Source organism: Passer domesticus, chromosome 6, assembly GCF_036417665.1.
Source record: "Passer domesticus isolate bPasDom1 chromosome 6, bPasDom1.hap1, whole genome shotgun sequence".
Lineage (NCBI taxonomy): Eukaryota > Metazoa > Chordata > Aves > Passeriformes > Passeridae > Passer > Passer domesticus.
In genome coordinates this window covers 24,917,686-24,978,633 of record NC_087479.1, presented here as the reverse complement: position 1 = coordinate 24,978,633, position 60,948 = coordinate 24,917,686, and the positions used below count along the sequence as shown (strand labels likewise).

Sequence of the window (60,948 nt, the reverse complement as noted above, 5' to 3'; positions counted from 1 at the left end):
GCCGAGCAGCTCAATTTTATTTCGGTCAAGCAGTTTTCAGGGATTTTATGCTGTGACATCCTAACGCATGCACACTCTTACCTCCTCCTCCTCCTGCTCGTATTGCTGAGCACCACAGAGAAGATAGCATGATAGGAGTCCTAACAATAAGTTAAAGATATTCTGAGGGTATTAGTGCGGTTAGGACTTGTGTAGGACATTTGCTAACCCTGGGAAAATAGTAAAAAAAATAATTGTCTCAGTAAATAAGACTGATAAACAGATGGTACAGATTATTTTATGTTCTTCCTAGAATCATCTGTTTTGCCATTTTAGAAAATATTTTTCCTCTGTTTAGTAGTAAATAAAATCTCTGTAAGCAGCAGAAAGAATCTGTCCCTAAGAGAAAAAGCATCGGGCAACATAGGGTAGAAAACAAAAAAAAGCCCTCAAACACATTTATAAATATAGGAAAACCTTCATGGATCCTTTATTTTTGTTTCAAATGTTTTCACCATGCAATATGCTGCTGCAATTTGATATCCAGAGGGAATGTGCTGCCTTGTCGTATTTGAGAACTATTGAGGGAATCTGCACTGTAACCATAAATGTAACTACATATATGTATGTATAAAATCCTACGCCTCAACTGAAAACTCAGAAGAGAGTTTATTTGCTTTTACAGTCCTAAAATGGCCCTGGAAGATCAGGTGAATCAGCTTTCAGTTCATAAGCTTATCTATTTGTAAAATAAGATTTTAAATTGGTATAGAAGCCAGTTTTCTGGGATTTTGATCTTTTTCTTTAATGAATAAAATAATTTCATGAGCTACTGTGAGATATAAAAGAAACAGGGATAAGGTAAAATAGCTGCATTTTTTTCCCAGTCTCTCACGTAAACAGATATGAACTGACAATAATTGATTAGTACATGTTTTCATCAGCTAACATCTTAAGTTCAAGGACTGGATTTCTCTTCACCCTGAGGTCGTTTCACCTCTATTTGGCAGAGTGTCAGGGACTCCATGACACAGCACTTTCTCAGCAGAAAAATCTCTATTTGTCAAAACAAATTAGTTGTAATCCGTGCTGCAGAAATGCCTGTTTCCATGCTGTGGTGGCAGGAGAAAGCATCTCCACTCCAGTTCAGCCCAGGGTGATGCTCTGTGGCAGTAACCAATCAGAGTTCCCACTCCACTTGGTTTAGGCAAGGGTCTGGACATGATCTTTGCTATTCCAGTAATCTCCAAATCCCTCTTTTGAGTGCCCATCAGCTGGCTGGAGGGCGTCTCTGTCTCTGTCTCTGGTTTGGAGTTGTTTCTTTTTGGCTCATCCCTGACCCTCACTCAAGCAGGGGGCTGATCCCAAGGAACCATTCATGTGTTCTCGTCCTTCCGTGCTCATTCTCTCTTGTTTGCTTGCCTTATGGAGGAATAACTAAATAAGAAAGAAAGGTCTCCCCTGAATCCAAGTAAGTAATAGGGAGTTTGCAGCTCAGGAAAAGTTTTCTGACCAGCTTAGAGCAAGTCCCACACAGTTCTCAATAGAGAACCCATGACTTGTGCCCCTGCTTTAAAGACCCTTTCACACCATCAGGGTGACTCAAGGGGTCCCAGGTACGACAGGGCTCTGGTCCAAAGTGTTTCTGCCAGATTTCTCTTTGCTGTCTGCTTGTTAAGGTGGAGGCAGAAAATAAGAAATACTAGAAAGTGCTGCTGGGCTGTTTGTTTGTTTGCTTGCTTGCTTTCCCCCTCTCTTGTGCTGCCCCTCCTCTTCTGATTTCAAACTCTTCTGAAATAACTCATCCTCCCACTCTCAGAGGGGCTGATGTTTGGGGGGAGGGGGCTGAACTGGGACCTTTCCTCTCCGTTGGTCAGGCCCCGTGTCAAAACACTCCCGACTCCTGGGAAGTCGGCTTGGCTGAATCCCGAGGCTTGCCAGTGCCAGTCAGCTGCTGTTTGAACTGAGTCCTGACCGCAAAATCAAAAGTGGGTCCAAAGAAAGCTGTAAACAGTGTGCAATGAGCCATTTGAAGGCAGCTGATGCCTCATTTGGGGTGACATGTTGTGGCTGATGAGTGTGGATGATGTGGGGTTTTCGATAAGTGCCTCATCAGTATCCTCATCATGATCGTGTTGCTCAGCCACGGCGTGTGCCCTGACTTGATTGTAATTGCCTGAATCTGCTCCTGCTGCTCAGGAGCGCACAGTAATATGCAATAAAACAGCAAGAAGTGAATGTTAACCATCTGAGTTCTGACATGGCTGCTTGCAGTTCAAGTTTTCCATTAAGGACAAAAAAATCTATATAGACATACAAATATGGATATATAATTGCATGTTTAGAATAATTATTGTTTGTATATGCAATAAACTCGTTTTATAAATAATGCATGATGGTCATATACAGATACATAGATTGTATACATCTTCCCCTGACACCTGTCTATACTGTATACAAATGAACACCGCATGCTGATGGTGTGTGGGTAAAGAGCAGAGGGATGAAAAGCATCAGGACCATCCTATGATCCAAATTTTTAGAAAACTGGGGAGAACCTGTAGCTAAATCTATGCGTAGTCTTTATAAATCTTAATAACACGTGTGCATACAGATAAGTAATTAATTTTTAGATGCAGTTAATCTACTCATGTAAATGTATGTGTGTGTGTGTAATTGTGCAGGTGTGTCTGGGTGGGGTAAGGTACACATGCATATGTGCTGTGTACCACTAAATTAGTCTTTGGAGAGAACACAATTTATTTTCACAAGTTAGCTGGTTTGGATTAATTCCATAGTATCACTGCTTGGGAAAAGAACCCCAAAACAGCCAACAACAAAAAAAAAGCACATTTCCCCCCACACCCACCCCAAAAAAAAAGAAAACAAATAACCCAACAAAAACAAAACCAACCAACCCCCCAAAAAACCCTCAAAAAAAAAAAAAAAAAAAAAAAACTCAACAAAACAAAAAAGCCCTGACAAAAACCCCACCAAAAACCCTCACAAGCTCACCCCCCCCAAAGAAGCCCAAAAAACAAAACAAAACAAAAACCCCAGCCCCCAAACTCCCTGAACCCTGTGCCTGTGAGTCTGACAATGCAAAGTACTGAGAAATTTCGCCTGGGGGAAGCCTTTCAGATCAGAGACGTTTTGTAAGGTGGGAAATGTCATTACCCTGCTGGGGTCCCAATGCATGAGAGGGGTTCCAAGGCAGTGTGTTCATGCCCATCAGTGGCACGGATGTTGCTCTTGAATTTAAAATTATTCTCAGTTTCAGTTGTAGGTCAGAAAAGTAATAAACCAAGGACATTATGGTTGTATAACTGTAATCTCTGCTGTGTCTCAGAGTGTAATACTACACCCTGGCAGTCAACAGCTTTGGGGTTCCTGTACACAGCTGGGCTTTTTTCAACAGAGAGCATTTAAATAATAAAATTTACACAAGCAAATTCTGTTTGCATTCAGTTAATGCTTGATGGATTGAACATGTGGGTTTTCCTCATCACAACTGTGTTATTTAAGCATCTCAGTAAAAGTGCAGAAAAATGTTTTGGAAATGTTATTTGCAGCTGTGGTTCCTACTGTGCATCATCCTGCCTGCTCTGTGGCTGCATACGGAGGGTGCTGCTGCAACGTAGGGGTTCTGCCACACTGAGATTGAGAGAACAGTGTTAAAGTGAAGGTGGATAGGAGGGAGGTTGTTATTTGCAGACCAAAATCAAGATTTTTTTAAACTCTTTAAAAATAGTTCACTTTCCACAATTCAAGTGGAAATTGCACTGTGTTGGAAATGTCCTTAAAATCTTCATTATAGAAAACAAATCTATACAGATTAAACACTCTAAGTCTGACCATTTGAGAGGTAAGACAATCATTGTAATTATAAATACTTCTGTTGTCATGTGTGATCAAGTGGTTTCGCTGTTGTAGCTTAAATATATTAACTTTAACCCTTTTTAATTACGGATTTAGCACAATGGTGACAGAATCCCTCCTAGAATCCTGCATTCTCCGTGGGCCTCTCTTTATGCTCAAAATATGTAGACAAATAGAGAGAAATTCCAACGAGGATAGAAAACATGACTGAGAAGTTGGAAGGATGTTTTTGTGAGGAAAGATTAGAAGAATGAAATGGGCAGCTGTAGTTAAATGGGATTAAAAGCAACTAATCTGCACAGTTTTTATAGTCTTAGGGGATGAAATTCATAATTTCTCTTAAATTAACTATGCTTCATTCTCCAAACTTTTGTATCAGATATCTGATCACTGCTTTAGTTGTTAAAAAATAACTTCTATCAACAATTGTGATTTTTCATAATTCCAGGAAAAGAACTTGTGTTCGTTCAACAGAGCAAAATGATAACAAAGGGATGGGTTATGACTGGGTACAAGCATTCAGGGTGTTCAGATGAGGAGTGGCATTTCTTGACTTGGTAAATATTGATTCTGACTATCAGAAGAGAGAATATTTTAAAGCTAACGATAGCTGGGCACAAGCCCAGATTTCCTCTCATTTCCAGCTACATGTAGCAAAACAGTTTTTTGGAAGGGAGGCTAGGACCTCCCTTGCAAGAAACACTGACTACAGGACTGGATTAAGAATTGGGACAAGATTTAGCAGTGAGAGCAACCTCACAGCCACGAGTTACACAGGAATTCTTGCATTTAGTAATTTTTCTTCTCTTTTTTTTTTTTTTTAATAAAATGTGAATTTCCTCACATGCACCCAGGCAGCATTGCATAGGATTTATTATTATCATTAGAAACTATCTTGAGAAAAATTTCATTGTGAGTTTTTCCAGGAACTTTCTGGACATTCAGAAAAAGGCAGCATATGTCTTGAGAGGTTTTTTTAACTAATTTAAATAAACCCAAAAGAATTTAAAATAACTCAAAAGCAACAGATTTATACAAACATAAGCCAGAACTAATGAAATTATGAATTAGACCCCACTTCTGGGATCTTTCTGAAATCTAAATAGCAAACAAATACAAGGAAGATGCAGCCTGGTGTGAACTGGATGTTTTGTTAACATTTTAGGATTAATACATTTTCACAAGAGAAATTTTCTTATGAAGTGGAAGAAAATGTTTTCAGATTGCAGCTTCTACTTAAAACCCATGACAAGAAAAAATGTTTTTTTTCTCAAGGTTAGTGTAGCATCACTACTCCTTTGCATAAAAGAAACATTCCCTAAAAAAAGATAGAAAGATGAGTACAGAAAACCAAATAAACAAATGCAAAACTCCACCCAGGATAATAACCTAAGACTCAGTATAAACCAATTGTAAAAATTATATTTCTAGCCCTTGTGTTTATAAACAAATGTACTGGTCCAGATTTTTCATCTCTCTTTTGTCAAACTCCTGTCTAGTCCTGTTTGTGCCAGCTGGGATCAAGCAATTTGGTACTTTTGGATGCTACCTCTAACTCCAGCCTTGTGCTCTGACCCTGTCCAGTACAGAAATGTTAATGTAGCACTTCTTGATCAAATTATCAAATAAATCCTGCCAGATCCGTGCTGGGCTGCAAATTCATCCTTTTCTCCCCACAGTAATCCTCTGTTCCTGCAACACAGACAATACCACCCTCAATTTTGTTTTCCTCTGCACGAGCTATATTCCCAGAAGGGTGGAAGAAACTGTCCAGTGGGCTAAATATGCTTACCAGATTGCCAGCCTTGAAACAAAGGGAATTTCCTGAGATCTTGATTTTGCTCAAGGCAATATTATAATGACCATACAAGGAATTAATTATCAGTAATGGGAAATTTAATGCTGCGTAGGAAGAATGACATCAGATAAAAATGTGATTGCCCAATAGTAATGTTAGGAGTCATTCACATCTCCTTGTGAGTTGAAAAAGGTATTTGAGCCATAAAAAAACTATTTTTTTTAATGAACAGTAAATTCAAAATTAGACTTGGAATCAAATTCTTAATTTTCCAGAATCACACCTTTTTCACAGTATATGTGAAGGTTGCAAGGAAGAAACGTGGGCATGCTGCACCTCCAGACACTGTTTGTCCAGCTTGACTCCTGCTCTGGAATGACTGCTAAAGCCAGCCCAGAAGAGGATGGTTTGTGGCCCATCTCCTCCAAAGGAGTTTCAAGCTTTCCCTTTTACCAGGCCTTGTTATTCCATTCCAAGCACAAGGCTGCTGCACATCTGAACCTGATTCCTTGCCACCACAGACGAGGCATCTCTCAGAGCACCAGCAGGGCTGAGGGGGCTTTACCACCCCTCGCCCACTTTCTGTACAAAGGCCAAATGTTATCTCCTTATGATATCCACCAGCAGCATCCATGCCCTTCTTGGGGTGCCGCTGGCATTGTCCCCAGGCTCAGGGTGAGCATCGTCCCTGTGCTCAGAGCAGGGAGCAGAGCTCAGCCTGCACAGCCGTGCACAGCACAGGTCCTGCAGCTGCACTCCAGGTGAACTTTTCTCTTGCTAAATGATGGCAAGGGAAGGGATTGTTTTTGCCTGACTGTGGCAAGTGTTCCACCTCACCCTGAACACATGTCCCAAATATTTCCATGTTCTCAAGATAACTTCGAGATAAGGGGTTATTTAACCCTGCCAAACTGTGGCGTTTGTTCTACACAATGTATAACTGGCAAATATTTATGCGATTAACATCTGAATTCAAGCATACTTTAGTAGTACAAAGATGTGATTAGTCTTACCAGAATATGATTTTTTTTAATGGATGTGGCTCCCACTTTCCAGCAAAGATTTAATAGCTGAGTCCTGCAGAGAAGTCTCCATTTACTGAACTTTCATAGCTTTAAAAATATCCTAGGGTACATTTTCTAGCACGCAGCATGGCACAACACAGAATTTAAATGAAATACAGTTTTCAAAATGAACAAAAAATTATTGTCACTACCCTGATCCTTTCCATTTTTTTAGCTAACATCATATAGATGACTGGCACTGACAGTGGGCATGACTCTGGTAGTTGAAAGCAGCACAATATCTTTTCAGCCTGATGATCTGGAACTGGGGGCTATGAGGCTCTGAGCACACCTTGAGATGCCTCAGCCTTCTGCCCTGCGGTGGAAATCTGCTGACACGTCCAGCACGCAGGCATGGAGGCAGACAGGCTCCCACAGCTGTTCTAGAGCCTCCTCAATCCCGATGCACACAGGTAGATGGGGCACTGGCACAGGCCCTTCCCTTTTGCCCCACCATGTACATCTGTGCCTTCTGCCGAGTTCCAGCTCACTGTAGGTGACTCTGACCCCTACCACGTGTCCCAGAGGACCTGGGCTCCTGGTACACTAGCTCTGGTAAAAGTTCCTGAGCTGCAGAAGCCAGCCATTGGGACTTCCCTGAACTTTTCCCAGTTTGGTTCTTAACCAAGTGCTTCTTTTCTGCCTTCACACCATTATCCCAAGATCAGAAAGTGGCTCCCAAGCTACATACAAGAGGGCAGAGATCAATTTGCATGTCAGTGTGTTTGGAGATAGATAAATGAAAATAAAATAGCAGAGTCATCTCAAATTGAAAAGCCCACTCCCTTCTTTCATTTCTTCAAACAGTTAAGTAGACTCAAAATGCAAAACTCAAAAACCTCAAGTTTTGGTTTTGGGAAGAAAATCCAAACAAACCAAAACATACATAAGATGTTTTGTCCCTAACGATGAAGAGGACAGTCAGTGGCCACAAGAATTGCCTTCCATGTGCTATTGAGGATTCTGCCTATGAATCTGATACAAGTAGCTGGGTGTGCAATAACTGCAGAATCAGCATCTTGTTTTGAAAGGACTCCTGCAAACCCTGCAGGAACATTTCAGTACTAGATGGTGTTGCTATGGGCACCAAAAGGAAGCTTAATATAAGAGAAACTGTCTTAGGAATTCATGGGGGATGGGTGTAAACAGTTTACGTACATAAGAACCGGAATGTCCCTGGCGCTAAAAAGCAAATAGCTTTTGGGGTTTTTTTTGTGTTCTGCTAATAACATTTTACTGTAGGTCTTTTCAGAGGGACACTGTAAGTCGGTACCTTTTTGTAGAAGTTGCTTAAAGTGAAGTATAGGTAATCAAGTTCTGTAAGGTATCTCTGCATCCTGTGTAGCAGGAGCATAATGAAATCTGGATGCTACAGACATGTAATTGCTCTGTAAAGACAGATGTTAAAATGGGAACGGAAAATGAGGGAAATTAAAGAGCTGCAGTTCCCTCAGTATTCAGGAAAGAGGATGCCACTCTGCATTTGAGTGCCGTTCAAACTTTATTCAAGAATCACATTGCAGGGGACAGCCAGATGATTTAATTTGGGGCTAGCTTTCCCCCATTCTGGCTCTCTCTCTGCCAGTGTAGGCTACCTAAGTGGATGAAAAGGGAAAAAACGTAACCAGAGTAGAATAACAGCAAGTATATCTCAGGACAGACAAAGAGAATGTAAAATTAAATTCTTGATGTGAAAAGAATGGGACAATGAGCCCCTCTCCCCAAGATACCTTCGGAAAGGTTCCATTTCAATGCTTTCTTTCTTGCTTGCTTGCACTATTTTTCATTGATGCGTACCAAAGAAAGCCTGAAAGCCTTTTATTATTTTTTATTTTCTTTTTCTTTTTACTATGTGGTATAAGTTCTTTTTTTTTAAATATTATTTTCCTGCCAATGTTAAAGCATTTTCCATTTTTCTAGTTTGCTTCTGACACCTAGCTGTTATCAACAATGCTTCCCACTGAATCACTTCTTTCATCTATTCAGCTTCTGGTTTTTCTCTTATCTCCTCTTCCCCCTCACCAGTTTACCTCTCATTAACCCTCAGGGTTCCAAACATATTGTCTCTCTCCCAAAGATACATATTTTTATTCAGACATAAGTAATTTTTGCTCGCTAGCTTCAGTTTCCATAATTCTCTAATAGAATAGCTGTGTGTAGTACATACCTTTCACAGCACGGTGAACAATAAACCCAGACACTAATTTGTACTCGTGCATTGTACACTGTTCCACCTCACCTTTTCCCCCTCTGAACTGATAGCCACATAAAATCTCATTCTTCTTCAATGGAGGAAATATAGTTCAATCCACATTTAAAAATCTGTTTGACTAGCAGTTTTGTTTGACCAACAAAATAATTATTTTCTAAGAGTCACTTTAACTGATTGTGAGATATTTGAAATCCTGGTTTATTTGCAAATATATTGATACATTAAGCTCAGTTTCAGCTACTTTGAGATATACAGGAGGTTTCTAAGAAACAAGGTCTCTTTTACCTACACTAATATATTTTTGGCTTGTTTTCAGCCATACAACTACCTTTAAATTTCTGAGGATGAAAAAATAAGCAAAACCCAAGAGATCTGCCTGAGTTCTAGTCATAACTTTTGTGCTTGAAACTGGTGAAAGCAGCTGGAAATACATCCAGCTACTCATGTGGAAAACCCTCTCTGCTATCCCTCCAATTAATTGTGTAAACAAATCAGCTCCAGTCATGAAGTCAGATAAAATTCATATAAAGTTTTTCAAAATGTGTGTTGTGTAGCATGAGATGAGAATGTAAGTTCAGATACACAGAGAGAAGGTTCATTGCTCATCCTGGTAAATACTATACACATGTCAATACATTTACCTAGGCATCTATATTTAAAAAAATCAGATAACAAATGGGACACTATGTCAAAATCTTCAGAATTCACCATGGGTGTAAAAAGAAAACATTGTGGAAAACATATTTGTTCCTTGCTCTTCTACTTGTTATTAACATTGGCTCTAAATAGAGATTATTCAAGAGCCATAGAAAGGTTTGCTTTGTTAATACGTTAATGGGTGTGTTTGTAGGAACCAGGTGGAAGTTTCTATGTGTGAATATTTCAACTTCAAAACTTACAGCTGGATGATTTGAGGTTTATAGAACACAAAGGATTCTTTCTTTTTTTTAAATTTAGGCAACATTTCTCTTGATTTTACTATGTAAGAAATCATTGTCATTTGACCATGCACAAAAAAAAATCCATAGAAAACAGAATACTACTTTCATGTTTTAAAATAAAGTGTTTATACTGGTTTATGGTAAGCTTTCTCAAAATTCGGTAAAATCCTAGCATAATTCAGTGCAGCCTCTGAGCAAAAGCAAATTACATCCAAGAACATTCTCATGGATATTAAAAAATAATTGCCTTCTCTAAAAATTTCAAGTTTGTGCCAGGAGCAAAATAAATACCTAAGTTACATTTTGTGCAAGTGGTTCTTGCTAAATTAATCCTCAGAGATACTCAGTCCTTCATAACTTAATCACTCCTTCATCTTATTACTTTACAAGGTTGGTTTTCTATTACAGAAGAACTTACTGCTGTATCAAAGGCTTAATTGAGCTCCTTTAAAAAAATCATGATTGTCACTATAAAATCATGCATCCACAGTAAGTGTGTTTATAGAGAACTTACAGCTTTAAATTTCACTTAGGAAAAAAAGCCTTATACTTTCCTGCAGGTTCTGAATGCAGAGTTACTATAAAATAAGTGAATAATAATACCAGGTTATTTTGGAAAGTGTTCTTTCATGCAATCCCTGCATTTAGCACAATCCCAAAATGGCAGCCCAACAGGTGGTCCTTTCATAGCCTTCAGCCCAAACAATCGGGACAAAAAGGACACCAAGAATCGAATGTTCTTCAGGATTTAAAAAGCTGTTCACTTCCCTTTGTTCATTTTCAGATTTAGCCATGTTCATTATTGTTGAGCCACAAATGCAGGACATTCTTTTTTGACATTTTGCCATAAATAGACACTGACTGGGGCTGACTAGCCAGCTAGCTGCTTTGTCACATGCAAGCGGAAACTACTTCACAAAGCAAATGCATTCCTGTTGCCTCAATGGCCCCGGCAAGCACCGGTTGTGACATGCGGCAAATCTGGCAAAGTCTAGGTTAACAAAAGTATGGGTGACAAAGGCTGAAGTTTCTCTTCCTATATTTTCCTCCACAGTAAGTATTTAATTCTGGCCTAATGAATTTGCCTGGAAGACTGGGTGTCACATTGACAGCCTCTTGAATGTCTGAAAATATACTTTTGCTTTGTGGGCTCTCTTTGGAGGGAACAGTTAGTTAACTGGTAATGACAGACTTCAGGGGTGAAATCTAAGATGAAATACTTGTTTCTCAGTATTTTGAAAGTTGTGAAAATTACTCGTTACAATGATCTCAATCTCAACATCCGTAACAAAAGATGGGCCCAGTCCTATGGGTCTTTAATGATGCAAGGAGCCCTTACAGCTGCCTTCACTGTGCTGCAGGAATTACACAAGTAATGGGCATAGAAGCACCAATCAAGCTTCTTCCTTCGTGTGTATGAATAAGAGTGTGAAACACGTCTAGTAGACAAGGCAGAGATATAATCTGTTCAAGAATAGTAAATGACTTTAGCTTCAAAGTTTTAAATTTCCAAGTTAAATCCTCTCCTGCTACTGTGTATTTTAAGTGGAGTGCACACTGCAGTGTGGTTTTTTGTTTGTTTTGTTGCAGGGGGCTTTTTGTCTTCTCTCTTTCTTTCTCTGTCTCTCAATCTCTCTTTCTCTCTCTCTTTTTTTTTTTTTTTTAAATCTCCTTCCAAATTCAAAATTTCCAGGGTCTTCCACTGCTATTATCTTGGAGATTTTCCAATGCTCATCTGAGTCCAGGGCTTCTGATCTGTGTTTGTAGCAGTGCTGGTGTGTGGAATGAAAGTTTGATACTAGACCCTTGTTAATCTGTTAAATTGAAATTAAACATTGTTAACCTCTTGCTTTTAACAACTAATTCAATAAACATTGAATTTTTAGTGGAAAATGTGACTTGCTTCAAACTGTCTTATGAAAAGATAAGTTGCGGATAAAAAGAAAAGATTAATACATTTTAATTTTCAAACATCTATGCGCAGAATTGCATATAAAAGTTAAAAAATATGATCACTACTGATAACAATTCCTGTACAGGCAAGCAAACACGTGTCTCTCAAGCCCTACTGCTGCCAAAGGCAACAGCACAGTCTAGGAAAAAGCACCCTTTAGGTACAGACATGGTCTTGAGTGTGTTAGTAAGATAGCAGCTCTGCTGAGCAGTGAATTTTTCCTCTTCAGTTCAAAAACCTGAAATCAGCAGTGGAAGAACTCAGTCAAATAGCTTTGATAATGAAGCCGATGTTCAGTGCCATTTGTCATCCGGATATTTGTTTCATGGTTTACCTGAGCTCACTGTATGTGGAGGAATCAGTTTTTAAATTTATTAAAGGACAAAAGCTCTTAACAACCTGAAAATACTTGGGCAGACCTCCTCATTGTGGATCTCCCCTTCCAGGGAAAACATCCACTGGGGCATTTTCCTTGCAAACCTTCAGGGAGGGCTGAGTCCTTGTGGTGTGTTCCTCCAAGGGAGGAGGCTTCTGCCTTTCTTTGTAGTACAAAAATGAAATTATTAAACTTTTGAATATATCCATGTAAAATCCATAACACTCATAGATTTCAGGGGAAAATCAGTTAGTAAAATGCTTAGGCAACAACCAGTCAAAATTATTGTTGGGTGCTAAATGATGAATAAGAATTGTCAGAGGATTTTAGCTTATTTCAACCACAAAGTATCAGAAAAGTCAGCTTGTAAAAAGCACAGTAAAGTGACACAAAAGAGGGACTTGATGCTCTTTCCGAATTTTATTCTAACCTATCATTCCAAATGCTTCTAACATCTGTTTTAAACCAAGATATCTTTCATTAATAGAAATTTATAGAACAGCTGCACACAAAATCCAAGTTTCAAGTTAAAACTCTAGGAAAAAAAGTAATTCTCTTTGTGTGGGAGTGTGATTTAAGGGAAGAAAAGTAGGAGTCAGAGGATGTAGAGAAACTTCACAAGAATAAATCAAACAGCACTGGGAGTCAATTAATGAGGAGGTAGAAGCAGGGAAGCATTCAGCTTTACCTCTCTCCAGACAGCAATAAATCTCTTGCAAATTTAGCTGTCAGAAATGATTGCTTTGTTTTGGACAAGTGGCATTACTTCCTCTTATACTGGAATTAAAATTGATTGAAATTGATTCATGACTTTTCAATATTTCCCACACCCCTTCATTCCTTTCAATTTGAAAACATTATTTCTGTGAAACAAGCACAGATAAAAACAATGTATATGTTTCTGGATTTTGTTTTTGTTTCTTTCTTTGAGACATCAAAGTATCAAGATGAGAGAGAGAGACTGATAATTAATTTTCCTTCAAAGAAATGCTTTCAGAAACTATGCTTTCCTAAGGGAATACATTTTTCCAAATTGTTTTTTACTGATTTTTCTGGGTCAAAAAATAGGAACTGAATAATTATAAATTCTTAAGCAGCCACACAGAATGGTTCAAATCAGAACAAAAGTTTTGCTATGCTGCTTGGGATGATTTCCCATTAAAGTCTTGCTTCTGCTTTCGGACCCACCTGGATGAAGGGCAGTGAACGAGCAGTGCTGCCAAGTGGTGGGGCTGGCCCAAGGAGGGGGCCAGGGAGGAGAAGGAGCCTGCTCCAGGCAGGGACCCCCGAGGGAAGGCGGAGTGCACTGGTGGTTCAAGGAGCTTGTGACATTTCGTGGTGAAACTGCCTGCACGCACACCTCTGACTTCTGTCCAACTTCTTCGGTTTCAGCAGCTGTAACACTCTGCTTGTTTGGATTCAGCTGCAGGACCAGTTTACCTAAAGTCTTGCAGCAGCAGAATACAGTAACATTCAGGTGCCTTTACTCCATAGCATTGCTAAGAAAAGATCATATTGAAAAGTCTCCTTATTCTTGTCCCAGGTACCATATTAAGTGCAGGACCTAAATGAAAGCACCATTTAAGTCCAGGCCTAAATGCACCCTGAGCATTCCTTGATCCACTATGACACCAGCCTTGTCAGAAAGGTGGTTTTTATGATCCCCATTTACCTACAGGGAACCAAGGGAAAAAACATGGAAAGATCAATTGGCTTGCACAGAGCTTCACCAGTAACATGAGGGTGGGGAAAGCACTGGATCAGTCCCTGCTAAATTTCAACAGAGAGCTGTAACCATGATAATATCTTTTCTCCCAGAATATCGATGTTTGTGTTTAGTCTAATTGAATTCTTTGTTTTTCATTGTTTCTACTCCCTTGTATTTTAGGTCTTTGCTGACTTCAGCTGTAGAGCCCCATATGATACCAGGGTGTGTTGCTTTAAAACTGAGGCCAGCATGTCATCCTTATAATGACACACTGGCAGCAGTTCAAGGACTTCCCTTATCCCAGTGGGATTTTTCATATGTTCCAAGCAATGAATAATGAGAAGATCACCAAAAGCTTGGCAAAAAAGTGGAGGACAACGGCTGTAATCTGAGCAAGGGAGAGCAGGTGGGAAAGGAACCCATGATTGCATAGCTAACTTGTCAAGAATGGGAGTGACTAAAGTAAATACAAAGCAGCTGGAGTCACAGGGAGCATTCTGGGGTAGGGTGAGAAGGATGGCAGGATTTCTTTCTTGCTATGAAGGTATGCTATGTTCTTGGTGATTAGTACCTGCTAAACTTGTTTTTCTAAATCTTGCTGTACTAAATTTTTTTTCCCTCAGAAGGATACAAGGAAGTAATGTTCAGTGTTGCCACACAGCAGTCTTTGGATGACTGACATAGTCAGGATATAGCAAAAGAATATAACAAATATTTTGTAATAAATAATAGTTAATGGAGTTACAAAAATGCCTGTACAATCTCCATAAAAACTAGATTGTGAAGCTGATTCCTTTCTTAATTAATCCTCCAAGAACCCTGAACCCTTGGTATAAGCTGCAATGTTGATATTACTCGTGAGAAAATTGGTTCCTGAAGCGTGTAGCTGTTGCAGGCAGAATCATGGAGCTCTGTGTCGCTAGGAGTCAGAAACACCTTTTTCTGAGAGGTTCTGAGGGACTAATAGTCTGGTTTTCTTCTGCACAGAAACAGCTCTCCTGTATGCATTTAATAACCTGATAACCTTTAGACTTCTTGGTATCTGTGCAACCTGCAGCAGCAGCAACCTGTCAGAGTCACGTAACCAGAATTGGTTCCTTCCTCTCCTGTCAGACTGCTTTTCTTTGTTTTCATCTCCTCTGTGCTAACAGCCCTTCTGTGTAGCATCCTGCAAGGTCAATCTCTGGCACTCTCCTTTGGCACATCTTGTAACACCCTGGTCTCTTTTCTACCTGTATAGCTATCTGTGCTGGGTAAGTGTCTTCTCTTCTGCAGCTCCAATACCTGGAACAAACTCACTTTGTCTCTTGTTGACTCTCTGTCTTGTTTCAAATTGCATTTGAAATAGCTTTTCACCTTTGCTATATCTATTTTTTCTGTTAACTGCTTGCTTGACTTGTAATTGCATTAGAGACCTTCAGTGAAACATTTTTGCTATAGCTAAAAGACAAGTCCATATACACATGTCCTGTATTAAAGGGAAATTTTGTAGTATTTTCCCTCCTTTGCTGTTTGGGACATATACTAATCAACAATTATGAGTGTGAGGGGAGAAGGTGTCTCATTCCCACAATGTAATAAATGGTTTTGTCATAAACCATTGCAATGTGTCAATGAAGATTTTCTGCTGCACTGAGGAATTCCTGTGCTGTCTCACATTAAACCATGGTAGATAATTCAGGACGGGTGATGTTGCACTCTGTCACTGAAGCTAGAGGCAGTAGAATCTGTTTAGCTGTGTAATCTGAACAGGCTGCCTTCCCTCAATGGTAGGTCAGTCTGTATTGAACAGATGGCTCTTTCTGCCTTCCTCTCTCATTTTATGATGCTATACTTGTGACAACAAATTCAGAAAAATTAATGCATACATGAAGGCAACAATCCATATATTTTCTTTCTTTTGTGAGTTTTGTGCAAAGGCTGTAGTTCAGGATTTAAGCTTGTTGGATACTACATAGCTTCTTGGCCAGAGAAGCATCTGGTTAGCTCATGCAAATTAGAGGTGTATAAAATTACCGGTGTAAATTATGCCACTCATTACTGTAATAACACTGCAGACATCTTGCTTTCTTGCTGATACACACACAGGTTACATTCCTGAAGCTCCAGCTACATAAAGTGGAGGTTAGAGTAGTAGGAAATTAAGGGAAGTTTCTTCATTCTGGCAGTAGTTTAGATGCCTCAGGATCTGGATTGACAACAGTTCTTCTGTATAAAGGTAACTACAGTGCAGAGCTTTCGTACTACTCCTGATATACTCAGAAGTCTCAGAAACAAAACAGAGCAAGAGACAAGTTTACAGGCCAGAGCTTGGAGAAGACTTGCTCATGCCATGTGTTTTCACGAAGAGATGAGACTCCTTGATGGGAAGCAGCTATCCAGCCTCACTAGCCTTGATGACTCAAGGGAGAGTGACAGTTTCCATTAAACGCAAAATTCTGTATATATTAACTATATATGAAATAATGCAGCATGTGCATGTACAGCTGTGTAAGAGACTACATATTAGAGGGTTATTAGAATTATCACAGAACAGGCTACAAAGGCATAGCTTTTTTTTCTCTCACAAGCATTAGTAGGTGTATAATTCTAGTTTTGAGCCAAATGAGTTTGTAACAATTGATTTAGCCTGCCTGTTGCTGCAAAACTTGGTAACAGCATATTGTAGAACCGGTGAAATAGCTCATAATTAAGTAAGAAATGTTATTATATTTATGTATAAACAACTTATTTGTATTCATAGTAGATTGTCTCCACAAATCTATTCTTGTCTCAGAGCCAAATAGAAATTTAATGTCATTGTTATGTTTAGGTGAACATCACGCTCTTATATTCCCCTCTGTTTGGCCTTGAATAAAAATCAGAGCAACAATAATATAAATGCTATGAAAGTAGTCATGAACAGTAGCCCATCTGTACTGGACAGAATTCTACAAATCAATTAGATGGTCATAAAAAGCTAATCAGATGTGGATGAATTAACTGTGGAAATAAAATGGATTGAACTCTTATGTTTATTGTTCATGTATAAGCCTTTTTAATAATCAAGATGGGTAAATTACACTAATTAACCTTTAAAATTTAGATGATTTCTAAATAATACCTTCAAACAATGCCTATTCTTTTCATTGTTATTTTTAAGTGTTTTGTCCATGACAAGGCAGTTCCATTAGATCTGCAGAAGTAGTTGTTTTAAGTTGTGCTTTCCCTTTTCCTGTTTCTCAATCATTAGATTTTCTACAGTATGTTCTCCCACCTCTCCCCCATCAGATAGCATTTAAAGTCAGAAGTTAAATTCATATATCCTAGGAAGAAACATCAAGAAAACTTAACTCCTGGAGACCCATTGATTTGGGTCTCACTGCTCTTGTGGGATAGATTATCTGAGATGTCACCAAACCCTCTTCCTAATCACAGACAGGAGCAACTTACCTGGGCTGGTGCAATGCTGGCAGCAAAGGCAGTGTGCAGCCCAGCCCCTCTGGACAGGTTGCCTGGATCCTTAGGAACCCGCAGGGCTGGGGATAGTTCAGCCACTTTCTGCCATGCTTTGAGGGAGCGAGCAATTGTGAGAGGGTTATGTGGGTTCCTGTGAGCGTGGCTGAAGGCAGAGCTACAACTACAGAAGCCTGGGGCATTTGAGAACTCTTCAACAGGAAGGGTTTTGGGAAACACCCGCTTTTATGGGGCAACGGAAAGGTATCTGTAAGGGAATCTTTCCAGAGACTTTTTATTGCCCCTTCAAAGCCTTCTTCTCCTCAATGAAAGCCTAGAGAGATGACTACTGCTACAGCATCTGCTATTGTAGAAAATGCATTGTTTATTCTCACCAGTGCAAATGATTTGTAAACTGATCAATCAAAAATTTACTTTTATTCAGTATTTTGACTGCTCACCCTTCAAAAGATTAATTTTCAGCATTCCAGGGTTAAAATTTCTCAGTATTGTTGTAAGGTCTTAATTAAAACAAGAGATAAATTGTGATGTATTAAATAAATAAATAAATAATCCAGGACTGATCACAATACATTGGATAGAATGGTGAATGGTTTGAGTTTTCTAAATTACTGATATTACCTGCTGATATGAGGGCTGTTCAAAAGGGCACTTCACTTTTGGGTTTATTTATTAAAATCCTGCACTCAACTGTAAGAAATTAGCCTCCTAGAGATGAATCGTTCCCTACTCAGAGGAGCCTGAAGCAAGGAAACAGATCATGCACACACTGCAGAACTGCACAGTAACATGAGCTCCAGTATTTTACTACATCTCTTGCACAAGGTGCTAAACAGCAATGTGAGACAAATGTTCTTGCTGTAATAGTGATGGTCTTATACATTTTTCCTCAAGTAATTAATGCTAAATTTACAGTGTTGTACAATTATCCTTTTCGTCTTGTAACTGGAAGCCCTTAATAACTGAGGTGCAGTGTGAAACAGGCTGTTGGACTCTGACAAGACCTGGAAAGATCAATAGATCAGCTTTCAGGTAAGAATAAATAAGGAGACAGAATTTTATATGTGAATTTTATCTATTGAAGCTGGGATAAAAGTCTGAGTTCTTGCACTGGAAACAAAGCTATCCTTTCAGTTCTTGGTTGGCTACAGGGATATTTAGCATTTCCTTCAAAGTATGCTCCTTGCAAACACCAGGGCAGCAGAGACACAGCTCAGACAAGTTCCTTGGCAAGCTGGAATGCTTTGCAATCTCTCTCCAGCAGGACATACATATAATGGTCATTCTCACTTTTCCAGTGAGTTTACAGCACAGTAAGGTTGCAGTTTTTGATAATGTGCAATATCTGTACACTAGAACAATGCTAACCCTGTTCTGGGTAAGTTAATTAAACAATGCAATTCCTAATTATCTGGTATTTTCATTTCAATTTTAATTGGGCATATGAGGGAAAAGTTCACAGAATTTCATCGGAACCTTGTGATATATCATCCTGCAATTGGTTGCAGTTATGTTCAGTGCAAGATTTCCCAAATGGGAACACCTTCTATACAGAATTAATACTGTGTAACACAAATATGGATTGTAACAGGGAAGAATGATAAAAGAAACAGGAGAACCCACCTGATTATCATGTGGCTTAAAGGCTAGCATACTATGAGAAGGAAATCTGAAAGGTACAGGAGCAGGCTGTCCCTATGTGCTCACAGGCAAGCCAGCAGGGGAGACTACCACACTGGCTGAAAAGGGAGCTTTTGCTAGAACTCAGGGGAAAAACAGGAGTTTATACCCTTTGGAAAAAGGGGCAGACAGCTCAGGAAGAGTACAAGGATGCCATTAAGTCTTTTCAGTGAAAACTGGAAAGGCAAAAGCTCACATTTATCATTCTTCCCTGTTAGTAAAGGGATTGAGGGAAACACCACCGGTGCTCCTATCCCTTCAATCAGTTATCTTGGCATCCTGAAGTCCTTTTAAACTGCCCTAGAACTTCTCTCTTCTGCCTCATCACTGACAACCCAGTCAATCAGAAGTGGGTAATAATCAGATGTCACTCATCTCCTAGTAACATCTCTTACCTGAACCCCAGGGAGGCAGCAGACTTTGGGATGGATCCAGACAGCACACAGGGCCCTGTTTCCCTAAGAAGGAAATCACTACAACAATTACCATTCTTTCTTTCTTAAAACCCATGGATGCAATGTGTCTGGTTGACTGACTTGCTCTGGGCGAGCCCCTGGGTAGACCTTCTCCTTCACTATCATTTGCTTATCAAGTTCCAGAATCTCATACCAATTCCAGAAGTACACCTGAGATGGCAAGAGAGGCTGGTAGGGCATTCTCCTGCCTTCCAAACAGGGACCTGTTTCCAATCCCTCCCATCTTTTAGGTCCCCTCCTTCTGCCTGATGGCAAGAGGCTCAGGTTTCCTCTGATTCTTGCTAAGCTTCCATCTGCTGCATTTCTCTCAGGGATGGAAGGGTGTGAGTGCACCAGTATATTTCTCTGAAGTTTGCCTGTGAAAGAATGCAAGTGCTTTTGTGGAGACATCTCTACTTGTCTGCATCACGGCAGGAACGTCTATTGTACAGCAACAGGCATTCTCCCTGCCTGTCAATCCAAAGCTCTTTAATTTGCAAGTAATTTGAGAAACTTTTCTTCTGGTTTTCTTGTAAGATGATATCTCAGTCCATGAACAAATCCAGTGCCATTAAAATAATTAACATAAAGCAGATTCTTCATTGATTTAGGCTCACAAGCAAGTGTGCTGTTTATTTAAAGTCTGTCTCACCTTCAACAAGTGGACATTTGAGAGGCTTTGTCAGCATCAGTACCCACCCCCTACTCTCAGTCAGTAGCCTACATGTTGAGACACATCAACAGGATAGTAAGTACTTCCTCTGCTTTTGTTTAATCTTTGGTTACCTCTCAGACTACAGTACTGCAGCTGCACTTATCAGCAAGCACTGGAGTGTTTCAGATGCAGAGAAGAACAAGAGAATGTGTAGTTCTGGAAAAAGTTCTGGTGTAAGAACTCAAACCTGCATCCACTTTATTACGGGGCTGTGGTGAGAGCTCATCTTTCTGCAGAAACAGTCCTGATAGTGGAACTTAGTCACAGAAGGTAAAACCCAAGGAGACAAAAAGCAAGGAAAGATAAACTGGTAAGACCAGTAGCACTGAACCACAGAAAAGCATCCTGTTCCTCGATGCCTCTTCACATAAAGTCATACAGGCAGAGGAAGGGAAGCTTCCAACAGCTTGGCAGACCTCTGCCAAGGACATTTAACATTCAGCTCAAAGCAATTCCCCCTGAATTTTTGCAGTACAGGCACATTGGCATTAAGCATTCCAGAAAGTAAGAACTCGAAACCAAAGAATGGCAGAGACTAGGAACAAAGCAAGATGAATGCCACATAACATTTATCAAGTTTGTCTGTCACATGTACTTGATAATTATATAGGGTTAATAAATTACCATCAGACTACATCTGCTGCTGCTCCCTCAGCTATTCATGATGCCACCATGTGCTACCAGTACTTGTATTATGATGCACATGAGTGGAGGCTGCTTTCTAAAAGCAACATGCCTTTGGCCATTCCTCCTGGCCCTATAACCACCTCCTACCACTCTTTCAAGTACAGTTTGAAGTGTGTGGTGTAGCAACTATACATTGTACTCATTGGAGCTATGGCTCCTGGGCCAGAGGACCAAAAGAGAAGTAAAGCTTATCCACCTGAAGTAAGAAACTTGCAGCTTACTGTGCTACTTCACCAAAACATCCCTCATAAAACATCCTGTTAGGATGTTCAACAATGGCAATGCTTCATAACAAAAGTTGTCTCTGTAGGTTACTGTACTGATATGCAATGCACACAACTATCTTCAACTGCAACACTACCTCTTCATATCCACTGCTCTATCTGAGGCACTCAGATCTCTTCCTGGAAGGACAAGCAGCACCTTAGAAGTTACCATCATACTGCCATCCTTCCTGGAGCCAGGACAAGAGCTCAAGCAGCCTTCTCTCCCATCTCTGCTGGTTCATCTCCAGAGAAACATTAGCTAGAGCTGCTACAACAAATGTTATTCTGGATAAAGTGACGAGGTCACAGGAAACACCTACTATTCTCCAAAGGCTGTGTCAAGTCAGTACTGTTCACAACACTTGTCATGGAGACTAATACAGGGACATCAGCAATATGACTGCTCTAAGCAGAGCAGTTTACATGAAACTCTCTCAGTAACAGCTACTTAAGTTTCTTCTAAACTGAAATAATGACAGACAGTAAACAGAACTTATATAAATAGAAAATGGTTTATTAAAAACAAACAAAACCAAACAAAAAGTCACAACACAATCTCACTTCATTGTCTGGCCAAAGGTCAGATTTGAAGCTTACATCCATGCTTCAGTCATGTAAGCATGCATACAGAAGGGAAGTTGATGCCTTGCTGGCACGCTCCTCTAAATCTCCTCTAGGATGATTGTTAGAATACATTATTTGTGAACATGTTATGAAACTTAAATTCCCACAAGACACTGAAAAAGTGAAGAACAGTTGTTTTATTTACACCTATAGCGTTTCCATAAACACCTGTCACACAAATACAATTTGCTGCATTTCTAACAGCTGTGAAAACAGTGACAAATACAGAAAAAACGCCACAAGTAAGCATGCATTCTGCAAGATTTAGGTAATTATTTTTTCCCAAAGTCAGTGTATTTGTGAGGAAGTATTTAATTGAATTTCACAAGTCTGTGCAAACTACTTACATGACCAGTATCCAAAAGATAGTCCTTTTGAATACTTAGTCACCAAGAATAACACGTGAGATGAAGCTTTTGTGTGCAGGTTAAGACATTTCACATACAAACAATGCTGCAGTCCTCCTTTATAACAGAAGGGAACGGATTATTAGAATGACATTCCTGAAACAGTCTTCATTTTAAAGTAACTATTTCATTAATAAGGCTGCTTTTAAACAAGTTACTCTGAAAGAAAGCTTTCAAGATCATCCAAAGGGAGCTTATACGCATGCTTTGTCTTCACTGCTAGTCATTTCTGATGAACACTGCTCAGGTCTATGGTTTAGGTATGTGTAAATCATGTTGAGGATTCTGAAAACACTTTTATCGAAGAAGCTGCTCAGCCTCCTTGAACTTGCTTTCCTTTGTTTTCCTCAGTAATGCCTGTTTTATAGCATTGATCTTTTCATCAAGTTCAGCCAGTGAATAGCTCTGCTAAAAGAACAAAATAAAAATCACAATCATTTACATCTTGTAATTGCTAGAGAAGTGGTTTATCACTTGATACTTGAGGTCACTGCATATTGTACTAAGTGATAGAACTACTTCTGCAGAATTGTCTGAATCTAGTCTTTGCCTTTTTACATTTAAAGGAAAAAGAATGTAAACTTGCAAGAAAGTCAGTCCTAATCATGGATCAATACATTCATGCTACTTTTATTAGATGCTTGTTTAGTCTGCTCATAAAAAATCCTAAGAAATCCCTTCATGTTAAAACACTGGATGAGACTACTTAAAACCCAAGTTTTGCAGAACTTGGGTTTACAGCTAAAGGGACTTTTTTGCTACTGCCCAGCATCAAGCTCCTATGTGCCATGTAACCTGATAATTTTTTTATGTTTTCTTACAAAAGCTGGTCATCATCCTTTTTATGAAAATATTTCACCCTATGCAGGACTTTTTTTTTCCTGAACAAGCCTACTTTCTCAAGTCTCAGATGGCCCATATCCCATTCTTCCCAGTCCATTTGTCTCCAAGGCTGATAGCAAGGAGCAGACAAAGCTCCAGCCATGGTCCCAGCTGCACCAATAACTTCTCTCTTGTGGCCTAACAGGCACATGGTAAATGCATTCCCTTATGTGATGGTGTTGTGAAAATGGCAAGTCTTACTGACAGGTTAATATCAGCTATAATGTCGGGCCCTTCTTCAGTACTTTTGCCAAGCCAGCCACTTCAACTTTTGTCTTTTCATAATCCAATAAAGCAAATTGAAAAATAATTTTTAAATCAGCAAAAACCACTATGCAACAAAACAAAAATGGAAGACATTAATAGAGGGCTGATTAGAATACAGAAATTGCCTGTTACTCTCAGCTTGATTAACAGCATTGTAGATTTGTTTTATTCAATCATCCTCCTAACTGGTGAAAACCCTAGTATGTATTCTTAGAAAACTCATCCCTCATTCTAACATCCATTACCTTTTGTCTCCGTCCTTCTCTCTTTGACAGCAAGCTATTCAATACTGATGGAGCTACTTCTGAGAACTTACATACTTGCTTCACAGAACTCCTGCTTACTTTCCACTCAAAACATTCTAAACTTAAGAAAAACAAGAGTTAATAGCACTTACATGGGGAGATTGAACCTTTCTCCTCTTGCCAGAACAGCTCTGAAGAAAAGACAATCAAAACAGACTTAATGTTGCACTGACAGAAGACCACAAATAATTCTGTAACAATACTGTTAAGAGTCTTTAAAGTATAAAAAACACCCACTGACAGCCATTCCATGGATTAAAGAAACGTTTTTTATAATTAAGTACTTTGGATCATGAGAAATACTACTGGAGAGCAGTCAGAAGCTGTTGAAGCTTCTCCACACTTGGCAGTCAACAACTATCAATTTAACTGAAGCTTCCTTCAGACAGAATTGAGCTTTTGAAACTGTCAATATTTTCGTCCCTAAAATTTGCCTATATCCACACCAATATTTATGCAAAACTTCAGCTAAAATGTGCTAATTACTGTGCAACACTACTATTGCCACCATCACAATTTTTTCCTTCATCCCCATTCTAGAGATCCTAAAGCATTTTCAATAGAAATCTCAGCTTGTGAAAGTGTATGTTTTAACTTCTGGTTTTCAGCCACTTGAAGGAATAGCCTCACAAATTTAAAGAAAAGAACTTTACTGGTCTCCAACACAAATTTTAAAAATTAAACAAAAATGTGTATTATTGCTATTGATTTTTATTAACTGACTCTTCTTTGGCTAGTCTCAAGGGAGAAGATATAAATTAAATTGCAATCGACAGTAAAAGAGACATTTTTACTGTTACATGGAGAAAGAAGAGCAAGAGAACAGACAAGAAATTTCTGGAGTCAAACAGAGCCTAATGTAGTAACAACTAATGTTCTCTTTGTCCTAATACCCTTTGGTGAGTGAAGGTTAAGATGTACTATTCAGAGAGGGACAGAGCTCTGCCTGAAAACCAAAAGTAAAGAAAACTAAGTCACAGAATCACATGAAGCAATTTTCAAACGCTTTACTCTCTCATCCTTTTGGAAGTTATTCACATATCGTTAGCAATCAGATCATGCACTGAAGCCCAAATGATTTCAGCTGTTTCAAGCCATTAATGATTTGTATGAAAAATCAAAACTTCAGTCAATTTTCTTGACATAAGAAGCACTTCAGATCTTAAGGCAAGGGGGACAAATACAAACTTTCTGACACATTGCTTACAAATTAATTAAGCTTGGGTGGCAGCAATTTTTTCCCCCAACAGATACTTTCCTCTTTTGAGTGAGAAATTAGGTAAATATGAACTTGATTAGATGGTCCAAATGTAACATAACCACTACACCAAGCCAGAGTTGTTTATTAAAAGCTTTTGTCCTGCGAGTTTTAATTTTTTCTCTGTACATCAAAGATTCAAGCACAAAAGGCATAAATAATAAATACATTTAGACATACTGAAAGAAGGTAAGAAAATTTCTTACTACAGATTGAAAGTATTCAGGAGACAGTCCTTCCAGCTCAAGGATTTTATCTTCAAGCTTCTTAATTCTCTGATAAATGTCTCTTGGTACTGGACCACCTAAATACATAGTAGTAATGCAAAGAGATCAGGAAAAGTGCTTAAAAATTTATTTAACTAAAGATTGCAAGTCTGACATTTGAATTCTTCAAGATTAGCTATCAACCAGTAGCTGAACAAAACAAATGGATGGGATAATATAAAGGAAGGAGAATTAATATGATTTGGGGTAAAACCTGATTGATGAGCCAGTGTAGTCAATGAAAGCAGTAAGGCAATTTCATGTAGTTGGCTGAAGTGTGTCTGTCAAGGTCCCTGAAACAACTAATGATCACTCTTTGCAATACACTGGTCATGAAATGGTGTCACTTCAAAGCTGACACCAGCATTAAGAGAGAGCAGATAGGATGGCAGACCACACATGCATTCTTGTCACAAGAACAGCGTTTGCTTGACCATCGATGGGAGAACAGGTGTAGGGAATGTGTGTATTGAGTAACAGAGGTCTGGAAAAAACCATCCAAAAAATTACCAAACAAACAAAAAAGACCCAAGCTCATCCAAGAACAACCTTAACAAAAAAACTCACAACAAAACCCACTCACACCACAAAAACAGCAGCACCAAAAAAATCCCAACTCGTTTTCATCTATACTACAGCAGCTTGGGCTTGTTTCTTCATGTAAAAATGGAACTGATCAGATCAGTCTTAGCAAGCACTTATTTGCACTCCATAGTAATCTATAATGAATTTCTATATGAAATAACTGTTTATCACAACTAAGTACTGGCTACTCCAACTTAAATGATAATCTGGTTCCGAACTGTACTGACAACCAAGGCCATAGCAAGCTTTTACTTTCTGACACCCATTTCCTTTTATTTTTGGGTCTGTTAGACAAGACAGCTCTATTCCACAAATGACTAAAATAGCACTGATATAGGGCTTGGGTTTACTTTTTTTGCCATTCATCTATTTTCTCCCTTCAAAGAAACAATTGTGCAGGTAGCTTCACTCCTTCAGTTGTGCTCTCTACTCAACACTCGGCACCTACTAATTAAATTGGCTAACTATCACTCTTAATATTGCTTTCTCTTAATGTAAAGGGAAAAGAGCAGTACTAGCACTGGATGCTGTTCTGAAAAACAGCCAACAAGTCAAGATTAACTCTTTCTGTTGCTGGAAGCAAAAACTGGTGGAACAGGTAGTGAAGGCATTTTACCTGCCCAGATGAGAATTTTTTGCACAGCTGCTGGGGTACACATCAAATAATATTGAGATGTTCCCCATGACTGCTGATTTCAACAGGAATTGAGCTGGTGTTGCATGTCTCCATCTTCTTAACTTATACTATAGTTTACCTGACCCATTCCTTCAAACAAAATTTTATCACCTATTAGAGGCATAACCTGGAAGCAAGGACCCTCCTTAGCTACCTCCAATCATTGTCCCTAATATGCATAAACTCCAAAGTTACACATTGTAACCTTAATGCTGGCCAGCCACTTTCAAATTCTATTTCTATGCACAAAAGCCAGCTTATTTTTGAGACAGCTATAGAGCTAAGCATCAAGCTCTGACTGCTGCCTCAACAGTATCAATGCATATTTTACTCTTCTTGCTACCAGACAACTTTAATCCACTACACAGTCACAGGAATCTAGTCGTCTAGTCAATGTTCCAAATGTTTTTAAGACAAGGGATTGGCATCTATTCAGTGTTCAGAAGACAAAAAAAAAAAAAAAAAATCAAGTGTGTCTGCAATGTCCTGTGTAGAAAATTCACTTAAGTAGATGGAGATTTGGCTTCTGTTCTGTTATGAAAATAATTTTCAAGAAAAATACTAATTCCTCCTTGGTAAGTGCCTCATTGTGCCTCAGTGCCATATTATGGAAAACCAGGGCTGGGGTGAGGAAAGCAACTATCTGAAAAACATCAGTAGCCTGACAGCTATGGCATTTATTTAATGAAAGGTATGGACTCATGTTTGCAGGCCTAAAGAGAAGTAGTGACAACAGGCTTCCCACATTCTGAGAATTAAGCTTTATGCCTAAACGTTATTTCAAGAAACATTTTTCATCTTTAGGAAAAGGTTTCATGTAATCCTTTTTGTTGATTCTACCACCAGCCCACAAGTTGTCCATGAAGCAGCCCTTAGTCCTAAACTCAGCTTTTCCTGTTAAGTGGGTCAAGGCAGGACTCCAGTGGTTATGGAGAACCTCAATCTCCAGATATTCCATATTATTTTAAATCCTGTTCTGATGTGCCTCTCTCTTATTTGCCACCACATAAAGTGTACATTTGCTAACTCAGCATCTCAAACTGGGCATAAACCTGGGTTCCATTTTGGGCATAAAACACTAAACACTAGACCACTATACTTGTGGTGAACAAAACCATTCAGTGGATCTAGCCGCTTTTTTACAGCATCAGTTTTTATAGACTTGCCCAGTTTCACCACAGTAATCATGACTGTAGTATAAAATGGCACACCAATGTCAAAATGATAACATCATACAAACCTGTCTGTAACCGTAAGTGTGCTTCAATGTTTTGCAATCTCTCCTCAACCGCTTGGTTTCCACAATCATGCACGGGTACGCTGGCTTTGTGACTGGACCCATGCATTCCTTCAGACCTAGTCTGAGGTCCATACGTATTTACTACCCTAGAAACTAGGTAAAGGCAAAATAAATTTCACATAAAAATGAAACACAAAGCAGATCTAACTAAAAGAATCAAAATACTGAAGCACAAAAAACTGTGTTAAATCAGTTTCACAGAAGTCTTGCAGATGAAGTAAGATGAAAAGTTCAAGTAAAAGCATTTTCTTCTTTTTATTGCATAAGTAACTAAACCTAACAAAATCCCTGAATTTTACATATGCAAAGCAAAAGAATTACTCATACATTCATGTAGAATGGCAGTGTCAAGAATTTGTCATCAGCTGCTGATAAATAGCAGAAACCTTGGTATCTATGTCAGCAGTTGCACATGAGAGCTGTTGTGAATGCAAAGAGGAGGCCAGACCCAATATTACAGGAAGCATCATAAATACATGAAGATGAGGAGAGGTACACAACTGAAGAACCAATACAAACCTCAGCAAGGAAGTCTAATTTTTGTCATCTGGATAAAAGCTTTAGTGACTCTTAGCTGCAGCTACGACTATCTTTTAGCCATGTCTTCATCAGAAGATTTTGCTCACTTCTCATGAAATCAGAGTAATTTCTTAAGTTCTCCTCATAGAACTACTGCAGCATACTGCAGATTTAAAGACTATATTGGCAGCTCTAGATGCTGAAGCACACACACTCATACACCACCCTACATTCATACACCTTCGATAGTACAACATGCTACGTTCTTGCTTGAATTTATGCTGGTTTTACTTCCAATTCCTAAGTGTTTTTCACATTTCAATTATGAACTGTTCCTTGAAGTGAAAACTTCCCTTTTTTCCTGTATTATGCTGCCATCCAACCAAAAAATTAGCACTCAGTTAAAAACAGTGACTATTGACAGAGGTTCTTTGTGAAAGATTCTACAATCAAACTCACTTTCCCATTTCCTTCTTAGCTCACCATACCTTTCAATACTTATTATTTTGCTTTACACTATTATTCTAATTTATATAACTCAAAATAATTGACTTCTAGGACCAATATCAAGTGGATAACTGAACATGACCACTCTCAAAAATGCAAAAGAGGGTTACTTTCATCCTCATTTTGGGTATTTTGTTTGTTTCTAAAGGGTAACTTGGGTACACCTAGAGAGCAGCAGATGAACAACCAATATTTTACACACAACTTCTGCTGGACATAATTTCTATATTATTTATTCCTTTCCAAAACATAGTGCAGTGATAAACTCATTCCCCAGCTTGTCACTTCTTATAAATCTTAGAACTTCCACTGTCCTAAAATTATATTCTATTTCAATACACTTGCACCAACTAATGAAAAATAGAAGATAATCCTATTTAATCTCAATTCCTTATTGATGGTTTCACCTTAGAAAAAAACTAGGTATTGCTCAGCTTCCCTGTCCTGCTTTATCTTTTCCACATTTCCTATCAGCGATGAAAATAATGGTTAGGCACTAAAGACCAAAACAAAAATATTTTGTTTGGTCTTTAGTGCCTAAACATTAATTTAGTGAAGCAGCTAAAGGATTTAAAACCTTGAAGACATAAATAAAGATGTAAAAGTATTCACTAGAGTAAAAAAAAAAAAAAACCAATACATTAAGTTTGCATTTTTGAGCATTCTATTAAAAAGTTCTGATATCAAAAACTTACTCATTTTGTTATATCTGGACACTTAAATGGGTATTAAAAAGTTGCTTACCCTTTATATGACTTTTAAATCCAGGATAGGGTGTGAAAATTGCGTCTGTTCTGGCACAGCTATTTTCTAAATAAATAATGATATAACAAGTAAGGTCCAAATTATGTATTTATAATTGAAAATATTCTAACCAACATCAACTTTGATGCTTTAAACAAATCTAATTAAAATGCTCCAAACAATAAAAAAATCAGAAATATTTACTTCATTCTATAAACACTTGCTCATTAATAGTTTCACACACTTGCATGGATTTACTGCTTTTAATTGGATAAGTCACTCATATAAATGTATTCACATGTGTAAATAGAAGTTTACTGGATCAGGACCAAATTTATTTGGTTCTTTTCACTGCATTTCTCTGTAACTTCTTTCCTTCTTCCTGTATAGAAGCCTTTTTTCCAGACCAATAACCATTGTTATTCTGGTTTATGTCCTTTTCTGAAACTCTCCCATTTTTTGACTGATCTACTCATCAGCCTTCTTTCCTAAACATTTCTGCATTTATTCTGATCCATGTGACTTCTTTCATTTTCCTAACCATAAAACCTATAGTATGGACCACCTTAATTTATTGTAATGCTTCTATTTCCATAGAAATCTCTGTTCATTTCACCAAAGCTCTACACATATTTTATTACACCTGAACAATGAGACCAGTCCTTATTATCAATTCTTCTGTACATAATTAACAATTTTGGGAAACAATATTTCACCATCTAGCATATTCTATTAAACTTCAGCTGTCCTTTGCATTCTGACTAACATTCAAGCAGTTAAACTCTCTACAAAGCTTACTGAACAATAAGCTTTGATCTCTAAGAGCTTAAGTTCCTCAGAGACAATGCACATGTAGGTTCACAGGTACTTAGAAAATATCTCTGTACTACTTATGTAGTTATGTATGTAAAACTGTCTTAACTTCCAAGATGCATTTGGCTACAATTACTGATCCTGCAAATGGGATCCAGTCTGCCAGATGGATTTAAGATTGGTTACAGATACAGCCAATTGCACTACAATGTGAGTAATGTTAAAAAGAACAAGTTATTTTGAGTAGCTAGTAATTCAAATTCGTTGTAAAAACCACTTCTTTGTCATTTAACTAGCACTAAACTAACTTCAATTTGAATATGCAAATCACAAGACGTTTCTGAATTGCAATCCATTTACGTTGGAGAACATCTAGTTAAAACGCTGGGAACAATAGCTAAAAATCATCTGATCTAAGATAGCAGTTCTTAAAATTAACATAAATATAAACTTTTATGGGATGCATTAAACATTGTCATCCAGTGACTACTCAATTTATTTTTCTACCTGACATATGCACTGCACATGCAAGTTCTAAATTTTAAAACAAAGTTACTCTTGAAAAAAAGTTCTGTTTTAAATATAGATTAGTGCTTTTGAAAAACAAAAAAAACCCAAACCAACCAACCAACAAAAAAAAAAAAAAAAACCAAAAAAAACCCAAAAACAAACCAACAAACCCCCCCCCCCCCCCCCCCCACTTAAATTACTATGAAGATGAAAGTCTGGCTAGCCAGTTACCTTGATTACAATCAATAACATTGCAAAATTCCCTGACATTATTTTCATTGATCTCGGCTTGTTTCCTCTCGATGAAGGCTGATATCCGCCTGTCAATCTGCAGGGAATAAACATGATGGCATGTATCTATTTCATTCTTTAAAATTTAGAAAGGTCTTTCATTTTTCTGTTTTTAAACTCTCATAAATCACTTACTTCTGCTTTTCCAGCTTTTATTTGGACCACTTCTGGATCAAAATTAAAATGAGCATCCTTCACATCTCTCAAGTCATAACTTCCATAGTTTTCTTCAGCCTGACTGTTACCATCATAAACATCTAAACTTGTCTGGCTTTCTGTTTTACCTCCAGGTTCCACATGGCCTATATTTTCCTCTTTGATCAATGACTGGAGTTTTTCTAAGAGAGGCTGAACAAAGAAAACAGTGTATTAGTGTTAAAAAAAAGTCCAAAAGTCCTAAAGCCAAGAAGACAAGTACTATTACAATTTCCAGACTAATGGAAATAATTTTGGGAATTACAACATCTTCCTCTGATGGAACACAGTAATAAGATTAAAAAGAATTTCTAAATATTGTGCACACCACAATTCTGACCTTTTTGACCTGTCTTTTAGAGGTTTGTAGAGGAAAACTTCCAAATTTCTATGAAAATCTGCCCATACTCCTGTGTTACTAGCTAAATCAAAGCTTCAATTGCTGGCATCAATGCCACTTAATTAACATGTCATTCAAATGCTTACTCAGAACAGTAAGGCTTAGTATTTTTCCTCCTTAACATGAAATCCGGTGCTCTTACAGTGTAAAGCCTTTATCACATCAGCACTACATTCTCCACTTGAAACCCTAGTTGCCCAAGTGAATGAGAGAACACAGACATGAAATACATAGGCATTATCATGAACACATGCTTTGCTTGACACAGTTGATTATCTACTTAGCTCATGAAATTAAATGAGAAAAGGCACTGACATTTATGGCAGAAAAAAAGCTTATTTTACTGCAGGAACTCTTACGTACAATGTAACATCAAAACCTCAGTACACATATATGTCCCTGTCTCTTTTTCATTTCCATCAGTTTCATCTAGTCTGAATTTCACTGCTTATTTCCTCTCTAGAAATTATTTTAATTTTTTTAAAGACAACATGATTTTTAGCAGTCACATTTTCTGAAATGGAATCAAATTCCCACTTGCAGCATTCTTACATGTTGGATGTAAATTTTATTTGTATTTATCTTGCATATTGTCTTTTTCTGCTCATCACACCAAACATCTGGTGGATGTCTGGAAAACAAAGGGTCTTTCTTTTACCAACAGACAAGAAAATACAGAAATTTCCCTTTTCATCCTCTCAGTACTAGGCACCTCAAATAATTAATTGACTAGCTGCAGCAAAATAGTAGTACCCAAATCCCATCTTTTACATATGAACTATCAAGGTCAAAACACTGCTCAGTTACCAGCTGACAAACTGCTAACCCTCCCTGCCATGCACCTAAATTACTTTTGGCAGGGTTGGAAAGTTTCAAATAGTTAAAAGAAATGACAGTAATGGTGACTGGCTACTTGGCAAGATGAGACATTAATGTCAAAGAAATTACTCTTAAAAAAAAAAAAAAATCTACGTTGAAAATATATTTAATTGCAGTAAGACACTCCAGGATGTGTCATGCTGGGATAATGCCACTTCTTGAACCACTGAAAGCACTCTATGAGCCTCAAAACTCACCCAACGCATGGAATCATTATCATAGCATGACACACACCTGCCGTGTCTTATTGCTTAATTATAACCCACCATAGATGGAAATGTGTCACATTTACAATGCAAGCCTAGAAATCAATGAGGCTGCATTTATTCAGCCTGCTCACCTCCAGTGGCTATTCCCACCACCAATCTGAAAAATCCATAAATGTGAGTACCTATGGAGCATAGTGGAATCCCAAGCATTTAACACTTTTTCAATCCTTTTTTATTGAACACAGTAATATAAGAACAAAATTATTGGAATTTCACAGTTGAGATTACTTTTAGTTGTTGATCACTTTTACCAAGGCATGACAAAAAATGTGTCCCATGAAATATTTACCTGTAAACATAAAATATGCTGCTGAAGTGCACTAAAGAGCAAGGCTGGCTGAAGTGCTGATGTGCTCTGAAGCTTGCTCCAATCGATTACAACTTTCACAATATCCTCTCCAAGATTAAGCTTCAACAGGGCAAAACAATAAAAAATTATATTACATGTATTAGCATCAAAAAGTACACAAGACTTCTACAAGACAACAATCATGCTCAGTCTCATACAGACCCATCCTAATTTTAGATGAGAACATTGGAAAGATTTGATATTAATTATAGTCCAAGTAGCTGTCACTTTCCAAGTAACCTAGTATTTGTAGTGTCTATTCTAAAATATATATAATATATATTAAAAGTTATTTACTAACTTATCATGCTTTCATTGTATTAATTCAGTCCTTGGCTTTATTTAATTAACGTCTATGTAGGAAAGCATATTGTTCATGTTAATCACTCACACTATCTTTTCTTTTAATGGACACTAGAACCACCAGCATGAAGAAACATGACCCAGGACAGCAGTCTCCTGTAAGTTCATGTGTTTTATTCCAAGATTGCAAGACTATCCATGCCTGCATGACCCTGTCTTGATGTAACACCATGGCACATTCTTGAATTTTTACTTACTGATAATCCTAAGGAAGCTTTTTAGTAAAAATAAGTGCATAGAAATATATATTTTTTAATATTTCAAAGTTTAACAAACTCTAGATTACACAGCACCATATTAAACCTATTTTCAAATCATACTATTTTCCTTTATATGCATTGAAATGAACAATTGCCACAGTCTATTCTCACTGCCAAGGAATTGCAATATTTAACTCCCAAGACAATAAAGAAAAACACACATAATAAATATGAAGTATTGTTTAAAAGAACTGTATGTCTTCTATAAGCTATAAATACACTTCCTAATACAAAGATGACTGTCAATAAACTCTAATGGGATAACACACTTTCACACCCCACTTTGCCCTTTTTGTTACACTAAAGCTTTTCTCAAGATCTTCTAGAGATGATCACTTTCATTTCCCAAAGCTAAGAAGGGTGTTCTCCAACCAAACATCCTGCAAGTGAGACCCCAAATGCTAAATACAGAAAAAATTCTTGTTTGAAATCAAGATGACCTACAGGTACTCTGCTTGCAACACTGAATTCCCAATTCATATGCCTACTTGTATATCTACTCCTCACTCCTTCCATTACAATGAAGAGCGGGGGTGGAAACTGAAAAAGGTACCTCAGGAAGATGACAGAAGTGACCTTTAACTCATGGTCTAAAGACATGTAACTTCTAACAGCACCAAACATTATAAACAAGAACACAAAATGCATATGCACTCATGTCCTGAAGCCACCACCAAGTGTACAAAACACTGAGAACTGGACACAAGAAATGCCTCCATCACTCTGAGGGCAAAGCTGTCCCACCTTAGTTTCAAATCTCAGCATTAACACAATTTTGTAAAGGATTATAAACCTGAATCCTCCTTCTTTAGTGAAAGATCAGCCTTGCTAAATTCAGGGTTAGCTCCCAAATTACATAGCAAAGGAGAGAGTCTGACTGGATCTATAATGTATTTTAGATAATCTTCACAAATGGGTATCCCTGTTTAGTACTTAAGCACACAGGATGTAGGAAAAGTAATGTTCTAGGATATACTAATCTTGAAGAAGTTTCAAAATGAGGAATGTATTTAGAACTTAGTAGGAATAAAATTTACTATAGGAATTAAGCCTGTGCATGTGATCATCTGAAGCACATATTTCTGCCCAAGGTATCTAAAGTAACATCTCCTATATGCTGTATTACAGTCTAGTGACAAGGTAAAAAAGGTGCAGATTAAGTCACCCAAATGAAACAAAATAGAAGTGTTACTACAATTTCCTAATAAGCCTCCTTTTTCAAAAAGAATAAGCTGATATGTACCTTCGTATCATAATGGACAACTCCTGTCCAGGTGGTTCAAGGCACAAAAAGCAACAGAACTTCTAACTTAAAATCATTTAGAAGCCAGTCATATTTTTAACTCAAAGACACTGCTTTTAAATAAAAGTCAAGAATAAACCCCTCCTGCATCAACAGAAGTTTCTAGTACAATAGAGTAAGTTCTCAGTCTTTTACATCCTAGTACTTATTAGAACTGTGACAAAAAGATTTATAAATTCAGTGTTTTGATAACTTCAAAGCCTTTGACTAATTACAAGTCCACAGCCTATTCAATTGACAGGATCATATGTAATTTCAGCCCTTTGAAATTTGTTTTATGTAAACACTGGCTATCACTTGACTCTTAAAGAACTTTTCAGGATCAGCTATATTGGTTTTAAGAGCTGTTATTCTCAGATGTCCTCCCGGTCACGTACTGCCACTGATTGCTCCAGTAAAAAAATTCCTGTGCCAGAAATATTCCTGCTTACAGCCCAATTTACCAGCATAAAACCAACTTAAACTACTATAATGAATCAAACTGTGACTGCTAACAATTTGGCACATGCTCAGTCATCTCTATAGAAGGGAAATGGGGGATCAGCAGTTTCAGTCAAAAATGCAAGACCGTTTGCTAGAATCCATGAGGGTAAAACACAGCAGCTAAATCTGTCAGAACTCAAGCAGAGGCTGACAAGTGTGTAACTCAGCAACTAGAAAGGATCAGGACTGAGCAACTAAAAGGACTTTCACAGCTAAGACAGAGCAACCAGATCCTTATCCAACCAGTGCACTGGACACTGAAATGTGTCTGTTGTCATGGAAAGAAGACACTCCAGACACCAAAGAAGACAATTATACTCTGCAGCACAGCTACTGCAACTCTACTGAGGGGATGTAGCAACTCTAAAGAATTCTCTCACAATGGTCTGTGCACACCCAGTTATTTTCAAAAAATCACAGGGCCTTTCCAGTGACATGCTAGCTGTAGAGCCAGCTTCAGAGAAAAAAATAAGCTGCTTAAATCAAGAGGGAAAAGTAACAGTTCTGAATGTAGTTTAGAAACAATTAAAAACTTGTGATGAATATCCTAGTTAAAAGCTTAGGAAACTTTCCCCTTAGTCTCCTTTCTGTTTTTCATAAGTACAAGAGTTCCAACTTTTCTCTGATGTGTTCTACTACTGTCATTCACAGTGCTGTCCTCACACTCAGACAAACTCACAGTCACTAGCTCTTCATTGATCACACTCATTTCACCAGGAAGAATTAAGGAGCCTTCAAACCTCAACAGAGAGTTTTCATGCCTCAGTAATCCTGTGAGCCTGCTGTGTTGGGACATCACACTGTTTAGTGCTGTACTCCTGTTCAAAACCACAGCACTTTGTATCTATTTTAGAGACAGGAAAACTGCGACTCTTAACTAAGTGCCTGAATTATCAAGCCCTTAATTTTGGTTGCATTTATTTGAAAAAAGAGACAATTACTAGCATACTTGGAGGAGAGAAGCAAATAGAATAGAATTCTATACAGATGAGAGGTGAAACACTCTAAAAAATCATTTCAGATCAGCCAGCAGCTACTCCTAAAGCGGCTCTGCATCTAAGAGCCCATTTCTGTACCAGACATGCATTAAGTTACACTAGCTCCTGCAGATACTGCTCATCATCTGCCCCCAAACCTTCAAACTGCTAACTCCTGAACTAAGAGCGTGCTTTTACTGCCTTCACAGAACTACATAAATGTTTCCACAGTGGAAAGATAATCTGTATATTGTTTATAGCAATAAATAAGTTTATTACTAAAACCTTCTCCTGATGAAGGCCTTCCACCACTGCTGTGACATCTGTTACACAACTCACAGACATTACTAAACATAAAGTATGTGTTTCAACTTAAGTACCATAGAGCAGAGCACCTTTAAAAATTCTGATCCTTAGATACACTGCGTGTTTCATAGCAAGCCATTACCAAGGCAGGGCTAACTTCAAGCTCCTGATCATTTATTTTGATCTAATGCACTGTAAGCGTTCAGCAGCTTCTCAATTCAGAGTAATTAATTAAGATACACCAATTAAGCAAATTGCACTTTCCCACGGAAGAGATCATCCATCAAACTAGAAAGTGGCACCCGCGGTCCCGTCTGCGAGGCCAAGGCACGGTCCCGGCCGTGGGAGGGAAGCAGCAGCAGCAGCAGCAGCAGCCACGCACCCTGGGGCTGCCCCGGCCGGAGGGAGCGGGGCAGGCAGCCGGCACCGCCGCCGCCGCCCGGGCGAGCCAGGTGAGCCCGAAACCCCCCAGAAGAGAGGCAGCCCCCTTGTGTGTGGCAGACTTATGTCCTCTCCAGCGCCCTACCCTATTCCCGGAGCCACAGGAGCCCCGCAGGCCGGGAGAAGCAGGAGCCAGCCCGGCGCGGGCCCCCCATGCGACGGGTTGTGATGAGGGACGGGCGCGGCGCCCAGCCCAGCTCCGCCCAGGACCTCTCCCGCCGCCCGCCCCTCACTCACCTGCCCCGCCAGCCCGGCCAGACAGCGCAGGGCGCTGCTCGCTACCTCGGAGGCCGCAGGGTCGACCTCCGGAACGCGGGTGCCGGGCGGGAGCGGGCTGGGCGCCGCCACCGCCGCCGCCATGACACCGGGCCGGGCCGCGGCCGCGCCGTCGCCTCGCGATGACGAACGCCTGGCGATGGCTCCGCCCCCGCGCTGATGGACAGGCACGGCAGCCAATGGCGGGGCTCCGCAGCGCCGGCCCGGGCCGAGGGGGCGCGCGCTCCCGGGGCCGCCGAGGGGGCGCGCGCTCCCGGGGCCGCCGAGGGGGCGCGCGCTCCCGGGGCCGCCGAGGGGGCGCGCGCTCCCGGGGCCGCCGAGGGGGCGCGCGCTCCCGGGGCCGCCGAGGGGGCGCGCGCTCCCGGGGCCGCCGAGGGGGCGCGCGCTCCCGGGGCCGCCGAGGGGGCGCGCGCTCCCGGGGCCGCCGAGGGGGCGCGCGCTGCCGCGCTCTCTGTGCCGCGGCTCCGGGCGCTGCCAGCGCGGGGCACGGCGGGCACGGCTCCACCGGGGGCTCCTTCGCGGGGGGAAGGAGCGCCGGTGGTTATTCCAGTACCTCGCGTTGCCGCCCTGCTTTCAGCCGTGCCTTTGGTTACCCCTTCGCTTTTTTGCATTCATACGTGTTGCTCAAAGCCGTGACTCTTCTGGTTGCAGCGGGGTTGTTTTCAAATCAGACTACAAAGTTTGTCAGGCTACTCTTGGTTATGGGGATCGCAAAATTCTATTCCCTGTAAGACAGTTTACTTGTAAATTTCTTTCCTAATAAATTTAGTAGAAGTTCCTAAGAAATGTAAATAGAAATGCTTACAAAGGTTTCCTGCTTGATGTTTCTTTTGATAGCCTAATTTTGATCTTTGCACTTCTTTCTCTTCCCTGACCCCACTATTCTTTATTCCATTGAAAAATGGTGAGTGCCATTATATGTACAAATGTTGAAACATTCTTAAATAAAAACGTTTAGAAAGGCAGATGAATTTATTTGACTGATGTTTTGGGGGTTCTTTTCCAGGTAAGACGTACCTTGATATGGTGAAAATAAATGGTACTGAACAAGGCTTTCAGCACCAGCAACCCACAACATTTGAGGACACTCAAGAAGAGAAAGCTCTGCTCAGTTCCAGAGACAAATTAGTTCCAAAGAGGACTTCAGTGTTTAATGGTTTCAAATATATTGCATGGATGTCTGCTTTTTGCAAAAATATCTTTTCTAGGGTGAATTAGATGGCATTTGCTTGGATTCAGTTGATGAGGACCATTCTTTGGATTCTGAAATACTTAAGGCAATATGTGTTTGTGGTTTAGAAGCTCTGAAACACATAGAAGTTTACTTAATTCCTGAAAACACACAGCTTTTATCAAATAGCATTTTGAACACATGCACAGAAGATGGTAGTCAGTTAAGAAAATTTGTGAAATTTTGTTTTGCATTTCTGCAACACTACTAATTCCAGCTTGTGATCGAGGGCCGCTTCAACCAACCTTGCCTCTTGCAGTTTTGTCTCTGGGCAGGCAGCTGGAGCAACCCTGCCAAATGTAATAATGTCATTTGGATCAAATCGTGAAGCTTTCAAGAATAAAGGAAAGTACATTGCCCTTTCCCCTTCCCCACCAGCACTGCAACACTGAATTAACACTGAATTAATGAGTGATCTGCTGGCCAGAGCAGAATATGGAGCACAGATGTAACAACCTGGCATTGCTTGTTGCTTCTCAGAGACAGTTTGTCCTGAATGAATTCCTGATAAGACAGAACAAGTCCAGGCATTTGCACCAATTTTTAACTTCAAGTGATGAGTGCTCACCTACCTGATAGATTCCAGCTTTCCTGGAGGGATGGAGCAGATGTGTCCTGCTTTAGCAATGTACGTGTAGCTTTCCTAACTGGGGGACCTGAGATCTCTCCTTTGCTTTTGAGCACGTTATCTTTACCTGTAGCCAGAGGTTGTTTTGAGGTAAAAAAACATTTCAAATGAAAAATAAATATGTAAGCATATAAATATCAGAAAGATACATGGAAATATAAGGGAGATTTAATGAATGTGGAGGATTTCAAGAGACAGTGGGGGTGATACACTAGTATTTAGTCAGTGCTCATTGCAAGAAGAGTAGGCAAAAGACCATGAAGTAGTCAGTAAAGTTGTTCATGCCTACCTTTTATTTATGAAGGAGAAACTGGATCTTGGCCTTCTTCCTGTTGTTTGCAAATGTCTCCTCTTAGAGAATCAGTAATGATTCCTATGGGGAAAGACTTTCTTCCTACTTGCTCTGTCTCCGAAGACCTTGATCTGGGTTGCAGCTGCTAGTTGAATAAATTTGGTATCATCTGAAGTTTCACAGATTAAATTGTACAATGCATTAAGCAAACATGAACAGAACAGAAATAATCCAAGGTGATTTAAGAGATTAGGAAAATGAGAGCCTGTGAGAAAATGAACAGAGGGGGAGAAATGTGCAAATACAGCTAAGGCAAAGATGTTAAACCTTCATATCTAGTGGAAGAGACAGACCAGAGCAGAATGGTTCCAGAAGATGATTATATGCTCACTGGATGTAGTGCACAGTAAAAATGAAATCACTTGTAATTGCCTCTGGAAGTAAAGCTAGCCACAGTAAATCCAGGCCTCCATAAAGACAGAGTAAATTACATGGCATGCTCACTAAAGCTGGTGAAGCAATAAAATATTGGAAGCTCTCATTGCTGGAAAAATACTGGTAATTTGGAATAAATTTATAGAAAACTGGCAAGAAATGGATTGCCAGAGATAGAGATACTTCTTTAGAAAGAGGAATCAGAAGATTTAAATATGTCTAACTTGGCAGTAATGTCCAGATATTTTAATAATATGACAAACAAGGGAGGGAACAATCTGGGGTTGCTCTCAGCACTCAGGGATAGAGTTGTCATGAAAATATTAAATCATCTGCAGCTTTGATCCTGGAATGGATCATTGAGGCGTATTAAAGCCTCTCCCACCTTGAAAAACCACCTTGAAAAATATAAGTGCAAGTCCACTAAGTTCTTAAATGTCAAGTATTGTGGTTGGAGTAAAATTATTTTGAAATAGAAAACTATTTTCTTTTGATTTTTGGACCATTGCTTCTTTTTATTTTATTTGTAAAATGATGAACATATTCACCTCTTTCCAAGTCTAGGTGCCTTTAAGCAATTTATTATCACAGTAAACCTGAGTAAATTGACACAAGTTGTCTTTGCTGGTCACCACTGCCATAATTGCTAGCACTGTTTCTTCTGCTGAATATTACAGTACCATAACTTCTGAACTCACACTTTAATTTTGTCTCCAACTAATACCCAGAGAAAGGTGGGTGCTTGGCAGAATGTACCAGCCACTGAGGTTTGTTGTGCCAAAGAGTGAAGTGCTGAGCTGAGGAGGCTGTGTAACTTATAAGCAGATTTTTCTCCTGAATTGAAAAGCTCATGCTGTGTACTTCTGCTTATGTCAGCTGTAGTACAGAGAAAAGCAAAAGAGGCAATGCTTTGGGGGGAAAAAAAAAAAAAAAGCCAAAAAAACCCCACTGAAATAATTTGGAGCTTCAAAGATAAAAACAATTCTCTGAATTCTGTCCAAAGCCCCAGGAAAATGGTTCAGTTTGACACCCTGCTGTAAATGTAGTTTTTCCTAATATTCAGATTATCAGTGCTGCACTAAATTATCTCAGTTATAAAAAGAAAATTGATAGTATTGTACTCATTAAATAGTTAAATAGGGTTAAAATAGCAAATGACCAAGTCCCTCTTAAATAAAAGCTTTTATTTATTTCTCCAAGCATTAATTTCAGAATTAAGAGCACTTCACTTCTGTTGCTTCCCAAGTACCCAGGAAAAGGCATCACTCCAATGAAGTTTATAGATCCTGGTTCAACAAGATACTTAAGCTGGTGCCTAATTTTAAGCACTAGCCCAGCTGAAAAAAAAACCCTCAGCCTGCATCCCTAAAATGTAGTCATGTGCTTATTAACTTCCTCAAATAAGGCTCTGAATTGCAAATCTGGCTCTCCAATAGGAGCTGCATTCCTTCAAAGCAAATGTCTCTGCTGACCTTTTGGTGTTTCTTTCACTTTATCAAAGTTTAGAAAGCCCTCTTCAGACAGGATTGGAATGGGATTTGTACAAAATGTCTTGGTGGAAATGCAGCCCTGCTGTAATTGCCATTAGAGAAAAAAGGCAAACCAACAAACCTATAAGTATCTTTCATTTGTGACTTGCAGTAATTTGATCATTCCTAACATTTGTGATGCCTGCATTCTGTTTAGTGTCCTTATCCTGGCATGCACATATACCCATGACCCTTCCTTTCCGAATTTTTTTACCCTTGTGATTTTCTAATACTGCTTCATGCTCTTCCTTACTTTGGTTTTTATTTTCATTGTCTTTGTTTAGTAATTTTACAACATATTTAAAGTCTATATGCCTGCCTGCCCCCTTTCTTGCTGCCATCTACAAATATGATTAGCACTCTGCACAAAATCCTTCAACTCAGTTATATAATTTGGGATTGAGAACTGACCCCTGCAAGTCGTAGCTCAACAGCTCTTCTTAGGAAGTCAGTGAACCATTATTATAATTATTTTGTTTTTGCAAATTCTAGACTTCTATAGCTACTTTGAAAGATTTGATTATAAATCTCCTTCCTATAATTTCCTTGTGAGACTATCATATAAAAATGTAGATGGTGCCTTGCAGAGAAGGTGTCTGTGATCACAGTGATTCCTCTTTTCGCAAACTGTCAGTAATTTGACACAAACATTGTGAAATTAAGTATTCATAGCTGAAGACAGACTAAAAATTAATAATTTTCCATTGCATTAATATGTACATGTCGTGCGTATTATATATTTAACTCAAGTTTAACGGGACACTTGAAAATCTATATTTAACAGGGAAACAGGAATATAGCATATTTATTTCAGAGAAAATTTAACTATTGGGGTTCTTTGATTACTGAGTGCTTGATTTTAAAAGCTGTAGCTTGCATCTTTATTAGTATAATCTGACTATTATTTTAAAATAAATAATAGTGATGGATGCTTAGGAATATTTTAAATAGGATTCTTCAGTTGTGGTATGTACAAGCTTTTCACATAGCTTATCTGGGAGCCAAGTCCTTTTCTAAACATATCAATCTTCTTAGCCTTTTCTGTGGAACAGTTATGTTGCTAACATTTAAATTTATCTCCTGCTTCAACAGTTCAGCTTATCAATTTCTATACCTCAGTAGCTAGACAGTCATTATTGGTCTGATTGATCATTCCATGTTCTGGCAGCCCCCTGGCAGACTTCAAAAGCCAGATCCAGATCTAGTTTAGATATGAGATTTGTGGACTAATAGTTGAAATTAGGGGCCTATATTATGTAGTTGTGTTGAGACTCTCAAATTAGTCTTAAGGAACTCATATATCCATATGACAAAGTCAGATAGGTACCTGAATCCTGTAAGCTTCTCTGGACATGTCCTCCTGTGTTCATTCCACCTGCAGTATTCTTCAAATTCCTCTATAAGTAAATACATAATGTCCTTTTTGGATATAAAGTAACTATAAAGTTATTTGTACTGTAGTAAATGAACAAAGGATCACACTCATCTTTACACTGTCAATATTTTTCTAAAGTAGAAGAGGCATTTGTTAATAGGGAATATGAAGTTTGGGTCCCCAACTTTCAGTGAAGCTGGCCATGCACCTGCTTACTTTGTGCACAAATCATTCTAATGAATTCTAAAGGACTATTCATGTGCATAAAGCTAAGCCTGTGGGTAAAAGCCTTTGCAAGACTGGGCCTAGGTTGTAAATTTGATAATGACCTGAAACTGATTCAACAGAGACAAAGCAGGCCTTCTAAAAACTTGAGAAGTGTCACTGTAGCTAAGATGAACAGGTATGAGCAGTGCTAGGAGACCTCATAGTACAGAACTCTGAAAACTCACCAAGAAAAAATGGTGAAATATGTCATAAATTTTTTTTTCATTCACATTTTATCATACTGAAGTTTACCTTAATCTTATTAATTCTTGGCTTCCTCTTAATTTCATTACTACTATGAATTCCATTTTAATAACTTTACTGCAGTAGCTTAGAGACTTTCCTCTTTAAATTTCAGGTGTATATATACACATACATATACACACACACACACACATATATATATATATATATGCATATAAATACACACATAGCCTGTATGAAAGAGTAGATCTGATAAGAGAATTGTAGTTTTGAGAAATCATAACTAGGCTCTTTGGGAAACATTCTTGAGGAGAAGGCAAGACATCAATAATTTTTGATATGGAAGTGTACAGAAGAGTTTTGCACACTTATTTGTTCATACCATGCAGTATTCTGTCTTCTGCTTCAAGTGATTTGTGCTGTACTGCAGACTTTTATGTTCTCAGAGACAGTGCATTACCTGCAGGAGCTTCCCAACAAAATCAGGGCAATTCCAGTTGTTTTGATGCATCTCCTGAAACCATTTTCTAGGTGTTGCTTCCATGACTTTCTTCCATCAAGAACTTCCATAGAATTAGATGAAGCTTTTTCATATATTTAACATTAAACACACAGGCAGTGCTACTAAAATTACTATGAAAAAGAAATTAAATTACTTAAATATAAACTGAGTTCCTGCTTAGGACTATAGTTTTTAGCATTTAATATGCTGAGTGTATGAAATAGACATCTTTTGCACCACCATAAAATACAAATCCATTCCTTTACTTAAAGCTAGTTGTTGTCTTATTGTGATCTATTTACTGCTAAAATGGTCACTCTACTTAGTGGCCTTTAGATAACCTTGACTATGAAATGTCACTTGTTTATTAGGCTCACTAAGTAAAAGTTGTTTAAAAAAAAAAAGGAAAGAGTATTTTTCTGCAGTTTGATTGACTTTTATTCACACTAAAATGATCCCTCAGAAAGTTCCAGTTTCCTCCGTTTAAAGATGAATCTAATAACCTCAGCTGGGTGAAGCAGAGAACAGATTAGGCACGGACAAACCATACCAAAGCTGCAGAGAGTGAAGGTGACAGTCCAGCGATAGCCACTGCTGACTTTATTCTAGTTGTTGGCCTTGGGGACATGACTGGTCTTTTGCTCAGTTTGATGCAGGAAAAAGAATGAAGAAGGAACATCTTATAAGACATGGTGCTCCTTTAGTAACCTTTTAAATTATTATTTAAATGAAGATTAAAGTTATGGAGTTGGAGAGTATTTTGCTGTTTTATAATTTAGCAATTCAGGCTGAAGTTTCTTTTGTGTTCTTTCTGTTTTTATACAGGCAGCCTAGGAGATGGACATTTGACAGGCGACAATAGACTGCTCCTTTCCCAGGTATCTCCTGCTTGTTTCCTTTATCTGTGAATAGGAAATGGCTTAAAGGCACCTGTGTTATGAAGGTCCCAGGGGCAGCTGCCTGACTAGTGAATGCCTGATTATGTGTTAACATGCTTTGTCAGATATTGGCAGAATCTGTTCTCTTCTTTTGCCTTTTCAGCAAGGGTACCATTGACAGACTGGCTACCCATTTATAGAAATGTTGTCCATCAAACTGTGAGGAAGGACAATGGTGTTTTTCTGTGACCAGTGACTGTGGGAAACTTTTCTTTGGCTATTCAGGCAATTTTTGTAGCTTGCTCTGAAGAGGAGAGACTGATGAGTGCAAAAAGTACAATTAAGCAAAGCCAGACTTCAATTGAAGGCTGTAGTGTAGTCTGCTTGTTCTCATTTTTTTATTTGGAAAAAAATCTATGGGTTTTCACGTTGCTGTGTGGCATTCAGCGGGGGGCTATTACAATCCTAAATTTTTTTTCTAGACCACCTAATTCTAAGTAAAAATTAAATGTAATGAGAGCCACTTGGAGTTCTGAATATTTTAAAGCATAATTCCCACAGAAGGGATTCGACCTAAACTGTGGAGAGCATCAGTTGGCTAATTATAGCTGCATTTTATATTACAGCAGGTGTCAGATGCAGTCATCTCAATAAAGTCCACATAATACTCTGGAAAATAACAAAAGCTTTTCTTTGAATGTGGGTACTAATTTCTGCTAGGTGTCATACGAGCTCTGATACTTCTTATTGGTGTTAACAAGAGCACTGCAGCACTCAAACGTGCTTTTTGCTTGGGATGAATTGATACTGTAAAGCACTTACTAGTCAGCCTTGGCAGATGTCAGTAGTTAATACTAGTGTTGCAGAGGTTGGTATATAATGCAAAGAGTCTTACGTAAATACTTTTAGATGATGGGCTGGTTTTGAGAATGAGTGTGAACCGTGCACCAACTTATTTAATGAAAGCTAAATAGACAACAGTAGCATAAGTGTGCTTCCTTTAGCTTCTATCTTATTTTAAGTCCTCTGCAAGTAAAGGTTAGATGGGAAATCAGTAAACTAGGTGAACAAAAACATTAAACTTAATAAGCACTTCATGCTTTCATTCTATTTTCCCAATTCAGTGGAAAGCAGCAAGTTTGAGTTACTGAAGTGATTGGTGGGAAAGGTCTTTCCTAAGCCTCAAAACTGACGCACCCTGAAAATTATATCTTCAGAATAGTCTGCGTGTGGTGAAACTACAATCTGTAGACATTTGATGTTCACCTGACTTCCTAAACAAATTATGGAATTCTACGATTACAAGAGGTTTGTGTTTTAAAATATTAATGAATCATTTTAAATAAATACTGAAATGTATTGCATACACAGAAACTCTTGAACACAAGGAATTGAAGGCACAAATGGCAGGGTGAAAAGCACAGGCAGCAAAACATTCCCAGCTGGTTGTGCTTGGCCTAGCATGCAATAGAGATGCCTCCCAAGCTTGCCGGAGAAGCAGTAAGACAGGAGACCCTTCAGTCAGCCGTGGGGAGCTTGCTGCCGCTTCTGGTGGGGATAGGATGAGGAGAGGGGTGTCAGCAAAGAATGATGCCAAATGTTGGGCTAATCATGCAGGAGGGACAAGCACGTACTAGCAAAACAAAGGAAATTTGACATGATAAATTCCCCCAACATCTGAGTCTTCTGGAAGAGCATAAGCCACTTAATGAACTAATGTCTAGTGCTACCTGTCTTCCCCTACATAATCTCCTCAGAGAAAAGGTAGTCCAAAACATCAGGCTGCCTTTGTCTCTCACACAGAAGTCCATGGAGAATTGCAGAGGTTATAGAAATAATAAATACAACTTTATGTTGTCAGTCTTTTAAACAGTCAGCTGAGTAAAACTGAATCACAAACTCTAGTATGTTACCTTGGCAACTATGTAAAAAAAAAGACAAATCACAGATTATGAAATATTATTTATTTTTTGTAGAACTGCAGAATAGGTTGAAGTGTATGATCTTACTGCATTACGTACTCAATGTACTAACATGTAGGAAGAGCTTGGTTTTGGTCAGAAGATTAGTAATTTGTAAAAAACAAATGAAAGTAGGTTATACATATATTCATATTAATATACATGGGTTTCTGGGTTAAGATACACATATTTTCTAAACATACACAAAGTTTCTAAATACAGCAATAAACATATAATCCGTCTAAATCTGGTCAAAACCAAGGACAGAAACCAACACAGAGGTACAGAGATGAAAATTAAGGGAGAAATAATTTCTTAGCTGCTTTAGCTCTCAGATATGAGATTACCTCTAAGGAAAAGATATATGAAAAGGCCTGGTAACAAAAGCCCAATTGCGAAAGCTGAAAGCAAGATTACCATCGTATAAATGAATTTTCTAATTTACCCCATTTATTCCACATAGACCCTTTTTGAAACCTTTTAATATTGAGAGAAGCCAGCTCAGCTTGGAAAGCTCTGAGGAGTTCTGTGAAAGGCTGGGAAGGTAAAGAAGAGGTTAAGTTAACTATAACCACTGTTAGTCTAGCTGGGCCTTTGGTTGCCTCCCTTTTAGACCAGAAAGCATGAAGAGACCACCACTGTACAACATTGCTTCTGCACTTTTGCTTTCCCATGTCTTCAGTTATTGGTGTTGGGATGTGCTCCTGTCCATGAGATACAGAGCTAGGTATTAAAGAATAAAATATCCTCTTGCCAATAGACATTCTAATTTTTTTTTCCCAGGGGAGAAGGTAAGGGATAGTTATCAGCAAGTAGAGGTGCTGCTGTAAAAAGTAGCTACCAATAGTGTCACTCAAATTTTATTACCCTCCACAGATTACACAAACCTAACCACTTCTCCTTGTGATGTCTCTTAGGCATTCTTTGGAAGAAGGCTTCTGACAGTTCCTCTGGTAATGACTGTTACTGCCCTATATATGACAAGAGTTTTGTGTGTGTGTAATTCTCCTCGATTATTCTTAAAAAATGAATGTGTCTAGGATAATTTTGTATATCACCTACTGTGAAAATTGCTTTTGTGGCAAGCAAAATCAGCTGCTCTGTGACCTACACTTCTTGATATTAGAGGTTATATGAAACTTACTGCTCTCTCCTTTCTCCACAGTTATTGCTACTCCTTCCCCTCCATTTTTACTCTCAGATTACAGAGATGTGATTGCACAATACAAGCAGCACAGATGGCAGCTGAAGGTCTCTATCTGCCAGGTGTCTGCATAACAGCTGAGCCAGTGTACACAGCTGAGCACAGCTCACTTTCTGACATAGAGGTTCAGCACCATTTCTCTGAATCACAGCTTTGCACAACCTTTGGAAGTACTTCTGGGAAATTTTAGAGTCTACTCAAGTACACAATACTTTGGGAGGCAGAAATCAGAGGAAGTCTTGCTCTGAATTCATCATGAATGCTCAGAGGAAAGAAGTACTTCCTGCATTTTCTGCTGTGGATGCAAAGGATGAGCTTGAGGATGTAAGGCACTGGGGAAATATAGACTCTGTGTATCACCTATAAATATAAAAATATATAAAAAATCATCTACACTCAGAGAAAGTCTGTGGGAGATCTGCTCAGGTTTGCTGACAGACTACAGTAGAGAAAGGAAGATGAATCTTTAGAGCTGAGGAGGAAATCCTGTAGTCCTGTAACATCTAGGAGAGAACTGGCTTTTGTAGTTTGAGAGCGCAGTAGGATGTCATTCTGAGCTCTGTGAAACTGTCCTCCTCTTGACAGGGCTCAGATATGTCCAGAAGCTCCTTTCTGATAGCTGAGGTTCACAAATTAGGTCTCACAAGGAGAGAAGTGGTGTGATCCAATGTATGCACCATGCTGTGCCTGTCCTACAGGGAGATGCACTTTCTGTAGATAGATACACACCCATAAACAGTGCAGATACAAGTCCTTCCAGCCTAATGCTGCTGGTCTCTGTGTGCAGGCAGGTGCAAGAGGTGAGAGACTGGGAACCTTGACTGAAGGGGAGAAAGAAATCTGAGGAAGAAAGAAACCAGGTATTGGCTTACACAGGAAATGGTTTTGGAAAAAAGAGGTTTGTATCATACAAGAACTTGAAATATCTCAGGGAACAAAGGAAAGTAGGAATGTGACAGGGAGTTCTGGGCATGGTGTCCACTGTGACTGACACAGAAATGGAGCCAAAGCCTTATGCCTGAGAAGATTTGTGCTTCTCCCGTAGTTTCTTATGTAACATTATTTCATTGTCTGCGTGAAACATTGGAGCTGATTGCAACGCTCTAGGTGAAAGAAGCTGGGGAGGTCTGGGGAGGAATGACATTTCTTTGAGTAGCTTCACAAGATCAGCTTAGAGAAAGGGGTGGATAGTGGGAGGAAAAAACACATGGGAAAGAAGATCTGAAAATTCCCAAAGCATTCTGCCAAACATTACTGCTATCAGAAAGATCGTGGGTACATAAGGGAATGGTAAGGTCCCAAGGATGCCAGCAGTGATGTACACTGTTTGCAATGATTTTGTAGGGAGATAGAGGCAAGTTCATCCATTACCAGCACTGAGAAGAATTGAGTTCTGAGGTCTAATGGTGGAGAATTTATTTCCTAGATCCAAGCCTAGGAGTGAAACAATGGTACTTCCTGCTTAATGTGAGAGCTCACTTTTTTCTTTTGTTGAAGAAGAAAATAAAAACATTTTCATAAAAATGAAGAGTAAACACTATGTCTTTGGACGTAGTTTAATTTGGTTCAGTTGTTAGATGAATGATCATGAAATATCTTCATGTGGCTGTTCATAAACCACACTACTTTAAACATATATCCAGGAAAATGAAGAGTGTGAAGTATTAAAAACGTTTAAAAAGACTTTGCAGGTAATGTGTATGTGAAGGTTCAAGCAATCATCCAAGGCCACAGTACTTGAACAACTGAGGAACTGTTAAATTACTGTGATCTTAAAAATGATTACTGTAATACTTTAGAGAATACATTTGCCGTAACAAATATAGAACATATTTTCTAATTTCTCTTATGGTTATCAAGGTCATTCAGTGACAGAATGCAAAATGTTTTATTTTTCTCATTCAGATACTGCTAGGTGCATAAATTCTATAGCTAATATAGAAAGGCATTTAAAAATTGGAATTTATTAATGGAAAGATTATGTCTTTGCCCAATATCATACAACAATTTTTATCTTCTGAATGGAGTTCAACAATACACAGGCTCAGGCTGGCTTTATTCCACTAATACATGCCATTTCCAAAAGTGTGTTGCCTTGTATGTTAAACACAGTGCACACACAATTACCCTAGCATTCCTTGAAAATTAATTTCAAATCCACATTTATTGTAAGTGCCTTGGGGCAAGAACCATCTTTTGTTATTAAACAATGCAAACAGGATCTTGGTCCATAATTGGGGCTCCTAAGCACTGTGAATTCTTTCACCAGTGTCTCACATTCTCTTTCTCTCTCTCTTTGTCCCTCTGCAGATTATGCCAGTGTTTACAAAGGTTGGGATCCCTTGCATCCTCATCAGTTTTTACATTTGCTCAAGAATCAGATTCAGTTTAGCCTAGCATTCTTCACAAAGATAAAAGGGTGACAGATCCTGACACATCTGTGCTTTTGAAAAGTAGAAAAGCTGATTTAATGCATAAACCTTATCTTAAAGCTGTCTCCAAGGTGAAATTGCACCAGTCTTGGAACAAAAAAGTGGAAGACTGATATTTAAACTACATATAGTGATATACTTGAGCACTCTTTCTTATTCTATAGCCAGAAAATGCTGTAATAGCCTTATTTTCCAGTTTGTAGCTACTGGAACTTCGTTTTAAATATTACTTTTCTGTGATCAAAAGACATATAAGACACCAGATTTGTGTCTTAGGTGATAGTTGATCTTCTTCATGCTATGGGCTTCTCATAGTATTATTTCAAATTGTAATACTGGGCAAGATATATTACTGGCTGCTTATTTTTCAGTTTAACTACCTGGACAAACATATGAATCATATATTGATCACAGAATTGCTGGAATTTAATGCTTCATTTATACATGACAGATCAATATATTAGATCATAAACAAATGGGTGGATTTACCAAGGTGTTGATAATTTTTTGTGATTTTATTCAGTGACATGAATATAGGAAAATGAGAAAGAAATGTGAAATTATTAAAGAAACACAAAGAGCCAGAATGGGTGATCCTGACAAATTAGAAATCTCTTTCTAAGCTCTGATACTTTAGCCTGCAGTTAAAAAGAGCTTTGCCACTGAAAGAGCATTGTGACCATAATGCTTGTTCCCCAAACAGGAGTGGTGTAGCAACAACTATTCAGCCACAGGTTCTTAGCTTGTTTGTATAGTATAAAGCCAGTAGAAACCATTGCAATTCTCTAGCTGGACCTCCCACATAACATATATCTAAGATTTTCCTGGGATTAATTCCTTTGGAAATTAGTGTATATTTGTGAAAAAAAGCTAGTCTTGATTGTAAAATTTCCAGGGATAAAAAAATCTACCAAAATGCTGAGTATGATGTTTCAGTTATTAACAGAAAAAAGAAAAAAATGTGTCCTCTAGTTTGAATTTATTTAGAGTTTTGTTTAAACTGCTGAGTCTCGTTACACATTGATTTGCCCAAAATAGACGCATTGATTAATCTTCATCTTTCTTTAGTAAAAACCTCAAAGAACTTGGACAAATCATTCTTTAACTTGTTTTCTGGGCTTTACTGAAAGAAGGTAGTGTGCAGAAAAGGATATAAATTTACAGTGCTTGAACTCCTGAGCTCTGGCTTGCCAGGCATATCCAACCAGTCACTTTTAAATAGCCAAGACACAAACTACCTACCTTAAAGACAAGTTTAATGTCTTGAGATTTTTTAAATTTAACTTTGAAATTAAACTAACTACCTCTGAAAAGGCTGAAACAATAGCACATGAAAAAACTCTCTCCTATTATTCAATACTCCTGGATACATCTGCATACAGACCAGATGAGGCCGCAGTTACACCTGTCGTATACACATCTGGCCAGGCTAAACTTTATATTCTCAGAAATATTCAGTATGTCTATACTTCCGTCTGGTCTGGTCAAAAAGCAGAATTCTATCATCTGAGTGACAGTCTGCACTGCACATATGCTATAGCTGTAGTTTGGTTTCTTCCTAAAGCTCATGTATTGACTTCAAATTAATTAGGTGTCAGGGAAGGAAAACAGTTGATGCCAATGTCTTTTCATTTCATTATTAATAGAAAGACATCAATGGAATCCTCACCTTCAAGGAAATCATTATCAGAGGCTAGAAGAATGTTAGAGAGATATAGGTACTGCAGAATTTCAGGGGAATCTTGCTATCATTTTGTCTCTTGGGACATGTAGCGCAGAATTAGTAGCCTGGTTATTGATCTGGACGGTAGAACTACTGACAAGCATGTGACTGAATGGAATTGCAAGAGGAGGGGAGCTCACAGTCCCACACTGAAAATCTGTATTTTATTGCTGAAGAGCAGAGATAATAAGGGCCCCATCCCCCAAAGAAGCAGATGTTTAGAAAGATTCAACAACTCAATTTTGTAAAATACTGATTTGGACAGCTGGTGTTGCCAGCGTGATCATAGTATTTCAGAAGTCTGCCCAAAGCAATGCTGAAATGAATTACAGGTGGTGTGTGACAGAGTCCCTGCTGAGCTAAATATGCTGTTCCTAAGATAGGCATTCTTAAAGGTTCAAAATACATGCTGGACCATGATTTTTAATCATTTAGGTAGAAATATCAATTACATCAGTAACTTGATGTAATTCCTGATCTGAATTTAAGGCATCCTTAGAAAACACTTGAAACTGAGAAACTAAAGAGCTACAGGTTCAGCTTGAGCACCCTGCTTCAGGAACAAATATCACCTGAATTTCTGCCATATCCTCTGGCTTATTTGCAACATCCAAGATTTTTGATTCCGGACGTCCTATTGAGAGAATTCCTTTCAGCTTCCATGTTCTGTGGCCAAACCAGGCCATATAAAACCATTTGTTGTTTGCTTGAGTCCCATTACCAAACAATGCAGGCGACTCAGTGTCTGGTTTCTTCTCAGGCTTTTTTGCCTGAGATGGCTGATACCAATGAGATTGATTTTGGAATCACAAATGGGCTATTTCCCTCCCCTCCCCACTACTCTCCTCCCCCCCATTTTTTTCATTTGGGCTTCTAGCAGTGGTGCCTTGGAAAATCCATAATTTTTTCTTTTTGTCCTCTTCAAAGACTTGATCCTGTTCCCAACATCTCTGTTTTGTACTATGTAAGTGCTCATTTGTTTCCTCTTCCTCTCCCTCCTGTAAGGGCAACACCTCCTCTGATTTCTGTGAGACAAAGGTCTATCTGGTATTCTTCTTGTGCTTTATTTTCAGAGCATTGCATATGATCTGGAGAATGTTTGAATTCTTAGATTAAGGCTATGTCAAGAATAATTGTTTAAAATCCTCCTGCATATTGACATTCCTTTAATTCTGTCAGTTATCCCCTTGTTTATCCTGGTTAGGATTTCTCTCATTGGACACTCAAAAAAAAAGTAAGAATTTGAAGAGTAATTTGGCATTAACACATTTATAGAATATTAGCTGTAGCATTTGGGCCTCAAACAAAGGTCTGCATACATCTTGAAAGAAATGGAAACCAAAATGCTTCTGTGCAACTAATTCTGTTTTGTCCTAAGATTTCCAGAATTGCAGTCAGCTATAAATTTTCAACATGAAACTTGACATTCAAACTGAAATCTCAAACTGTTACTGATATTGGAGAGGGAATAGAAAAAGATTAGAAAAGAAATAGCAGAAAGTTTTCTAGGTAAATCTGCTCCAGTGTATATTATGTAGTTGGGTCTTTTGGTAGTGATATATTTAATGCAAATTGACACAATAATGAAACTTACTGAACAGATACTGTGCTATTCTAAATTTCATAATTTCACATCATATAAATATATTTCTATTGTGTGTGCTGCACAATTAAATTTACATCCTTTAATTCATTTATCTTGGTTAAGGATTACAAGAAGGGTTACTTCTCGCAGTCTTGGGTGTCTTCATTTTTTCCAGTTAAATTTGGGTCTTCTTTAAAATGGGATTGATTTTCAGATGTGGAATTACTCACCTGTTTTCTGTAGGACACATATTTCAAAGGTTTCTTTCTCTAGTGTTTCAAGCATAGAGAAATTTTCAGTTGTTTCTGAAAAATCTTGGTGACATCACATGTTCATATTTTAAAGCGCACAAAATTTTTTGTAGAGGATAGCATCATGATGCTGGATGGATCAGAAACCTGCAAGTGAGTTCTTAGTGGTAGAGGTTAAGAAGATAAGAGAAGGGAGAGTTTAAGAAATTGTGTGCTGTAATTATCAGATTAGCTTCCTGGTGAACATGTTGCAGAAATTATTTATTTTTTAATATATAATTTATATTATATAAATACCATTTTTTAATCCGGATTCTAGGACCTTATATTTGAAGGGGCTGAACCTCTGTAAGTCATTAAAGTACCTGAGTAATTCCACTTACATTAACAATACTGCTTTAGCATCTGCTTAGACTTATATACATGCTGAAGTACTCCATTGAGACTTAAATGATGTGGGTTTGGATAGCCTAATGTTGTTATTTCTATTGTTACAAAATATATGTAAAGTGGAAATGCAAACCCCTGTTATTAATACCTGTGTTTCTCTACACCTATTTGTTTCAGAATAATAAAGTTTTCCTCTTAGAAGAATTACTTATTTTATTCCCTTACCAACATCAGAGTACAATATATTAGTCCTTAATTTAAAATTTTCCTGAATTCTTTTTGTCCCCTGATTATGTATAACCTGAAAGAAATTCAGAATGTAGTGAAGCATGACCTTTCATTCCTGTGGCAATACTAGCTATCCTTCATCAAGCTGTGCTTTCCTAAATGGTTCCCATTTAATGTCCAGAAATGCTTTTTAAGATTCCCTCCTCCCAAAAGGCATCAAAACTAAATGGTCTATAATTTCCTGAAGTGTTCCCTGAGTCCATCTTCAATAATGACATTATGTTGGCTATTTTCCAGCCATCAGGCCTTTCTCTGACTAGAACAACTTTGTAAAATGTCTGCAAAACTTGAAGTAATAACACCCTTGTTTGGAGGTGGGGAGTTTCAGAAATATTGAATATTGTTAGCTGTGGTATTAGTGGAATGTTGTTATTAAATGTGAATATATTTTTATGACATATCATAGATGAATTATTCATTTCCCTTTCCCAAAACCATCATTGTTTCACCTATAATATACTCATTTGAGGTATGTAATATAAATGCTATATGCATACAGTAAATGTTCTTTAAAAGAGGTGTTGTTTTACAAACAGCAAAAGATCTATTAAAAAATCCAATAAGAAATTTAACAATAATGCAAAAGAGCTAAATCACTTTGTTTACTGCATTGTCTTTTAAACTGAAAAACAGTGTTCATAAAACCAACCAATTTGGAAAGAAAACTAGCAGAAAGTTAAAGAGATATCCTTGCTATTTACTCTCTACCCCTTTCATTCTAAGTGCTTCAAAACTAAGATACGAAATAAGCGGGGGAAAAAATATTAGATGTAGGGCATGTACAACAATACTGCTTTAAAAGTTGGATATTAACAATGCTTGTAGTTGTTTTGTAGGTATCATGGTCTGTATGTGCTATGTACACAGGACAAAAACCAATAGCTTGGTAGCTCCACCCCTGAAGTGTTACATTCCTTTTCAAATAAGTTTGGTAGTAGCAGTACATATGATGCAGTAGCATATGTGCTGGATCATATGTCACTACAGGAGTTTTAACCTAACCGTTCTATATAATAAAACAGTAGTTACTGCCCCCCAGAAACTATTTTTTTGAATACTAGAAAGGAAAAAAGTCTGGATACTGCAAAAAGAGGACACAACAGCTGGCTGTCAGTCACTAGCAGTTGCTATGAAACTACATTTGAGGGCTCCTCATTAAGTCAGTGCTGAGTGACCATAAGCATCCTCCTGGCTGAAGCAAGTGCAAGGTAAAATATCTCACATGAAACTGCTTTCCATCAAAATAAGGCTATGTGCATATATGGTCAATTGCTGCAGCTCAGTTGATGTTCAGTACTTTGTTAAGAGGTGGTACTGCAAGATGTCTAAGCCTTGTGTTTTGATTAGTAATTTTTGTGAAGTTTTTGGTGGTTTGTTCAATACATTCCTCCAGCACTTCATTTGCAATACAAATTTTTCATTTTAAATAATTCATACTTAATTACAGTAGTTGTCAGTTTATGTGGTCCTTTTCATTCTTGAAATGCTTTAGAAGCATTAATTCCCACAAAGTTTTGAGAAGCAATTAAGTATTAATGTTCCATTTTTACAAACAAAAACCAGAAAATACAGAGGTTGGGCAAACATTTCAGAACATCAACTGTAAAATTAGGCACTGACTAGATAGAGACTTGATCTAATTTTCAGCGGCACTGAAGACATTTGCATATTCAGAATGGAAACTTTTGTCCTAGTAGTTAAATTCATAAAGACTCTTGGATATCATATTACTGAGCATTACAAGTTTTTAACTACTCAGGATCAAGATATGGGAGGAGTTCATTAACTCAGAATGTTTGCAGCAGGTGAGCACAAAGCTGCCTGAGCTAACACAAGAGAAAGACTGATTTCCAGATTCTCACAATTCCAGCTGTATAAATAACCCTTTACAAACTTCTTATCACGTGGGCTGAAGAACTCTGCATCCTTTCCTGGCATGAAATGCTTAAGTAATTTCTGAAGAAAAAGGAGATCGAGAGAACTGGGAATTGGAGTATGATCTATTTCCTCAAGTATTTACAAGACTGTGTACATTTTGGGACTGCCGTTTAACAGCTCTGACAACCAATGTAGAATTTTTGTACCAAGAAGAGATTTCAGCCAAACAGTGAAGCTCTTGGGAGCTGTGGTTTTGACCTTGCTTTGTCCCTCAGCCTGAGAGAGCTGAACTTGGGAGAAATGCTCTGATCACTTGGGTAAGGTACAAAAAGCAAGTCAGTACATGTCTTTGTTTTTAATAAAATTAATATCTAACATTACTTTCCACACAGAATCAGTCTCCTAGGTACACATTTCACATGCTCTGAACACAGCTACTATTTCAGATTTCTGAAAAGGCATAGGTGGGATGCCCCCAGGTTCTTGCTGTGAACAAGAGAAAGTGGGCATGAGAGGGCCTCATGCTGCTGCTGCAAGTGGGCTGCTGCTGAGCCTTTGTGAGCATGTGTGGAAAGAGGTTTAAGTAGTGAGAATTTTAACTGGTAGCATTTCTGGCCTATGGAACTGGGTTCCAGATTTGAAGGGTTTGACAAGAGTGGTGTTGAGACCGTTACAAATATTCATCCTAAGGATATGATAGTTATTCTCAGACATTTGAAGTCCTATGAGCCATTATTTCTTGTTTGCATCATGTATCTATGGGCTGTTTGTTGTAAACAAAAGTTGCTAGCACTGGATTTCTATTTCATGAGCATAGAGGTAAGATTTATCCCAAGTTTCCTTGTGGGACACTGCTGTGAAATAATTTGGCAGCCTTGTCTCATCTCCTAGGCAAGCTGCCACCTATAAATAGTGAAGAAAGGAAGGAGGTACAGAAGGACTCAGAAGCAAAGAATAGCAAATGGCTACATTTGTGGTGAGAGTGTATGAGTATCTTCCGATGTGAATTTCTGCGGAAGTGTAGAGAGGCGTGGTACAGCGGGAGTCAGACTGAGCTTCATACCCTGAACTGTGGCAAAGCCCCAAAGCTTGCAATAGTGAGATACAAGGCTGGTGATCAAGTAGTCACAATTCCTAAAAAAATGGTGGGTCCAGAGTTAAAGGTGACTGTAGAATTGATCCCAGAGCAGGCAAGACTGGACTTAATTATCCAAAGCTACAGAGGGAATTTGTGGCCAGAGCTAAAATCAGATGTTAGGATTTTAAGCTTCTTCAATCTGTAGCCTAGATCACTGCACCTTATTTCTCCAAAAAGCTCAATCAAAACATAAAAGTCCAGAATTGCACTCAGTGTTTAAGAAAAATCACATTACAATGAAAAATGAGGGAAAACTGATGTGCAAATTGTTAAGAGCCATTTATATACATACTATTAGGAAAGGATTACATGCATCGATGAATCAGCGGTTTTAATCAGATGAAAATACTTTTGAGCACAGTTCCAGTGTGATGAATATGCTAGAGTTGTAGATCACCAGGAAGAAGATTAATATTCTGTGTATAATTATACACATTTCTTCTCAATTCCTTTTTGTTTTTTTTTTGGAGACAGACAGCAAGGAGGATTTAAAGCAACAGTCATTCACTTCACAGGAGCACATAGAAAATGTATGGGGAAGCATGCAACTGCCTGCCCCCCACCTGCCAGAGAGCTTCTGGCATCTCTCGGAAGACAATTTTTTCTTAGTTTCCTGTCTACTCCCATCCTTCTCCCCTGAGTGTGCTCTCATGGCCCCACTCAACATGGTTCTTCTATCTTTTTTTAGGGCAAACATTTGAGAAGCTCTTGGCCGTGGCTATCAAGTGCTGGATAGTTACCCCTTGCTGGCAGTGGTCTCATGCTCTGTCCCTGGCATGAGATGTCTTACTGTAGCTATGTGGTGACCCTTGACAGTGGGGGTTTCTGTGAGTCCATTCCTAATAAGGCCTGCACAGGATGAATAGGTTGAATATTTAATTTGCAGCTATTTTGAGAGTATGCCTGTGTGTTTGAGTCTTTGATGCTTTCCTCTTTCATCAGTGGGTGATGCTGTACCTTCTTGTACATAACTACAAACTGTCCATCTTTAGCCTTGCTTGAGGCATGTCTCTGTGTTTTCCCTGGCTGGCCTGCACACTAGCTTGCCAGAACAGGCAGTGATCTCTGCACAGATGTAACTGTTTTAAATGAGTAGTCTCTTCCATCCAATTTCCATTTGAAAAGAAGCAGATGAGCCTCCTACTGAGATGAGAAGTTGCGTGTCCTTATCTCAGCCATTTGACACTATTAAGGTGAAACATTTGTGCTGTGTTGTTTTGTGTATTAAGGTAGAGTCACTCTGAGGTGCAGTGTGAACTGCAGTTTGGGCCAGTTTTGTGGTTTTGTAGGACAGGCTGAAGTCCTCTCCTTCCTCGAACCATTGAGCTATCCATAATGCTCTGAAGGCTGGGTGCTCTGAGGTTCCCCACTTGCTATCAGTTGAAGAGCTCAAAGTGGGATGGGTAGTGACTAGGCAGTGTAGATGGCAGGGACACTCCTGGGGATGTGGTAACATAGGTGTAGCTGTTTCTGCAGCTGTGTGTCAATGGTCATCAGTTTGCATTTATTGACAGCTTGGTACGGTCTGCAAGGTCTGCAACACAGCAATCTCAATAATGTAAGAACAGCAGCCAGCCCTATTTCAAAGAACTGATTTGATAGCTCATCCTAAATATCAATTAGCAAGGTCAGGTCTTTAGTGATGATTTTTTAAGCATTACTGTTAATTTTCTTGTTGGATTTTTTTAAAGCTGTCATCTGTTGCTATCAGACAGTGTTAATGTGATACACAGCAGTGCTCTTTGTAGGAGCAAAATGAGAAAAACATTTTTGCATTGCACACTGATAGCTACTAATTACCTTTGCTGGGGAGAACTCCATTCTTTGTTGAAAAAGTGTCTAAATACATAAACTGGCAGAAAATCATGTAAGGTAAAATGATCTCAATTTTATTTCAAACTCCACAATTTCTAATAAAATATCTGACTTTTGTTGGAGCTGTACAGGTCACCAGACTGCAGCTGTTTGCCATAGTGCATCCACACCAGTCATCTAGATGAGGAACTCTTTCAGAGGACTACTCAACTTCTCCTGACATTAGAGTTACAACAGAAATGGGGTGCACATTGGTTCCCAGTTCAGGAGTGCTCTTTCCTTGCTGTTTTCTGAAGACTATAAACAGGCTATATCCCTGCTGCAAATGTAGTGGGGGATCAAGATAGCTCAGCCACAAAGCATTCCTCCTGATGGCAGCATTTTTTTGGAAGGGAAAATTGATCCAAGCTGACAGCTGTGCTGGAATGGCTAGACTGCAGCTAAGGCGTTCAAGGCCAGTTTGGGTATCTCACCCAGCACCACAGCCCAGACATAGCATCCCCTACGCAATGAAGGCTCACTTCAACTAAACAGTTATTGTGCTATTTTGTTATTGCAGGACATTAAGACAATTTGGATCAGAAGTTATTAAAGACAGGTATAAATAAAGGAACACACTCTAAACATGGAGAGGGTCTTTTTGCTCTTGCAGTCCAACAGGGCTATAAAATGGCCCTGAGAACAACATCCAAAATCACTTTATAGATTCAAAAACTTCTACACAAGCTGAGAGACAGGATAAGATGCTTACTCAAAGAGCACAGAGTGACCCTGTCTTGCACTGCAGCAATGCCCAGTGAGGAGCTTAGCCAGCCCTTTGGAGGCCAGCTCATCAGGTAGTCACAATACTGAATGCAGCTCATAAGCATCTACAGATAATCAAATGTAGCCATCAGTGCCCAGAAGTGGCAGCAACTGAATGCTCACAGGTATTCAGCATTAAGTGAATTGGTAGTTTTCCTTTACTTTTTGCTGGTAATGGTCTACTTTATAGAAAATACACCTGCATGTAGCACTCTTGTTAGTACTTCCAGCAGTGCAAAAATGGAGTGTGTCTGGAGAGTGATCTGCCCAGGATCACTATAATAAACCTGGGGCTCAGGAAGGTCTGCACAGCCTCTCTCCCTAGCTACCTGTAGTTTGGATAAAGGGGTTAGCATGCATTTTTATTATCACCAATTTAGTTATCAGAACTAATAAAGATGCTTTGGGATTTTTTTTTTTCACTGCCTTCCTCCAGTACCTTTATATCTGCTGTCTGCTGCAATGACTATGCCAGCCCTTTGCTTTACTCTTAGGCCTGGTTTTATGAAGAGA

At 38.7% G+C, this 60,948-nt stretch overlaps 1 protein-coding gene and 1 long non-coding RNA gene across 4 annotated transcripts; one reads left to right on the top strand and one right to left on the bottom strand.

Moving 5' to 3' along the window:
* The first annotated feature begins 14,413 nt into the window (after window positions 1-14,413).
* Window positions 14,414-21,761, top strand: LOC135302911 (uncharacterized). The gene is made up of 3 exons (XR_010364463.1): window positions 14,414-14,455; window positions 18,320-18,399; window positions 19,835-21,761. It is a non-coding gene; the product is annotated as an uncharacterized LOC135302911 (long non-coding RNA).
* Window positions 21,664-37,750, bottom strand: MBIP (MAP3K12 binding inhibitory protein 1). 3 transcript variants are annotated; one of them, XM_064423930.1, is made up of 9 exons: window positions 37,587-37,750; window positions 33,157-33,276; window positions 31,260-31,472; window positions 31,065-31,161; window positions 29,511-29,576; window positions 27,681-27,833; window positions 25,120-25,217; window positions 23,748-23,786; window positions 21,664-22,606 (listed from the first exon to the last, which is right to left on the bottom strand). In XM_064423930.1, the coding sequence occupies exons 1-9, from the start codon at window positions 37,707-37,709 to the stop codon at window positions 22,499-22,501; spliced, it is 1,017 nt and encodes a 338-aa protein (XP_064280000.1). In that variant the 5' UTR covers window positions 37,710-37,750; the 3' UTR covers window positions 21,664-22,498. The 3 variants fall into 3 exon arrangements, with proteins under 3 accessions (XP_064280000.1, XP_064279999.1, XP_064280001.1); XM_064423929.1 differs by having other exon boundaries at window positions 21,664-22,609; window positions 37,587-37,749; XM_064423931.1 differs by lacking the exon at window positions 29,511-29,576 and having other exon boundaries at window positions 21,664-22,609.
* Window positions 37,751-60,948: the final 23,198 nt, after the last annotated feature.

Excerpts from the sequence above, each read along its gene's own strand:
- MBIP (XM_064423929.1), bottom strand. The coding sequence starts at position 37,709 with ATGGCGGCGGCGGTGGCGGCGCCCAGCCCGCTCCCGCCCGGCACCCGC. Across the intron at positions 33,277-37,586 it reads TGGCCGGGCTGGCGGGGCAG|CTTAATCTTGGAGAGGATAT; the intron begins GTGAGTGAGGGG and ends GCCCTGTTGAAG. Across the intron at positions 27,834-29,510 it reads ATTTAAAAGTCATATAAAGG|TTTCTAGGGTAGTAAATACG; the intron begins GTAAGCAACTTT and ends GCCTTTACCTAG.